This window comes from Physcomitrium patens, chromosome 11, assembly GCF_059467195.1.
Source record: "Physcomitrium patens ecotype Gransden chromosome 11, ASM5946719v1, whole genome shotgun sequence".
NCBI lineage: Eukaryota > Viridiplantae > Streptophyta > Bryopsida > Funariales > Funariaceae > Physcomitrium > Physcomitrium patens.
In genome coordinates, this window is record NC_143420.1 from 17,093,966 (window position 1) to 17,150,676 (window position 56,711).

The following is a 56,711-nucleotide window of genomic DNA, read 5'->3' on the forward strand; positions in this document are numbered from 1 at the left end:
AGCTATAAGTATGTACATGAGAAAAGATCTGGTTTAGAGAGTAAAATAATGATGAATAGTAGAAAATTATTGTTTGATTTTTAGTCCAATTTACAGAATTAAAAATGATTTTCACTAATATTTGAAGTATTTTGAGTTGTGAGTTTTGATATATTAGAAAAGTGGATTTTTAATATTATTGATTACATGTAGTACTTAACATAATTGAAAATAAAGATTTAGATCTAACCAAAATATGCATTGATGTAAGATGTACAAATCTTAATTCTTTTGTTTGTCACGTTTATGTGTCTTGATTTTGTAATTAAGGATTAGACTTGAATATTTACAAGTGATCTATCATGGCTAATTGCACAATTGGTTGTTTGGAAGGACTTTCATCAAGGAAAGATCTTAAGAAAGTGCAAAGTATTTATTTGCAATGTCAAATCTTGATTAAAAGAATGGAGGATTTATTGAAGACAAAATATATGTTAAATAGAAATCAATGTATAAATTTGCATATGCAACTTGTCCAAGTAATAAAAGTGTTTGATAAGGTATTAACTTATGATGATAACATTAAAAAGTTGTAGCTCATATTTGTTGAGATGTATGTTGTGGTAAGTAAAAGCTTCTTATTATTAGAAAATTATGGAGATGAAAAATGTTGTGAAACAACTATCTTTTAAATAAAGAACAAAGAAAGAATTAATGAAATTCTTTTAGATTTGGTTCTTTATTGCAATGCAACAAGTGATGTTATGACAATGCACTATTCAAAAGAATTTGAAGGCATTGCATATATTATGTATAATGTTGCTACATTTGATAAAGTTGAAGGAGATGATGCAAGGTTGATTGATGGAAGCAAAGATGATTGTTTTTAAAGAATGTGGATTAACTAAATATCTATTGTAAAAATGGAAAGCCTTGACTTGCATTGAAGGTAGAGAATTGGATGCTTTAGAACTTTCAAACAATATTGACAGCTTAAAAATTGGTGATTACATAGGCAAAGGTGCAAGTAGAAAAGGTGTAAAATCAAAGTGGTTTGAAATGTGGAATGCCACAAAGATAATAGTTGGTACCTTTGAAAAACACATTTCTATTGAAGTAGACATTTTAGCACGTTTGAGCCATTCCAACCTTATGCATTATTTTTTTGCTACAAAAGTAAAGACCAATAAATTTCGTAAGAGTTGCTCCATGGAAGGAAGAAATGAAACTTTATATTTAATAAAAGAATTAATGGACGTGAATTTGATTGATTTTTTGAAAGAAAAAAATCAATGGCATTTTCTTTATTCATTGATATTATGTATCAAGTTGCAAAAAGAATGTGTTATTTACATGATATTCAAATTACACATTGGAATCTAGTTAGATAATATAATTTTAAATTTTAAAGTAGAAGAAGTCAAGAATAATAGTGAAGAATGGACATTTGTCAAAAATAAGTGATTTTGGAATTTCCAAGAATAATATTGGAAGGACTTCAGAAAGTTAAAGTAGTGATATTATTTATGGTATGCTAGAATATATAGCTCCTGATGTATTAGAAAATAAAGACAAGGCAATGAAAACATATTCTTTTGAAGTAGATGTATTTTCAATTGCAATGCCATGTTTGCAAATTCTTTTAAGAAAAAAAAAATCATTTTTTAATTTTTATAATAAAAAAATAGATATTGAAAAAGATAACAAAAGGAAAAAGATCCACGTTACCTTCAAATTGTAATGAGTTGATTGTATTGATAAAAGAATGTTGGAGGTTCAATCCTTCAAAATGTCCGAAGTTTAGAGATATTTGTGAGAGACTTACAAGTTTTAAGACGAATTTTTTGATAGGATTTTATGAAGATAATGGCCCTTCTTTTAATGGTTCAAAGAAAAAAAATCACCAAATTATGAAAAAAAAAGAAACATGTGGTGATGATGAAGTGGTAAAGTTTGTAGTTATTTATGTTTTGTTTGTTTGCTTGGTTGATATAGACATAAAATAGATTCAAATGATTGAATGGTATATGTAAAGAATATTATGTTACAAAATGTACAATATATATATATATATATATATATATATATATATATATATCAATATTATGTTATAACATGTACAATGTATATATTTTGGCATAAAAGTTTTGGTTGTTTATGTAGATATATTTGTAAGAAGTTCAGCTCGTAGGTAGACATGAATACTCAAATAAGTTACTAAAGCTATGCAAAAAAGGTGTAAAAATAATATGTCTTGTTGGCTTAGGTGGAATGGACAAGACAACAATAATAAAGTTTACACATAATAATGTGAAGTGTATGTATGATGCCTCATACTTTGTTGAAAAGTTGTAATATAGTAATGATAGCTATACCATTTGTTGTAACATTTTGAAAGAACTCATGATTGAAGAAACACCAAAGACTTTGGAAGATGCACAAGTATTATTGAAATTACACTTAAGATAAAAAAAAAAAAAAAAAAAAAAAAAAAAAAAAAAACCATCTTGGTGTTTGATGATGTGAAAGAACAAAGAGAAATTGAAGATGTTGTGCCTTAAGATGAATTTTGTACAAGTAATGGAAGCCCTTTGATTGTAACTACATAAAATTGGAATTTCATGAAGCATTATTTTGGAGAAATTCATAGGCTAGATATTGAAAAACTTAAAATAGGTGCAAGTTTAGAATTATTAATTACTCATTTTCATAGAAAGCAAGTTGAATTACCTAAAGAATTTAATGATATAGGTAGAAAGATTGTGAAAGGTTGAAATGACTTACCTTTGAGCTTGAAAGTTTTAGGAGCATTCTTAAGATGACAAAGGAGAGTAAGATGTAAGGAGCAAGCTTTATAAAGGTTAAAAAGAGCAAGAAATATGGATTGAGATGAAGAAAATAGTGACCATAAGATTTGGACAATATTAAGAATAATCTTTGACTAATTAAAAGTTGAAGAAAAATATGTATTTTTGGTCATTTGTTGTTTCTAGTGATGTGTATCTATATGGAATGTCAAAAGAAAGAGTATTGCAAATATGGACAAATAATGAGAGATTGAATTTGGAGCAAGATATGAAAAATGCATTGGACACATTGATTGATCATTCATTAGTAAAAATAGATGAAGATGGAATTATGAAAATGCATGACCATTTATAAGACATGGATCGAATGATTGTTGAAACAAAAAAATTACACAAAAATACAAGGATATGGAAAATGAGCATAGTGCCAACAAAAAAATTTACAATAAAGATACTTAACTTAACAAATAAATTACATGTATAAAATCAAGAAATATACAACCTTCTATCTTTTGTAAAGTTTGATTTAATTAAATATGTAAAATTGACATTACAACTATAAGTTTTTGTTAATTTTTTTTAATTTTTAAAACTATTGATAGAAGAGTTAGACAATCTCATATTTTTTGTATGCTTTTGTATTAAAAAATATTTAATTTTGGTATTACTAACAAACAAAGTTAAGCAACTTTGTATCCATGACATATTTTCTTATGTATAGATGTTCAAAGTTGACATCATTGATAAATGATTTAGACAATTTTACATCTTTGATATAGATTTTTTAAAATATGTAATCATGATTGATATTATTATTAATAGAATTAGATAACCTTATATCTTTAATAAATTTTTATATGTAATATTATTAATAATTTATATTCATGCTAAAAATAAAAATAAAAAGATCTATGGTATACTTTAATATTGATAAGTATTTTTATATTAAAAATTAATTTGTAAAAATTAAAAACTTATTATCTTTGCCAAAGTAAAATCAATTGCATAAATATCAAATAAACTATTGGATATATATACTATAGAATATAATACTATCATATATTTTATGTACTTATATCTAATATTTATATATTTAAAAATATATAATATTATGACATTTATATTTTAGTTATTTCAATGCAAAACTTTGTATATAATAAAATTACATAGATAATTTTATATGATATTTATAATTTTTTTAGTTTAAAAAAATTAATTTAGAATATATATATATATATATATATATATATATATATATTTTAAAATAATTTTAATTTTAATTCATATTATTTATCTTATAAGATTATCTAACATGAGTTTGATTATTATTATTTTTTTTATTGGATCTATATCTAATTTAATATAAAAATCAAGTAAGAATTTATTTCAAAAAAATATTTAATAATTATACAAGTATGCAAGTAAAATTTACGAAATAAAATTTATGAAGTAAAATTTACCAATATTTTATTCTTCAAAGACTTAATCTAAAATAATATATTTAGATTAATTTTTATAAATATAAAAATATGATATAATAGCTATGATTTAGCATATTAAAAATTGAATGAATTTAAGGTTTTAATAATTAAAATAATTAAAATAGTTACATGGTTTGGAAAAAAATCAAAATTAAAATATTTTATTAGTAGAATGGTAGAAATTATTACTTTACTATATATATATATATATATAAGAGTATGGAGCCTCTAGTAAAATGGTAGTAGGTAGAAGTTGTGCTAGAATATTTTGAGTTTCTTACTGAAATCTTAGATTTGTAGTAGAAATTTTCAACCTGCTACACATGCTCCAAAAGATACAAGTGGGAGGAGGAAAACTAGAGTGGAAGATCAAAAGACATGAATCTTATAATTGTAGAATAAGCAATAGCCTAATGTTAGAAACATAGATGATTAGATAGAAGTCAAAGCTTCTTGCAATCCAATTTTGTCTCATATTTATGATAATGGTATTAGTAGCATTGTTAATATGTTGTTGAGGAAGAAGTTGACAAGAGTTTGATTCATAGGTGCTTATGCAATAGATTTCACTTGGAGATAATTCAATGCTTGTTAAGAGTTGTGTCCTTTCCATATTTTGCTAGAGATTTCTATCCTCCTTGGTTGTTTTCAACTTTACTTTGTAGATTGCCTTGTCTGAGCAAAATTCAATTCAAGTAATGTAGTGGCAATGGCACTGCAATAGAGCAAATGCAATACAATTTTGGTGCTAACTTACTAGCCGCCCTTAAACTTAAGCAAGATATTTTTGAGAGAGGCTAGTTTGTATGCTTGCATTGCAAATGTAGCTAACAGTAACTTTACACTATATACACATACAAGATGCATGTCTAGATTTTTCAATGAAATCAAACACATGGCAAGGACATTTCAAATATGTGTGGATATTTGACAGAACATTCCAGTTTATTTTCTTATAATTTTTTTATGATATATAATTCTTTATCAATTCCTGCCCACAGATACTGGAAGGACTACGGTATAGGCTGGGCCAGCAATTCTGCCCAGCAGGATGTGGACGAAACGGCTATGGTCTTCCCACTCCTCCTCAAGCCTGGATTCCACATCAAGGAAGTTTGTTTGAGGCAGTATTACAAGGATGGTGAGTTTCTCGACTCCGGTACATCCAGCATAGCAGTCACTGGCATGTTCAATCTCAGTCGAGCATCGCAAATGCTTGGCCCAGGGGAAACACTACTCAAGAAGGCCTGGACTTTCACACGAAGTTTCCTCAAAGAAAAACTCGAGAGTAACAAATGCTTCTACAAGTGGATAATCACCAAAGACCTCGCGGGCGAAAAGAACTTCGCTCTCTCATTCCCATAGTATTCCAGCCTCGATCGCCTTGAGCATCTCAGCTACTTGGACCAGCATGGCCCCGACGATAAGTGGATCGGCAAGTCACTATACAGGTTTTCTCTTGTACTACGCATACCTCATTCTTGAAACAGGACACTACAAGCCCTCCTTTGTTGCTGTGCAGAGAGAGACCAGCCTGGGGAAGCTATCAGGCGTGCACTACTGCATGCACGATCACCTGGAAGTGACCTCCGAGGCGGCAGCCGTCGCTCACATGCAAGAAATGGTGGACAACTACATGCAGCAGCTGACGTACGAACTGCTACGCTTCACCGCAGTGCCGAAGTCGTGCAAGCGAATTGTTTTCGACGCTGCGAGAATTGTTTAGTTAAGTGTAAGATAAAATATGATTTTTTAATAATAATGCATATAGAGATTATTTTAAGACAGTTTTCTTTAAAAATTAAAGAAATTATCTTATTTAAGAATCATTATTGTGTATATATATATATATATATATATATTTAGAATATTTCTGATATTACCACAATTTTTGTTATTGCTACTACAACTTGCAACCCATTCAATATGTTTCTTAAATTTTTATATTCCAATCAAAAATGTTTTTAAATAAAATGGTTTAAACAATATAAAATTACATATATATATATATATATATATATATATGACTTGAAAGATTTTAAACAAAAGTAGCATGGATAGAGAGTTGTAGTGGCAATAGCAAAAACTGTGGTAGAAATAGCAATATTTTGTATTTAAGAATCTTTTTTGCATGTAAATATATTAGTTTGTAGTGATAAAAGAAAAGAAAAGAAAAGAAAAAAATCCTCTTCAACTTATAATTTTATTAAAAAAAATTACTCAATATTTGAAGCTATATTAACTTTAAATCTATTATATAAGTATTATGTGTATTTAAAATTAAAAAATATTCAAGTCTTAGATAAGATATTACAAAAAATTAATAGGATAAATATAAATATAAATATATAAATATATATATATATATATATATATATATATATTGATAGAAGAGTGAAAAAATACATAACAAAGTCATAAACAAATCTTATATATTTTTGTAAAAGAGAAGATAGAAATAGTTTGAATTATTTTTCTAACTACCTATAGGTAGTAGTAACTATAAATTACGATTAATAAATATTCATTTTATCAATTTTTATTAATCACCATAAACTAAATTATTCAATTTTTTTAATAGCAATATAGTCACTTATAAATATATAAAATATTTTGGATTGATAAAGACTTTGTGATAATATCAACTTTTATTTCACTTGTAGATATATAATATAATGTAACCTTGTTTGTTTCTACTTTTCTTTGAATATAGTGATATTTGAAATCAATATATTTTTTTCAATCATAGAATTGTAGATTATTAGTTATAGCAATAAAAAATTCAATTGTCAAAATAAATTATGATTGGTAAAGATATACCATGTCCAAATTCTTTTAATAATGTTTGTAGCCATATTAGTTCTTTTAATGCTATAGCTAACTCTATATATTTAGTATTACTATCAAATTGAAGTTTAATCACTTATTAATAGAATGCTTTGATAAAATAGAATTATTAAAGTTAAATAAGAATTATAAAATTTATTTAATGATTAAAAGTCTCTTATATAATGTGCATGATACCATTTATAAAGTTGTGGTGAATTTATAGTTGTGCAAGAATTTTAAGAGCATAAACTATAGTGTTTAGTTGCTTTTGAATATAAGAAGATTTATATTTTAAAAATTCAAATCAATAAGCTTCTTTTTTCTTGAATTATGTCATATAATAGACATCAAAAGCTAAATCATGTCTTGAATAGGGTACAAGATATTATAAACTTCTAATAACTCTTGAATAAGGTACAAAAATCATCATATTAATATCTTTTCATAAGGTTGGTGGTATTTAAATAGTGTATGTTTACTTTAAAAGGAGTAGATATAATATTACAATTATCTATTCAAAAAATGTCTTAAAAAATCTAAGACATTTGTTTTTGAGAGAGTAATAAATTATAATTAATATGATTAAATCAACTTTTAATATCAATCAATTATTTGATTTTATTAATAACCATCAAAACAAAGTATAAAGAAAATAGTTCTTTGATTGAATTTAGATAAAATGAACATTAAAAATAAAATAATAATTAATTAATTTAAAAAAGAAGGATAAAAAATAATATAAAAAAATTAAAATTAAATATAAGTATTAATAGAATTAAGAATTAAGCATTGATTTGATGAATGTGAAAAACATGGTAATTTTTCAAAGCAAGGATAAGACATATAAAAATTTATTTTAATTACCAAAAAATATACTTTGTAATAATCAAGTCTTTTTTGTTGTAAAAAACCATGAGCTACAAAACAAACCTTAAATTAGGCTAAGGTACTATTAGAATTATGTTTGTAACAAAAAAGCCATTTAAAGCTTAAAATAGATTGATTAAGAGATCTAACAACTAACTTTTTTATATTTTTTATTAAAAATTTATACACCTTTTCAATTGCTAGTTGCAAATTCAATATATCATCTCCTTCTAGATTTTTTAAATAGAAATAGGTTCACTAAGATAACAAAGATAAATCTTATATAAGAAAAAAAGATAGAGTAGATAAATCTGTTAATATTGTATTATAAATGTACATGTAGTATCTAAGAGGATGAAAAAATAATCACCTTAATATGTAAAAGATTCAATAAAAATGGAATAATACTTAATAAGTCATCTACTAAAGCAAGTTTATGAAGTTTTACAATAAGCAAGAAAAAAATAGATAAAATAATATTTGGTGGTGAATTACTTATATAACAATCTACAATACATTTATTGTGTCTTTAATTGGCACCAGAGTGTGTAGTAATAAAAGAGATACAAGTCAAGAGTTGGTCATCTTATAACATTTTTGATGTTATGGGTAGAAGTGGCAAACTAATATTTTATAATATAATATCTTACAAATATAAATCTTCTACAAATGACAAATCTTTGAATAAATTATTAGTATCATAATTTAATGAAGAAGATAAATTAAAAAATACAAGATTTTTATTAAAAGAAACTAAATAACTTACAAAATAAATTCTATTTTTAATTCGAATTTGTAGTAGTCTTTAATTCCAAGATCTATTATATGATTTTAAAAAAATACATTTTTAATTTATAGGATTTAAATTATCTATATATATATATATATATATATAACTTAGGCTACAAGTACATCTGAAGTTACTATATACTCATCTTATATTGTTATATGCATATCCAAAAAAAATTGGAGGCTTCTAATTAGTTGGGTGTTGTTATTTGAACCTTGCCATCTGATAGAAGTGCATGGGATTTAAGGAGGGCAGGAGTCCCTTCTATAGTAGTCTTGCTAACCTATTGACAACCAAGGTCAAGAATCAATGTCTCTTGTAGGGACCTTTTGAGGGAGAGCCTTTAGAAGAGAATTTAAAACTACACTTTGTTTTAGCAATTCTTTTGCTGGTTTTGTGCATACACCATTGAAATGCCTCATATACCTTCTCTTCAAGTCCTCATGGCCTTTCTAAAACCTCAACATTGGAGCCAAGAGCAAAAATTTGCTACTAATTTCTATAGAAAGTGATTGTTGTATTTTATGATTTCAACACAAGTAAATGCATCAATACTAAGTCAATATGCAATTTTTGAGAGTATTTCAAGTTGTTCCAACAATAGAGCTTCTAAGAATTGAATGTTGAGTTGTTTTTGCATGCGCACGTAGTAACTTGTTCCAATTGCAGTTGTAGCTAAAGGTAGATTATATGCAAGTCAAATTTCTTCAAATTCTAGATTAGATTATCTAGCTAGGATTTTATTTTGTATCTTTGTTTTGAGAAAAGGTGTATAGAGAAGTAATTAACATCATCTTATATAAAACATCATATGATTTGTTAATATTTGCCTAACATGCCTAAAGATTTGTCAATGCAATTACAATATGAATTATAGTGTTGAAACACAAGGTGCAAGATCAAGGAATAAGGCCCCTTGTGTTAAATACAAATTTTAAATCTAAATTTTAAATTATTTTATTAATATTAATATTTAATATAAATTATGTTATTTTTAAAATATCATGTAAAATTTTATTTTAATTACATCATATTAAAAAGAATAAAAAATTAAAAATTAAAAATTTATATCTTCATATCCTAGAATCTATATTTGTGGCTTTTTAAGTTTAACAAAAATTCAATAATTTAACTTTCATTCTTTTTTACTAAATTTTATTTATCCATTTTTATTTAAATTTTTATACAATGTCAATTTTGAACCAATTATCTTTTTTAATTTAGAAAATTTTATATTCAAGTATAAATTATTAAAAATATCATTTTTTATTTTTATCTTCCAAATTTTAGCAATTAAACTTTATATTTAAAAGATTAAGTAATAAAAAATTTTAAACTTGAACTCATAGTTTTGTTATAAGATACATTCTCTAGATTTGATATATATTCTAAATGATCCTAGCCAAATAATTAATTTATCTTCACAGAATAATATGTACTCAAATTCGAAACACATTACAACTCTCTTAAAAGATCTCAAACAAAAACACATTGCTCCATCCAAGATTTGTAGGATGTCCATGAGTCATTATTGTACTTACTACTTTGTTTTGCATTGTTCAAGTATATTACATATTATTATGAATACATATACTAGTAAAATCATGTGGATGTAAAAATACAGGCAAAAATTGTATAGACGAATGATTTCAAATTTGAAATAGTACATAATATTATTTCTCTTTTTCTTCATCAAATATTCTACACCAAAGGTGATCTGTTGGAAGCAGTTACTTCTTCACCAACACAACATCACACAGCATACATTATCACAAATAGAGATCACTTTTAGCACTTTTTTGCAAACCACGGTTCTAAAACATAGATCTGCAATCTTTTTCTGAGTTTCCTTTCAACTCTTTTCTCTTCCAGATTCTCACTTACATCCTGCAATTCTTGTTCTGAAGTTTTTCGACCAATTAAGGAAGTATGTCTGATTTCCAGTATACTTCAGATCCTCTCAAAATACTCAAAGACGAGACAAATGTGCAGACATCCATCCTCAAACATTACCTAGTCCTCTCAAAAACATACAAATCAAAGGTTCAGCCTCACGGTATCCACCATCTCACAGCAAACCCCAAATTCGGAAGCTAAGACAAGCAAATGTTTTAGAAATTATCCTCTTGCTAGTTCGAATTCTACCATATTTGATACGAGTCTCAGAACTTTAAAAAGGAAAGACCTCACCGTGCATGGATTTGATTCGAACAGCAAATCGAACTCTGCATTTGTACTAAGTCATGAGCATGGATTCAGACACTAGCTGTTGCAGCGGATCACCGACGAACAGATCGAGTTTATCTGCGTAATTCCCATGAGCTTCTGCCTTCTGTTTGAACAGATGCAGCATGGCAACAGGTTCAATGTATGGCGATGTACCATTCCACACCGTCTGGGCAAACTGGTGATGGACAGTCTCCGAAGGGTGGTATGGATCCCACCAAACATAGGTGTTGGCGTCGGAGCAATGCTGGCATTCTGGCTTTGAGGGGTGACCCTCGTGAACCCCACACCGACCTTCACAGGGCCCTGCCCCGCAGCAGGGTTCATCTACGCTCACGTAACCTGCAACAACAAGAAAGACGATTGAATCTGAAGACATGAACTGCAAGCGCTTACCAACTTGCACTGGTGAGAGTTAAAATGTGCCTTAAGCTTCCAAGTCTCAATCCAGCTCAGTATCTCTCTAGATTGTCATTTTCTCGTGAGCAATTTATGCTTATGTGTTGCATCAAATTTACTACCTCAAAAAGTGAATTTTGAGGAATGTCCATGTCCAGGTGGTAACACTACAATTCTGATGCCATTGTGAGAACATTTTGTTTATGGCCAAAGGATCGAATTCCATGTGCAAGTCTCTTTCAGATTTGGTATGTCTTTGGCTGAAAGGTGAGGAGTGCACTGAAAAGAGACGCAAGCAGAGACGAAGAGACTCACCATACTGTGATGGGTTTTCTAGCCTCTCCGAGAAGAATTTATAGAAATTAGTGGTAACTATTGTTAACCCCGGCAAGAACTGTCCAAGTTGGCTCAGAGCTCCTTTAACAGCATCATTGTGGGCAGCAGCCACGGCAGACACAGGGGCTGAGCAGCTTCGGGTCTCTTCCAGATCCCGGAGGGCTGGAAGACAGCCCATGGGGCCGAGGTCGAATACCACAATCTTTCTGGCCCCTGAGCTGTACAAGATCTGCACATCATGATGACAACCTCAGATCATACACTAAATCATTCATAATACTGAGTCAAATGATTTACATAAACAATGTAGAGTTCGCGAGGAAGGTGATGATGTGCTCACCTTGATGCTCTCTACAATGCTTGTTGCAACAGCTCTCACGAACTGCTCCGGAGTATATTTCTCCTGCTGCTTGGGGTTGCCGAAGTAGCCTCCGAGGTAGTCGTTGCTACCAATGCTGACAATGTATACTGCGTCAGAGAACAGCTCCTCCGCAAAAGCTTGGCCACTCTTTTCTGTTACTTCCGCCTTGTGGTGCAGAAATTGGCGTAGCTGTGTCTGCAAGTCTACCACCTACTCGAAGCCAAAAAAAAAAAAACCAAAAAAAAGAAAAAAAAACCAAAACCAAAACCAAAACTCTTGAGCTTAGAAATCAGGGAACCAAGAAGCTAAAGATAAATGTAACGTTACATTAGGGGAAGAACTCAAAAGTTGTTAGAGATGTGTACATGGCCTTCGTTGGTTTCCACCAAGACTCCAGCTCCTCCAGATCCAAAGTTAGCTCCATGGGAAAGGTCCGCATTTGGCTCCAGAAACGGAGGAATCAAGGGCTTCCCTGCATATTCGACTGCACCATCCAACAGGAAAAAACTTTTCAAAAATCAAAATCACTAAAACATCTAGCCGAGTAATGTGTTAATTTTGTACTGGCATTGGAATGAGACAAATTCAGTCGGTTATAACTGAGCACACTCACCAATGAAGTCCACAATCACGCGGCCATTTGAAAATCTGCCTGTCGGGTTCTTGAAGAAATCTTTTCCATATGGCGGAAAGTTGCCCCTAAAAGCTTGCGTTGTGTTGATATAGTTGTTGGTGCCACAATCCACAGTGGAATCACCGAAAACATAGAGAGCAGGCACAGATGCGCCATGGACGTAAACGGCCGTGAGGATAACCGACACAATTTGGAATAAAATAGCAGAAGGCAGCCATAGAGACCACTTGTTTCCTTCCATTGGTCTTTTTCTCTGTGTGCATAGCAGTCACTTGTTAAACGAGGCACCATAATAGCGCACCATCTTCACTGTGACATAATTAGAGATCTCAATACATGTATTTAATACAACCTCAGCCACATCGTAATTGTTTCATATCTCAAAGCAAACACTGTAGAGGTGGGGTTTGAAGCAGCACAACGATGGTCACGCTGTGCGACAGACACGCAAACACGTCTTTAAAAAAAGCATTCGCCTAATGCCTCTCAAAGCAGTTCCTTGACACCTGTGATACTTATCAAGAAACGGCAACGAGGTGCTCGCAAGAATTACGCAGGGCAAGGAAGAACACCTCATCACATGACTCGACTGGATGAGATGTTTCAAGAGCGTTCTAGTAAATTGGACAGTGCAGAGCTTCAATTAAGCATCCTCTACGACGAACAGCCCACCTCATAGAAAATTGCAACTCAAGTGCGATACAAAAAGAAAAATATCTCTGCAGTACCCAGTTGCTTTTTTGAATCCCCAGAGAGAATCCAAAAAACCTGATTGCTACTGAGTGTTGCAGGCCTGCATGCGGCAGTCGCAGCAGGGTGCGATTATTATGCCACGGATTGCCCAGAGTAATGAAGACAACCCATCGATGGCTTTCGACTGTCTAAGGATATCACAAGTTCAAGTATCTAATGAACAATCCATCGATAGCTTTCAATACACAAGGATATCGCAAGTTCAAGTATCTAACGAACACGCAGAACACTTGCATCAAATTCTCTCTCTCTCTCTCTCTCTCTCTCTCTCTCTGGACTGCTCATCGCAGAATGCTACCAAAGCTGTAGCCACGGCCAAGTCTTTCATGAGCAGTAGCACTTCCCCTTAAAGTCCCTAGAATGATTTTCATAAACTTTCAAAAGGTTTGGAGCTGCGTAACATCTCAACCAATCGTAAGAAATACGGTGGAGTTGTCATGCATCACCAACCAACAACCTACATTCACCCTTGAGAGTTTCTTTTTCTATTTTACCTCCCGTCGTGAGGCTACCATCCTCATGGGCTGTGCCCATAACCAACGAATGTTTCGAGAAGGATTGGTTATACCAACAGAATCCGTGGCTATTGTCTCTCGAGCGCATGGCTCCTGAATTTCAGCAAATGCAGGGGAGTTGGCACCTCCACCTCATGAACGCTTTTTGGTTACCTTTTTGTCACCATATCGGGACCTACTTGGCGGTCGGAATTCGTCTCAATGTGGGGTTGTCATGTGGCGAGCACAAGGGTCACAAACATCGCACTCATCATCCGTTGGCCTCCATCATCAGCAACACTCAACAAACGCAAGCATATCGCAGGCAATCAGTCATCAGAATTTCAATCAGCTTAGACAGCGATAGCGAATTGCTGCAGAAAATTTAGGGGATAGCAGCAGGAATCCGTAGCCAGAAATCGAGTGGGTTTCATGATGCAGGCCATGGCCACACTGCCGTGCGCCACAGGGCCGCAGCCAGGCTATGGTCATCACCGAGGCAGGATCAACGTGGCCACCAAGAGTCGGAGCCCGAGACTTGGAATTGGTCTTGAAGGGGGTAGGGGAGGGTTGGTGGTGGCGAGGAGCAAGCAGCCGGACGTGCAAAAAGAAACGGAGGAGTTGAGCGGCTTCGACATGCCGACCCGGAGTGGGATTTCGGAGAAGAAAGTCGCAGTCCTCGAGGTTGATGAAGGACGGCGAGTGGAGCGGATGTTCTCCAATTTGAATGAGGTCTCGCTCAAGCATGAGCCCGGTAAGTTCTTCCTCTCGAGCTCCCGTGGTTCGACCTTTGGCGACGCATGATCTTGATAATACGGCATGAATTGTGCCGGAGATAAACCTAATCTGCACATGCGGTGGCCATGTGTCATATCTTGTGAAATGTATCGGCAGGAAGTCTTGTGAGTGCGGTACTTCTGATTGCGGGCACAACAGTAGGGGCCGGCATATTGGCGATCCCGTCCGTGACTCAAGAGTCCGGATTTCTGGCTTCCTCCGTTGCATGCATCGGTTGCTGGCTTTACATGGTATGTCATCCTCTAACCTTCACGGTCATCATAACAACTTTCTAAGAATCATCATCGCCCAAGATATCCATGCAGACTGACTCATAACAAGCACCATGTGGAACAGAGCAGGTTGGATCAGGGCTACTCGTAGCCGAGGTCAATGTCAACACGATGTGTGAGCTTGGATCTGGGGGGGTTTCTCTCGTAAGCTTCCCACCTTCACACCACGATTGTCTATTACATTCTTATTTGATTTTATCCTTCTAAAATTCTGAAAAGTTGACCCTTCCAGAAATGAGCTAATGGCTGCACAGGTTTCCATGGCTTTACGTACATTAGGCGTTTGGGGAGTGCGAGTAGCCTGGTAAGGTGGGCATCTAACATATTCTTCTCACCATTTGCACCTAAATTCTCCAAGTAACTTAGAATCGATAACAGTATTGTGCACTTTCGTGGGCGTGGCGCACAGTGGGGCTTATCTCTTCATCCACTACGCGCTGCTCGTGGCTTACATCGCACGCTCCTCCGATATCGTCACCAACGCCGTTGGCATTCCTTTGTGAGTCTCCTTCAAAGTCGAATTCTACCGTTTACTTGAATCTATCTATAAATCATAGGTATTTGCATCGTGTGCTCGTTCTCATTTATTGGTGATTCTCTTCCAGGTGGGTCAGTGCAACTTTGTTCACAAGCACCCTTGGTGGCCTATGCTATTTTGGGAGGTAAGGCTGTGGTGCTTCGAGAAGAATCTTCACATTTTATTGTCTCTGGAACATGTGTATGGATTTCTGAAAGCCTGCAAACAACTGGCTCATTATGGTTTTTATTTGGGGCACAGCCAGCGAGTGATTGGTGTAGTTAACGGAGGCCTTGTGGTCGGCATTCTTGGCAGCTTTGGCCTCCTTGTGGTAATTTCATTTCCTGCGGCATTATGTTTTTTCTGCTTTTAGTTATCCACATGAGCTCAAATTTATTTGCGCATCTTTACTACGCGAGCTGTTGATCTTGGATTGTTTTTGTAACAGACTGTTGGATCTTCAGGACTGGATTTCAACTCACTGTTGACGGCCAACTGGGTAGCCGTCCCGCACAGTATTCCAGTCATCGCCTTAGCGTTCGTCTACCAGGTAAGCTTTCGAAGTTTCATTTCATTATCAACTGCTGGAGTATTTGATGGATTGCAATCAACCTTATTCATACTCACTACCTTGCAGAATGTTGTTCCTGTGGTGACAACGAGTTTAGAGGGAGATTTACCAAAAATCAGGTGCGCTCCTCTTGCTTTCAGGTTTATTATTCGATATGTATGGAGTCCAGGCAGTGAAAGAAAACTATTTGCTGCAAGGGTTGGGCTTTAGGCTATTGAAAGCTCTTACTGGCTTTGATATGGCATTGTTAAGCTTAGAAATGAATTCCAGCATGTAGAAGTCTTATTCTCTGAAGTTAGCTATTGTTCCACCTCATTCGGGATTCTTTTTAGAAGCACTTCAATGACAGAGCTGCGGTGGCTTTGTTCGCTGGCACAGGACTGCGGTGGTACTAGGAACCGGCATTCCACTGGTGCTGTTTCTGATCTGGAACGCAGTCATCCTCGGTACTTCGTCATCTCTAGTGGATCCCTCCGGGGCCGTGCAAGCCATCTCTGACCCCTTGCTCAGACTCCGGTCTGCCAGTGGCATCGTCGCTGTAAGTCGAAACCTGTAACCAAAACCCTGAAAAGAATCATCCTACCTGAGCATTCTCCATCTAACGTCATTTTTCCCCTTTGTTTGGTCGTTTTTACCCATGTCACCAGCCAACTGTGGAGGTCTTCTCATTTTTGGCCATAGCCACCTCCTTCATCGGCTTCGTCCTCGGGCTCTCTGACTTTCTCTGTGACTGTAAGTGCACAAACCAATTATTTCTCCTGCAACCAGTCAAGCATTCAGGAATTTGCCAAGACCGTCCTTATGATCTTATAAATCTGAAATCACCTTTTTTCTTGTCGGCTCGTTTCAGTGCTGAAGATTCCTGGAGGAGGTCGCCGTTCACCGCTCCCTTACCTCCTCACGCTCATTCCGCCAATGTTCCTGGCACTGACGTCGCGGGACATCTTCTACCAAGCTCTGGATTTCGCAGGGACATACGGAGGTAGGAGTAGTTCATTCCCACAGACTGATCTTTGCCAGGCTCAGCTCGTCGAATCCACACATTTTGGTTGAAGCATGGATTTCGTACTAACAAATCCCTTCACCGTGTGGTTTGGTTTCGATGCCAGTGCTTGTCCTCTTCGGCATCCTGCCGGCGGCTATGGCTTGGTCTGAGCGCTACTCTGGCATCTGCCTGCCTCCGTCAGTGAAGCCGATTGTTCCCGGCGGGCGCCTTACGCTGGCGTTCTTCATCGGTGCGGCGGGTTTCGTGATCACGTCGGAGGCGATCTCCAAGCTCTTGCCGTAGTTACAGGCTGTGGGTCGCTGGGTTTCTCTTATCAGAACTCAATTCTTAACAGAACTTCTACCTTATCATATCCTCTAAGCTCGTACTCTTATCAGGATTTTACAAGGGAGAATTGAGTTGAAAAGAATAGACTTGTCGGTGCGCTAGAATTGAAGTGTGAACGGAACTTGACTATTTTTTGTTTGTTATTATCTTCTTTATTTTTAATTGTTCATGAAGTGTTACTTTTCTTGGTTTCTCAACCAAAAAAAACAAGCAGTAGACATGAGCATGCAATGGATATGTTTTAATATATTGGGTATGTTTTAATTTGATTTAATGGTATATTTGCTTTGATGTAATCAATAATTGTAACAGGAGAACAACCTTTTTTTCCCTGAATCTATTAAATGTATTCTTTTCTTCCTATGCTACATTCTTAACTTTCCACCTTGCTTCATACAGAACCTTTGACAGAATTGTCAGCATGTTGAATCAAAAGTGTTGAAATACTACAAATAGCTCTTACTGAAGATAGACAAGTGTGTCATTTCAGGGCGAGCACATATAAATAAGGGTATGAGTGTGGATTGATTTCTAGTTTTGCATGCACTGTGTCCCATTTTGACTGTGGGTTGACTGCACATTTATGTCATGCAAACAAAACCCATCTCTCAAAACCCAACATATGTCAATTTTTGAACTACTACCCATATTTATATGTATATCCACATGTACATATTCAAATGACTTTAAAGAATGTCAACCATGGCTAAACTGTGTGGTGGCTTGCAACTTTACAATTACCAGATTTGGAAGCCATGTTTGTTTGTTTGTTATTTCTATATTTTATTTTACTTTTAATTTAAATGTGGTGGCTTGCAGCTTTACAAATACCATCTTGGAAGGCCATGTGTTGTCTATTTGTTATTTCTTTTAATTTATTTTATGTGTGGTTTGAATAGAGGCATAGGTTTAGGGTTTCTGATGTTGGATTTCTTGGTGTCATTTGCACAGGGCCAAGGGGTTTGGTATCTGGAGTGTGGCCTTCTATTGTGGGGTATGAACAGGGACTGAATTACTAAAACTCAGCCAACAGCCAAGCCACAAAGGAGTGCAAGCTCCTGGAGTCTTCATATACCTCTAATTTGCTTTTTCCATTCAACTCCATCCCAGGTTTGCTTTTACTTTCCCCTTATTTCTTATCTTTCTGTTATTTTGGGTGTGATTGTGGAATAGTTGGCACAAGTTCCATCATTTTTTTTTATAAGCATTTAAGTGCACATGTTTTTTCTAACATTGTGTTGCATACATTTTAAATATATATATATATATATATATATATATATATATATAATGAATTCAATGTTAGAAATTAGAAAAATTAAATTACAACAAAATATTGATAACATGTAGATTATTATTTCAAAAAATTAATAATATGTAGATGTTAACATACCTGCAACCACACATAGATAAAATAATATTGTAACTTTAAGTGAATTTGGCTTTAAATTATGCAACTGCTTTCCATCAAAGTTTTGCAACCATTACTTGCATCAAGACCTTTAAAGGTAACTTGAAAATAATAAAATAAGGTGCCTTAAAAATGCCACTACATTGGATTCTGTTGTGGGAAATGACAAAGGGCTGCTCTATTAGGGCATTGATTAAAACAAAATAACTTTTGAACAAGTTACAAAATCACAACAACAACGACAACAACAAACAAACAAACAGCATGATAGGTGCAACATGATGATGGATGAAAATAGTAAAACTTTGGATTTTGAAAATCATGCCAAAGTATGTTATATAATATCTTGTTTTTTTGTTGATCTCTCTTCTAAACAATCATTGGGCACAATGCAGAACTTTCAGCAGATTCTCTAAACTTAGGAACCCTAATTTTTGTGTGGAAGTGTATGAAACACCACGCAGCCCTTCTCATGCCACAAAAAAAAGTTCCAAAGCTTCCAAGTCCAACAATGCGGAACTTGGGCTGAAGAATTACTAGAAGCATGTAATGAAGGCGTCCATTGTTGGGTAAATATTCATGGACATTTGGGGCAGGCTGACCCAGGGTCTCAAAATGTAGGCATGTGGGTTTTGTAGGGACAAGCCTAGTCCCCACATTTTGCACACCAAATCCATGTGGATTCAATCCCTGGGACCCATATAATTCTAGGTCAATGCCATTTCGGAGCCCCAGCTTGGATGGTAGCAAGTGATGGCTGCCTGGAGTCCTTGTTCATACTGTTGGTCACTATTCATACTGCCCTTTAATTTGGTAGAATCTGCAGCAAAGTGCTGTTTTCTGAGGGTTTTGGCAGGTGGTCTGTTTCCTTGTTTGAGGGATTTTGCTTGATTAAGAGAATTGACTGTTGGGTGGGTGGGATCTCAGTGCAAACTCTACAAAAACTACAAGAATTATATAAGCACATTTGATTTCTAATTTGTTGAATCTTGGGTGAAACACCATTCTATTCCTCTTTAGGATAATCATGTACGTACGTATGTATGTATTAATCAGGATGCTCTAATTTTATCATCATTAAGTTTTTTTTACAGAGAAATTATATAGAATTGAAAAATGCGTTTAATAACATAAAAAGTATGTTAATGATAAGGATGTTCGATGATTGTTTATTCAATAGACATTAATACATTTGATCACCAAAATACACTAGTATTGGAGCTTCTTATTCTGCTTCGAGAATAATATATTTTTAAAATGGTACCTAAATGCTCACAAAGAAGGTGGAACAATTAATACATGAGTTTCTTTTTTAAAAAAGAATATCTTGACAACAAAAATTTGATCAAAATAATAATAAAAAAAACAAACAAACAAACAAAATAGAACATAACACTATGTACTTTTTGTAAAGTGGATTACATTTGATATATTTAAAAACTATGAGGTGTGGATCTTAGTATTAACCTTAGATGTTAAGCCTCTCTATATCTTTCTTATGTAGCAAGGCACTTAAATAAGATACAAATTATGTAATAGTGTTAAATGTACTTATAAATGAACAGGGATAAAGAAATACATTGTTGTTTGGATGGATGGCCATAAATAGATACAATTATCTTTAGTATATAAGATAATTTTTTAAAAATAATTATCAAATAACTATTTTTTATTTTTTATTTTAAAACTCTTCAATTTTATTAAGTATTATAACTTTTATTTCATTATACACATATAATTGACCTTAATACTAATATTTAAAAAATAATAGGTAAAACATTCACTACATAATATATTGGTTTTAAGTTAAAAATTTAAAGACGCACTTAATTGTGACACTTTTTTACACAAGGGCATATTTAATATGATCATCAATATTCATATCTATTTATTGCCAACAATTTCTTTTAATATTTAATCTTAGTTTTCTTTGCCGAAACCATTGTGGTATTAAACCAAGAATAATAAAGTGTGTTTTTTAATTAATTTAATATTTTGGGTTATTTTAATAAACATACAATAAATACATTATGAATTATTTATTATCAGAATCTTTTGTGTTTCACTTTAATTGGTTTAAAGACTTTTTACAAACACATTCATTTAATCCAATGAGATCGTATTTAGTAATTACACACAGATAGAATTATATATTTATATATTTATATATTTACAATTCAAGCATATAAATGATAGAGTTTTGAATATTTTATCATTTTTTAACTTTAAGTGAAATGAGGTGAGAATATTTAAATTCCTTTGATATGATTCAATGTTCTAACTCTATTGAAAATTCTATGTAAATTTATATCAATGTGTAAGGAGACAAGTGCAGAAAGGATCTATACTTAATCATATATAAAGTATCAAGACTTTGATAGGACATCAAATTTATTTTAAAATAAATAATAAATAGATAAATAATCTATATAACCATTATAACTCTAAGCACATGCTTAAAAATAATATATGTGTTATTTGTGTGTATGTAGTTAGAGTCATAGTATACATACACATGTATATACGAATTTCTTATTTGGATTTTAAAATAATGATATAATATTCAAACAATAATTTTTTCAAATTATTAAAAAAATATTAAATTTATAAAAAAATAAAAATAAGAATTAATTTTCTTTGAATGAAGTTTATAAATAAATAAACCATCAAAATCTACATCCAAATTACTATCAATCCAAAATTATATTAAAAATAATATGTTTCCATTTAAGTGATTAGATTATGATACAAATGAAATGCATACATACCTGAAAACTAAACTAATATTTTAAAAATAACAATAATCATCTTATCATCAAAGAATTTTTAAAAATTTTCAAATATTGTTCTAGTACCATGCAAATTTAATAACATAAATTATTTTGAAAGGAAATAATTTATAATATAGTTTAGATTACTATGTCAAACATGATATATAGCTATATATAAATATATATAAATATATACATACGTACATAGACACATAAGTAAGAACCTCAAGCACTTTAAAACAATTTATTCTACTCAAAAACATATATTTTGTTATCTGTTTTTGTAAAATTTTAATATTTGTCTAATTATTGCCTTAAAAATATCATTTTTTTGTTATTCAAATAACACTCAAAACTAAATGATTGTAACATTTTTTTTTACATATGTAAATCTGTTTTAAAGAAAAAAATTCATAAGCTTTGGTATTACAAATCATATTATTAATTAATATTAATTAATCAATCAAAATATTCTGAATTCAAATTTTTAAAGAATCTATTATATGAAACAACTCAGGGGATAAACAAGAGGAGACAAAAATCCTCTTTATTTTGTTGCATACCTCATTGTTTTCATCAAATGTTTTCATGAAAAGTGAACCAAAGTTGAGTTCACTCTTAACTTTATTCAAGTTAGTCAACAATCATGGGGCAACTCTCTTCATTAACTCACATGTCTGCTTTATTTTGGGCTTGTCCCCTAATCATCAAAACAGGCATTTGCATTTTGCACGAGGAGTTGTGGTGACTGAGTTGGGATTTAGGGCAAGATTCACTCACTTTTCCTGGAAGACTTTTGTACAAATTTATATATAAAATGGTGCATGGAAAGAAAGGGTTGTGGATCAAGCTGTCAAGCCACCCACAGTCAAAATTAGCATGTGGATTTCTTATGGGAAGTTGAGTAGTGTGATATACTGGTACTGATGGACCTTGAAATCTTCAGAAAATGATTTGAGTCCAAAACTATGTGCATCATTGATTGTTTTGCAGGTTGGGTGCTAAAGTAGCATTACTACAAAAGTGGAGAGTTACAAATTTTCCTCTTAAAACTTTGAGAAGCTGTATAATGGCAATTTTTTATTGAATTTAATTTGAGATTATATTTAAGAAGAAAGAAAACATAAAAAAATAAAAAAATAAATCCAACAAAGGATTCAAAATTTGAGTTTTAGTGTCCACAGACCCAGTAATTTAAATTTTCAGGTTAAATTTTTATATAGTTATTGATTGAGTAGCTTTTGAGCCAAGGCCATAATATTTCTTATGTACAGGGCTTGATAGAAGTTTAAATTAAAGATTTAAAAGGTGCCTTGTCTAAAAAGGTTTTCATTGACTTCTGTAAAATCATGTTCTGATCAAAGGTATAATCATCTTCTGTATAGGTTAACGTCAACTCTAATTCACACGCATGGCCATCTTACCTCAAAGGCACATGAATTGTATGATATTTCTATGTTTGGAGAATTTTTTGGTTCAATGGGCAAGTTTAAGAAGTAAAGATTTTAGCAAGATTGTCAAAGCAGTCTTTCATGGTGGTAAATAAGTTGCATTTATTGGAAACAAAATAACATTTCAGGTTTTTAAACCATTTACATATGCGCTTCCATCAAGGTTGGTAAAATAGAAGTTTCCACTCTTGCAAAAACTTATGAAATAGTGGATACAATGTATGTTGTAGATAGCTTTTGTTAGTTTCTTTAGTGTGTAGGATGTAGTTGAGACTGATGTGGTGCTGTACATATTTATATTATGCTTGATCTACAGCTACCGTGGAGACAAACAAGGAAGAGCAATATAAAAGCCAGCAAAAAAATGTGGCCAACAGAATGGATTTCAACTAGTAAATATATATATATATATATATATATATATTTTTTCACATAAAATATTTTTATCAATGATAAAAAAACTTGTAAAAGTTGTTATCCTTGTTTGTTGTTGAATTTGCTACAATTGATTAAAGTAAGAAATTTTTACTTAAAATTATATAAGAATCAATTTCAAATCAATTACTATATATATATATATATATATATATATTGTAACAATCTAAAGTATTATTATTTTTTATTTATAGTGTATTTAAGTAGATGGATTTATGAGAGTTAGAAGTACTGTTATAAGTTACAAAATTTATATTTTTAAGAATAACAAAGAAAGTTTATAAGATCTATGATTTAGAAGCAATACAAATTTTCATACATAAGAAAGAAAAGAAAAAAAAATATTTAACATAAAACATATTTCAAAGTTTGAATGAATCAATGAATTAATAATATGAAACTTAGACAATTTTTATGTAGGTTTTATATAATTTGGTGTGGCCATTAAATAAATTATTATATAATCACAATTCTTGAAGATTATATATATAATTTACCTAAAAAATAATAAAAAATAATAATAGATAATGATTAAACAATATAGGTGCATCTATTTTTTTGGTAGATATTGAAATTTATAATCTTAATAAAATTATTAGCAATAGCATAATTTATATATATATATATATATATATCATTAAAAATATATGTATCAAAAGTTAATAATATAATTAATAAAAAATGATTTAATTTAGAAATGTTTAAAAAAAATCTAACTAAAATCTTTAAATGAATATTGAACATAAAGTTAGAAAATTTAAATAATATATATTTCAATAAACTAAGAAATAAAAACTTAAAATAACTATAATATAGAATTTACATTATTAGAGTTTATAAGCTGAAATAAGATTTTAACTTAAAATGTAACCCAATTGGATTGTGATTTTTATATATCTTAGTTAGCAAAAAATTAAATATCATATAATTTAGTAAAAGTGATAAGATATTGGAATGCAATATTTTAATGTTATAGTCGAAATGAATGAATGAGTCAATTAACTAAGTTAAATGATTTAAATTAAAGAATAGAAATATAAAAGAGATATATATATATATATATATATATATATATATGTGATCTTGTATTGTGATTTTTGATAGGACACATATCTAAATTTGATATATAAGATACAAAGAATATTTTTCTTTGAAAATACATTATTTACACAAAATAATGAGTAATTTTTTATTCATTAAAACCAACATCAATTTTTACATCAAGCTTTGTTCTTCATCCAAGGATTATTCTTGCACAAGTACGAAAAATATACTGCACCATGTAACATAATAATCATTAACAATACATCTCCAATTGATATTGCTATATTCCATGTGACCTCCTGTAGTAAATTAGCTAATAACATGTCTCTTATTTTAGTGCATTTTTTTCTTTCTTTGCTTTAAGAAAAGGTGGTGGTTGAGAGGGAGACAATGAATATTTTATGGAAAAATAGGTTGCAAGTTGATTTTTTAAAAAATAAAATATTTTTTTTCAAAAATTACTTAATTTAATATGTTTTCTTTTATTTATTTGAAAGTTTAAAATATTTTTTCAACTTTATCTTTTTTTAGATGAGTACTTGGATTAAATATCAGGTTTCCAAATACACCTTAAGTGTAGAAGTGCTCTTTTTAGTCAATTTAAGTTGTGTAGAGGTTACATAGGGAGTAGCAATATCAATTGGGGATGCAGAGTTTACAATTGTCTATAATACTATAAAGTTTGGTATGCATAGAAATATGTTTGATGTGTTGTTGGCTATAATAAAAAAAATTAAAAAAAAATAGTACTGTTTTGTTCAACAACTAGTTTATTTCAATCACCAATTAATCAAATCATAGTCAAGTTTTGGTTTTTCTAAGCATTGTGAATTTTGTAGATTAGTACAGTATAACATATTTCTTTACTTTTGATTCCTTCAGTCACAGTGGCCTCACTCATATATATATATATATATATATATAGTCTGTGTGTACTTGCAGTACAATTCATTGCAATATGTGTATATATGTATATATACATGTGTTTTTTTGTTCTTTTATTTTTTTACATACAAATACACCTGAATGCAGCAGCAGAGCCTTCGTTCCTGGAATTGCTAAGGTCTCTTAACCAAAGCCACAGTGACGAGATGAGGAGGTTGTAGTCATCGGCGGAGACATACAATCACATCATTCGGGGAAATAAAAAATAAAAATAAAAAGAAAAGAAAAGAAAAAACAGAAGACAAAAAAAAGAAAAGAAAAAAGGGACGGGGCGGGCGATTCCAAGGCGATGCACACACACACACACAAAACGAATGGAGGACGAGAGCAACAGAGCAACAGAGCTACGACAGGTGATCGGCACAATGCATCTCTCTCTGGTACTGTATCGCGGTGGTGGGCCTCGATGCGGCCGTCTGTGTCGGGAACGCTGACACTTAGCTGTGGTCACATCGACCGAGCGAAGTGGGGTCCAGTCAGACCAGGCGAAAGGTGACTCTGGCTGACTTGCAGGCTCGAATCATCCCGAATGATTGGAATGTGATGTGGAAACAGCGCGAGGTGGTGGGGGGGGGGGGGGGGGGGGGGGGGATGGTCGACCACAATCGAATGAGGAAACGAGGGGATTGCAGACACGATTTCGGAGTGTGGGGTGCGCAACGTCGTAGAGTCCAAGGCGTTGGACTCCGCCCATATGTGTTGGATCTGACGTTGCCAAGCCCCTTCCCCCCATTGAAAGTCAAACAGCAAAGGATCCGTCGCGTTACCCTATAGAGTTAGGTCCCAGTGAGATCGATGGGGTGGGTTTTATTTCATTCCGGGATACTTATTTCCTCCTCGCTGTTTGTTTGGGGATCTGCGTGGCTGAAGCTTAAAAACGGAACCAGTCGAGCATGCGGAGCACAGTGCAGAAGGTGCGATTGGTAGCTCATTAGTGTTGAGATTAAGAGTGAAGCGAAGTCTCAGTGATCACCACCACACCGCAAGTTTCTACAGCAGCAGCACGGGAGCTTTCGCTCAGTCATCGCTGTGATTCTCATGGCTGCTTCCGAGATATAGAGAGCAAGAGAGAGATAGCGAGAGAGAGAGGGTGCAGTGTGCGTGTACGTGTGCGTGTGCGTAAATGTCTTTGTGAGCCTGCTCATAAGTACTGGACTGTACGAATTAAACTTGACATTCTCTCGGAGCTTGAGTGATTTCCGACGAGAAATTCTCGCTTTCGAGAGCTGCCGAATTGTCTCAGCATCTCAAGCCACGGAACGTCACGTAAAAGGACTTTCGCGCTGTTTAGGAAACAGTGAATTTTCAAATTTAGCCCTGGGAGAATCAGATTAAGACCTTGAACCTGGATTTAAATCTGAACTGTGGGCTGAGTAGATCATGTGTTGGTGTGACTTTCATTGAGGAAGTGGAACACAATAACACTGGACTTTTTCGGTATTGGACGACGACAGAGGACCAATCTCGCAGGTATGACTCTACAACCGCGGAATTCCGCCTCCCAGCTGTTGGAGATGGAGATCGTTCGGCAGAAGCTGAAGGAATTAGTGAGCTTGGGATGGACCTACGGAGTACTCTGGAAGATTGGGCCTGATCGCAGGTACTGTTCTAATTCTCGAAATTCCACTATAATACTGACTTTTTGGATCATGAATTGTATCGAGGTGAGATTGGCGATGAGATTCCCTGGTGTATGTGTGCAGGACCCCTGTATGGTATCAGGGCTATTTCAACGAATCCATGCAGGTCGACATTAGTCAAAAGCAGCAATTTGAATCCGTGTACAGACACTGTCGGTTTACACCGACTAGGCCAGGGTGCGTCCGAATCCCAAACCCATCCACATTTGGATTTTGTGGGTTTGGCCAGGTTCAGATACCAGTTCGTCTGAAGCTGAAAAGAATTTGTAGTCTATTCCAAGTAAAGGAATGCGGCTGGTAACAAATCTTCCGTCAACTCAATTCAGGTACGCCTACATAGCTTGGCATCGGCAAGCTCCGTGCTGGTGGACAGGACATAGCGAGCCGGTTCTCACCGACGAGAACAAGGAGATGTTCTTAAGGGTATGTCTTTACAGTATTGAATCAATTTTACGGACACGGATGACGGACTCATGAGGAAGCTTGTGGCTTTGAGAGTAAGTTTGCATTCCAACGTGCCTTTATCAAGTTAGTGCCGGAAATTCTTTCTGACTGACGTTTCTCGCTCATTGTGTTATTTGTGTCCCTCGGTTAAATCTCTTCAAGCAAGCTGGAATTCAGGTAAACCTCGCCCGTCACCAGCCATGCGAATCTGTGACTCGGTTGTAATTCAATCCAATAAGAAATCGAAGCAAAAGCAAAAATCCCTACCAAATTTGCATACACAGTGGGTTGCATGGTTACAGAACGCGTCCATTTTTAAACCTCTTACACAGAACTTCGGTGCCTCTGCAGACGCTAGTGTGCTTTCCAGGACGCGCTAAAATCGATGGGAGCTGCTTTTGCATCGAAATAGCCTCGACCTCACTGGTACCAACCCCTAAAGCAATTTGCATGTCAACAACTGTCGGTTGGGTTTGAACAGTTCATAACAGAAGTATCCAATCGTTGAGTCCGTCACTTTAGACCATTACCGAAGCAGCGATGGCTTGTTCGCGGTGCAATCACCTACAGATTCAGAGGCGAATTCGCTGTAATGTGAGCTTCTTCAGGTAGAGGTCCCTAAAGTAAAGTTTTGCGAAACGCCCATTTGTTGCCCACTTTTAGTGTGTCTGTTTAGCCAAAACTTCTCCGAGGTTGGAAACGGCGTGTTCCTCACGCCATCTTTTGTCACGTCAGTCATCTCGGAACGTGTTTATTTTTCAGCACATGCCCTAATCCTCTTAGGAACCGGTTCTACATGTCCTTTAGGTGTCCAAGTTCTGTCGGAGTAGATAATATTTTTGTCTTGTGATCTACTGTGTATGAAGCACAATCTTATCTGCCGTTTAGTTTCGAATCAGGGCAGAATGGCTGCTGGCTGAACCCTGCTTCTTGGCGCCTCCCTTGGAAGACCGCCCTGTCCTGTCTTATCGTGGCAATTCCATCCAGGACCAAGTTAAGCAAATTTTAAAGAGACCGTGATTTGGGGTCTGAAGGCACTTTTTGGACACACTAATTACTCCGAAAAATGTGAGGAACTTGTTTCAGTTAAACGTAAATCTGGAAACTGTTTGATATGTACATGTTCAAGCACCTTCCTGGATTCGAAGTCATTATATTCAGGAACTGGAGTTCAAGATCTGTTTCGATCTAAGCAGCCGAATGCCGAATTTACATTGACAACTTTTTTGGTTGGACGTTTTTTATGATGGCTTGAGGTGGTTTAGTCGTTAGGGGGCTCCGACTGGGTCCTTCGTTTGAATACACTAACGCCCAGGAACTCCAATGCTACCTCGGAAGGATCTCTTCACTTACTTTTCTGGCTAGGCGGAGCCAGGGGGAATTGAGTGTCTTCGATCCCTTCGATTGAAATGGAAACATTGGTTACCTTCTAATTCCCTTGAGAGTGCGCCAGTGGAGTGTCGAAGGGCTGGCGGGTCAGAGTGCAGTGTCAGGTTGAAGACATTATTTTGGAACTAATATTTAATTTGGTCCAGGATTGAGAGCAGCAAAGCCGCGTGTGTAACCTTTGAAAACCTGTAAACCTTGAAACGCTCACACCAATAGTATGACGCATCTGTACCATTTTTAGAATAAACAGCCGAGGGTTGTCGACGTCCTCTTTTTCTCTTCCCAGAAATTACCATATACTCTTGGTGCACTCTGAGATGCCAGCTCGTCGACCTTATTGGGAGAAGCATCCTGGACTGTTCACGTGAAACCCTGATTCCTATTCTTCCAACTGATTCCTCTAACTCAGCCAAGCGTGGAAGTTTTGAGAAGTCTACGATCATTAGGTGAAGCAGGAGAAAACGAGTGGAACGGTGATGGTTAAAGACTTCCAGGACTGACCGATGCGCAATTCCTGGAGCGCGTTACACGGTCTGAATTGTTCTGAGTTCGGGGTTGAAGTGGACTCTACCGCTAAACTTTGGCTCCTACTACCATAGGAGTCGTGAACCACCCAAGACGTTACTTGCATTTGAGATTACTTCTGCATAATTCCAGTAATTTTGTGACGGGGTGCAATGCAGAAATCGATCATCGCTTTTCGGCAGTCATGGTAGATTGTAGTGTGGACTTGCAGGTCAATCGATTGCTCGAAACTTTTAATTTATGATTCGGACTTGCAATATGACCGAGATGCTGCCTCATGGATTGTTCTGAATTTTAGATTTCGGGCTCGATCATTCCTGTCGAACTAAACGTTTTGGTGATTGAATTGGTATTTTGTTAGCTGGGTCACTTGCAAAAATATAATTTCGTGAACTTTTTCATTAGGTTTCGGATACCGAAATGTATCGGAATGCGATTCAACATTTTATCGACGAGTCCATTGGACCTTACATGTATGGCCTTGCACCGCCTTCGATTCCAGCAACGTCGAGGAATTTGCTGCGGGAGCTTGCAGGAACTGTATTGGAGGACGTTGTTCAGACTTCACCCGCCATGGCGATTTCAGGGAGTCAGTCTGGGCTATTGGGGAGTTTACCACTAACAGCAGCTGGTGTCGTGTCCGTAGAATTAGCTCATGAGAACTCGGCACTTTTGACCGGCATAACGACCAACGCTACAACTGGGTTAGACGAAGCATTCGAAGCCATGCAGTATGGCAACATTGTGAGTTCGGAGGAGCCTTACTACCATTGGACCATGCCAAGAAGCATAATCCCTTATGAGGACCAATCTGCTTTGATTCCATTCCAGGACATGCCAAACAATCCTACTAGCCTACTGGATTTCGAAATGCTCGGACAGCTTCATTCCACAGATGGAGCCGAGCTGAGCGGAAAGGAACTTCAACAGAGAGTCGCTCTAGAACGGGCACCAAAACAGATACTGCCGTCAACTACGACGGGATACCCCTCAAGCAATGTGTTTGGCAGCTCCTGGAAAGGTAAAGAAATATTAGAAGCAGAGAATTTGGAATTCGCGAAAAAGTCTCCCGAAAGCAGATTATTGCCGCAACGGAACACATATGCACTAGGAAGATTAGCATTAAGCTCAAGTCAAAGTGTTCTGGCAGAGCTGCCTAGAGTGGATTTGCAAACTTCTCCAGCGGTACCTAGTATATCGAATCTTGACACCCAAATTTTGCCTTCCGGTTGGAGCTCCATTCATCAAATGCCGCTGTGGCATAGTCTTCGATCTGCCTTTCGAGCATTCGGGCCTTTACGATCCTCCACATCTTCTCGAATCCGAAAATTTCCCAAAAGGCAGCCTCTAATTCATCAGTGGGTAATGAGAAGATTGCCTAATTGGGAGACACAGCGAGGACGGTCTCAATCGGATCAGAATCAAAGAGGAGTTGGATCTGGTAATTCCGATGCCACGCTTGGAAACTATTATAACCCCAGAAGCCCGAACTCCGAGGCGCATAGACGAGCGGAGCGCACGCGGAGGGAGAAGTCCAAAAAGAAGCTGGATACTTTGATAAACATTGTGCCGATTATCACTAAGGTAAGCGAACTCAGAATCTATCCGTATCGAATCCTTTTCAACTTTTGAGGCAGAACTTCACTGCGACGTCATGGGTCACCTTTGCTTTGAATCTTTAACTTAGTTCTTACGAGATAGGCAGCTGCTGTGGAATCGGAATCCTTTCAGCTCCTCGAGAATGCTGTGAACAGTTTTATGTCTGAATTCTACTTGACGTCAAAGTTCATTTTTACCAGTTTAGGGCTTGCGGTCCTAAACCATTATTTCCTGTCGTCTTCTTCACTATTACCTGTTTTTCATTGTGGAGTCTCACGAGGAAAATGGCAACTGTTGTGTGCTCAGCGGGTAAGGTTATTACACTGGTTGGAGGATTTGATGATGAACTCGTGGAATTTTGCAGAGGGACAAAATTTCGGTGCTCAGCAGCACCATTGAGTACATCGGGCACTTGCGTTCTAGAATCTCGAATCTTGAAAAGGAGCAAGAAGCTGCACTCGGGGCGACAGGAGCGAAAGAAGCGACGACATCGGTAGCTAAATTCAGGACGGGAAAGGAATTGGGTTCCTTCAACACGGAAATAGCTGCTGGCCCTTCGTCCTCCACAACAACGCCTGTTGTGGTGGAAGGCATACTGGGTGGTGAAACAATGAACATCAACGTGGAAACTAATTACCATGCTCGGTCTCTAATTCAATTACTGAGCATATTGCAAGAGTTGGACCTCGGGATCATCAGTGTGGCGTCCGTTTGCGAGAACGTGCGATTCCGTGCCGCCGTTTGCGTCAAGGTAGCATGCTTCATCCACTTCATTAAAGATCAAGTTTATGAGCTTATGTAAGCGAAGTCGCGTTTCTCGTCATCCGCATTGTGCGCACTGTGTGCGTGTGTGTGTGTGTGTGTGCGTGTGTGTGATTTCAAGCTCTTTCACTTGCTTCGGGAAATGTTAACGTCCAGTGCTAACAAGAGAGCCTGTACATGTTATGACGTTGACAGAATTCAAGGAAATCGAGGACGACGCCCGATAGCCTGCAAGCGACGCTCCTCCGAGTTTTGGAAGGGAACTGTGGGTCCGAGTAGTCACCGTTATGATTTGCGTCGGAGTTCATCGTGACTCCGAAACGATTAGCCATTGGATCGAAGTCAAGCAGGACCATTTGGACAGCGACGATTATGTTCGTCCGCTTCGACCAACCGTGAATATTTCATGAACGCATCAATCGCAACGGATGTCGATGACCGCTCACTTCGCCACGAGACGAAACGAGAATCCGTGCCTTGTGGTCCTGACAAATCCTTTGTTACAGCTGCGAGAGCGTAGGCTTGTGCTGTTCGCCGAGCCGTGATTCGGCGTTTTCCCTCGCCTCGAAGATGGGCAATGCTGCGACGCAAAGAATCCGCATCGTCGAAGTTGCCGAACTAGAGTTGTCCTCATCAGTCGTCGTAGTTGTGACAATGAAGTTGAAGCTTTAGGGGTAGGGCTAGGGTTTAGGAAGCAGATGGGATTAGTTGGCCATGCCATAATCCATTTTCTGCTGTTCTTTCGAATCTCACTCATTTTTTTTTACCATGGTAATTACAGCATTGATTGCTAGTATTAAAGGTCATTTTTTTATATAGTTTATTACTCACATGTTGAGATGAAGAACCTTGTCTTAGTTGACTTTGTACTTATAAAATCAACCAAGATGTCACAAGAAGAAAAGATGGGGTGGTTTTTTTTTTCTTTTCTTTTTCCTACATGGTGTGTATAGTGTTGTTACCTAAATTTGTGTTATGTTCCCCTTTAAGAGTTGGATTTCACAAAAATAATAATTAAAAGTAACTATATTTTCTAAAAATATATGTTCAATTATTTATTTGTTTGTTTTTTATTTATAAAAAATTGTTGCAGTTTTTACAAATATTTGAGTAACCACATTTTTAAATCATAAAAAAAAAAAAATGATTTGGTTCATGTCAAGACATCTTCTTATTTTGTAGTATCTTTAAAGACTGAAGTTTTTATAAGACAACTTTTTTTTCACCATGCAAGTTTTAAAAAACCTTTAAAGCACAACCTTTCAAAGTGGACTTTTAGGTTTTGGATCTTTTAATATATTAATGCTAAATTATCTTTTTAAACGAAAAACAATTATTATTCAATTATTTCAATAAATGATCAATTTTAATTGCTAATTTGTTTAAGACAGCCATATCAAAAACTTAGTTAATATGTTGAAGTCAAATAAAATAATACTGAATTAAACATGAAGAAATCATTTAATTTTCTTGATAAAAAGTACCTACAAAATGAAGATGGCCCATATTTTGTAATATCAAATTGAGTGTTTACAAACTCTTTACAAGGTAAGTTTACAACTTTGTCAAGAGTTTCTAACACTGTTGAATTAATATTGTCAGTATCATATTTACAAGTAGAAACAATACAGGCAAGTTGCAATGTAAATATTAAAGAACATATTTCCATAAACACTCATGCTATTAACATGATATTATAATGCATTATCTATCCAATTTTTTTATTTTTATTTTTAAAAAGCATAAAAGAAATAAATTATAGGAAAGAAAAGAATCACATTGTTAAACACATAACTACAACTACAAAATCAATATGTTTGTGATGTTACCATGAGGAAAGAAAGAAGGCATAGAATGTAAGTTGAGAAGATAGACTCAACTTTCTATTGATTGTTTGTGAAATACTCACCATAAATTTTATTCTTTTAGTATATATAATCTTTTCCTTTTATCCTTTTTTGCATACAATCTTACAAGCGTTATATAATAGTAACAATAATAATCCGTCCCCACCAAAATAATGCACACCTCCATTATTTCAAATGTCAAAGCTCAGTGTTTGTGGGACCCAGAAATGCTCATGGAACTCCATAAAGTGAGATCGTAGATCCCTTTCATAGTTCTCATGCATGCCAACAATCACCGTTCGATGCCTACATCACATCACGTACCGTCCGATCGGCCACTTAGATTTATTCCTGGGTCCCGCCAATGCACTGAGAAAGACAACGACGAGAAAGTAAAAAAAATTGCAAAAAGTGAAAAGTGAAAGGCACACCGACGTCGCCTCGGAGTCGGTCTCTCTCTGAGCTTCAACGCGGACATGAAGTTTTTTTTAGTTTTTCTGTGCGCGACCGATTCGCAGTTGCGCAATGAATCCACTAGTTGATGGCTTCATTCGACTGCGAAATTCTCTGCTAGAGTCGCGAGATCGCTGATGAAATGCGCGACGAATCAAGGCGACCGTGAATGAGGGGTTCATGAGCCAGCTAATATTAGTAATTATCTGGAGCGAGTCGGCAAATGGTTCATCGTGGTTGGCACTGGGAAGTGACCTCGTGTGTTTTGTGGGTCAGGTTGCGCAATATTGATCCGAAGCTGCATGGAATAGATTCGTAGATGCTGAGAAAGGAGTTTCGATGAATGGTGAAGAGCTAGGGGGGAGGGATTTTGTTCATGTGGGTTAGCCTTCAAAGTTGTTCGATTGTTGATGGTGTGCACTGTGTGGAGTTGTGTTAACGAGGATTCGAGGCGGAGCATCTGACGGAAGTGTCGGAATGTTCGAGTGACGGAGTGAGTGATGAGATCGTCTGGGATTATGCAGTTGATGGAACAGTACTCTTGAGCGGGGTCCCGCAAGCATTCTTCTACATCAGTAGGCCCGCGTCTTGGAAGATCTCGAAGCTCGTGGTGTAGTGTGGTCTCCCGGTTGTGATAGTCGGCAGAGCTTTGCGAATGAGGGGGTGTTTGTACCGACACTGGTTGGGCGTGGATGCCTTTTTAGGGTTTGATCGTTGTTGGAGTGCTGGACGAGTTTATCGCTACGTTTTTTCAATTGTTTGTGAGGTGACATAGATGCTGGTGAAGGGATTCTTGGAAGGAGTCGAGATTGAGTCTTTTGGGTTACTGTTTGGAGCTTGGATTAACGAGTCGATCTCTATAGCGATGGTGCGCTGTCAGTATTTATATCAAAGAAGGTAAACCGTGAAGATTTTGCGGAAGAGCACAGCCATCTGAGAAATGGGAAGAGAACACTAAGTTTTGTAGGTTCAATTTCAGTTCGTAGACAGGTATCTCGCGCCCTTTGTGGCGTGGACATTAATTCTTCGATCTAGTAGTAATGGTTGCGTGAACATTGACGTATTCTAGATTCAGTAGTTCCGGAAACCTAGTGAGAGCATGCAGAGGGTGTTCAACGGATCGACGTAAATAACAATCATGTCGGAGAACTGGGCTAGGTCTTCGTAACACGGAGAAGGATTTGAGGACGGTCGAGTGTTCTGGGATTATGGGTCCATACCGGGATAAGAAAAATGTATTGGTTCTAGTCGCCAGTTTTTTGGCAGTAATCGGCTTGCTGCAGATCGTGGGCTGCGGGAGAATAATGTTGCAGGGGTCCGGAGGGGGATCTACGCGCTGGAGACTGAAGCCGACCGCGGATGATCCCGAGGGCCGTGCTTGTATCAGTCACGTCTGTGTCTACTTCGACGTCACCTTCGCCAAGGAGCCCGTCGGACGCATCATCTTCCTGCTCTACGAGAAGAAAGTACTTGTCTCGACTATTCCCTCGTTTCAATGCCGTTCAGATGTATTCCTCCACTGGTTAGATTGTTGGTGACGATATTGAGGAGATAAGGTGTTGCTGGAGGTTTTGTCAATATGCATGTGATTAAATTGGATTGAGAGGAATCATCATGAGAATTGGTTGTTCTGAGGATATGAGGTTTTGGGTTTACAGAACGAGGTTTGAGTTTCTGAGCTTCGGATTCTTCCAGATGAGCTAACGAACCTGCAGCATTGCTTTTGAATTTTCCAGGCACCAAGAACTGCCGAAAATTTTCGCAGTCTTGCGACTGGGGAGCGGGGAATCAATGCGAATGGCATCAACCTTCACTACAAGAATACGACGTTCCATCGTGTGGTTCACGGATTACTGGTTGTAGGTGGTAACATAATGAGTAAGTATATATCTTTCCTTTTTTTTTTTTTTCTAGCACTTCGTCCTTTTCTATTGCCAATTTCGATGCCAACGCATGGTGGTGGGGAAATTGTGGCGATGAAATCCAGCAACTCAAGGCGCTTAAATGGTTTGCGATGACTACTTTGTGGTTGCAGGGGGAGTAGGTAAGGAAGGCGAAGTAGAATCCATTTATGGTGGTGCGTTTAAGTCCGAGAGGTGGGACGACAAGTTCGATCAGGTATGAGCAAAGATGGTGCTGATTATTATGATGGTGTTGTATTCTACACGTTTTCAAATTTTGAGTGCAAGCGGACGCTTCTTGTTAGTTGGTATTTGTTGGTTTGAAGGTTTTTGAATCGGATTGTATGTTTCCTATTAATCCAGGGAGGCCTTCTGGCCATGGACAGTATGGGCCCCAATAAGAACGGGTCGGTGTTCTTCATAACTCTGGACGCGATTCCTGAGCTCGACGGACAGTACGTCATTTTCGGCGAGGTCATTGAGGGCATGGATATCGTAGAGCGCATCAACAACAGTGTATTCGGAGAGGATGAAGTGCCCAAAATGCGGATCGTGATATCGGACAGCGGCCAATTGTAACCTAGAAGCTGCTCCGAAGCGTTAGTGAATAAACCTACGAGGTAATCCATCATCAAGTTCACCGTCGTCTCGACCTCCTCAGTTTCTTTCCAAACTCAACATTGCAATCCCTTAATTCATGGAATATAGCAATATCGACTACAGAGGCAGATCTCTGATGACTCGAAGCAGGTTCATTCCCTGCGAAGCTGCTGCTGGTTCCTGTGATCTAGGGTAAGAAATAGAATTTGTGCTGTCGATAACCGGAAGCGAAGGTGGTCAAAGCATAAAAGTCGCCAAATTAGCGATATTGCTTTGGCTCTCCGAGTTTGTTTAGCAGACAGTTGAATAATTACATCTTGTGTATCTTCGTCCCCGAATGGTCCCTTTGGATCTTTTGTTTCATGAATTTAATTACGTCATGAACGATTTCTGTGTCACATTCCCATTTTACCCTGTTGTGTGAGCACTTGTTGATTGTCAGTTGTATCGTTGCGTCCTTCAGTTGGATACCCTTGTTGCCGTTATAGTTACCTTCAAGGGCCGATGCGCTCACACGACACCTCGGCCGCGCACCTGTTGCAGCCGAACTCCATCAGTTCCCGAGTCTGGAATATCTTGCCTCAATGGATGTAGTTGACTGACTGTAATATATGGCTTGGTGGATTCAATGACGTGTCCTGGAAAGTCTTACAACTAAGCAAGATTGTAACCGCTTCAACTGCTAACTGTCATGACGGATATCCCACGAACTTAACTTCTTTTGGAAAGGTAAGGTCTCCTCCACTGGACTACCATTTTATAGACTGAAAAACAGCACACGTACATACGACTTGTGGCGTCCAACAGCTTATGCAGAAAATTTCGGCAAGAGTTAGCAGATTGTGTACTATACTCGGAACTAATAATCCGTGGTGAGAAGTTAGCACCCTACATTGCACATAATTACTGATCAGGTACATTGCTGTGCAAAGAAAGATTTTTTTAGATCTGAACTTTTGGTGGCGATGGCGAGAGCCATGTTGGCTCCGTCGACGTCCCTACTCACAATTTCGACTCTCGTACTAGTGACTCTGTTGTTGTCAGCTGTCTCCACTGCTGTGGAACAAGTGCCGCAATCGGAGGCTGCTGTAACCACGGCCAGTTCCAATGAGGAACAACTCTCCGAGGTTCTCAACACAGAATTCCAAGGAGAGGATGATGGTATCGTTGACTTCGAGATGTTGGAGGCCGATGAGAAGGTCGAAACCCCTCCACCACATTGCAAGTGTCCGAAACATCATCACAAACACAAGAAACATCGGCTTCATATTCCTGTAGAATTCTCGCACCGCGATGTGGAAGAACTGAATGTTATCCTTAACGCGGAGTATCTAGAGGCCGAGTTTTTCCTGCATGCTGGATATGGCTTTGGTCTCAACGAATTCAATGGAACATCTGTGAATGTCACCGGTCCTCCACCTATTGGCGCCCAGAAAGCCCACACTGGAAGATTCATTGAGCATCTCGCGAAGGAATTCGGCCTCCAGTCTCTCGGTCACATCAGGTAATTTGCCCTAACCACAACACGCAACACACGAATCCACATTCCACTGGAAACACGACCTCTCCGATGCTGTAAATGGTCTAAACAATTCTGCGGAATTTAATAAACACATTAGTACCTATTCATGCAAGAAAAACAAATGGTTCAAGCGTGCCATTTCATGCTCACAATCTGGTGGATGGCGTCTTGTATGATTTACTGCTTGACAGAGAAATCACGGCGAAGTTGGGAGAGAGGTCCATTGCAAGGCCGCAGATTGACATCAGCCGCAAAGTGTGGGGAGGGCTCTTCAACGAAGCGTTTGGGAGGAAGCTCAAACCGGCATTTGATCCATACACCACCGGCAACCACTTTCTGCTAGCGGCATACATGCTCCCCTACGTCAGTTACACAGGCTACGTTGCACTGAACATGCACGCCCAAGGCAACTCTGCAAGACATGTAAGATATATATATATATATATATATATATATATACATGAGAGTACGCAATTTTGATTTCTGCATACAAGCTGAATCTTATTGTTGCATCTTCGAATACTATAAACTAGTTGCGCATGTGGTGATCGATGGTCACCTTTCCCTTTTTTTTTCATTCCTTGCAGTTGGTGGCGAGGCTGGCGGGAGTAAAAGGGGCGGAAGATGCTTCCATCCGCACGGTGCTCTACCAGCGCCGCAGGCAAAAGGTGGAGCGTTACAACATGACTGTGGGCGAGTTCACTTCTGTGTTGTCCGCTTTACGAGAGAAGCTCGATAGAGACAATCAAAACGTCACCGACCCTATGACGAACGACTCCTTTTCTCTCCCACCCACCATCGACGAGGGCATCCTGGTGCCTGGAAATGAGACTCCCGAGAAGCTCCTCACTGGAAACATCGTCACTGTCAATGACAATTCTTTGTCTATGGGACGCACTCCTGAACAGGTGATTGATTGCTCATGATATAACCCCTAATTTCTACTAATTTAGAGCCCTTTTTCTGAAGCACACCGTAGCTTCTGTCGTACATTTCATGCTTATGCAAAAGATTTTATTTATATTTATTATTATTGTGCGGGTGCAGATCCTGCAAGTGCTGTATGGAACCGGCAATGCCTCCATTCCAGGCTTATTCTTCCCCTTTGGTGCCAACGGGAAGTTGGCAGCCAAATACCTTTCGGCACCACCATCGACGTCGTAGTCTCTTTGTCTTCAGAGACAATGATCCCGAGTTTTCAACGATACTATTTAGTTTACTAGCAACTGTAACCTTTGATTAGCACATCACATGGGATCACGTAGTTGATGCACTTTTTCTATGAATTTCAGTTACTTAGCATAAAACCGTCAAACCCCATATGCCCAATTCTTTTTAAGAACGGAAAGGAAGATTTGGGTACTAAGGATATCTTGTGCAGAAGTTGAGAAGCCACAAATTTTAAATCCTTTTATTGATCAAAATTTAGAATTCTTATTAAGAGGCACCTTATACTTATATTCAAGGGACAAAGTGAGAGGCTGCAATTTATAAATATTTTGATTGATTGAAATCAAGATTTATTTTTTTATTTTTTTATTTTTTAAGAATATATTTTTTTTCCTACATGGCATGAATAGTGTTGTCTCCTAAAACTTTTGTAGAACATATCTCAAAGAGATGGTTTCTACAAGAGTGCAAAAAGTTATATTTAAACTTTTGTAGAGCATATCTCAAAGAGATGGTTTCTACAAGAGTTCAAAAAGTTATAGAAAAAATGCTTAGAATAACTATTAAATAAATATATTATATTTCTAATAAATGTTAGAATGAAGATATGAACTAACTTATTTAGACTTATAATAAAACAATGATTTGGTCTATTTTAAGGTCTCTTCTTATATTGTATTAGATGAATCTGTGTCATTGTCACAAAAAGTGTGACTCAAATAAAGTTAATTTTAAAAGATACATTTGTGAGATCAAAGAATATTTTTCAAATACAAATATAATACAATACAAATAGAAAGAAATAAAATATACAATGGAGCTTTCAGCTACAAAGTAAGATAGGTAAACTCGTGCCATTGTCATAAATAATATGCAAAAAAAGTAATTAATTTTATTCAAGGAACTACTTGTGAAAATATTAAAAAAATCTTAAATTACATAAAAAATCATAAAAGTGTACTAAAATATTTAAAGATGTACTACAGTCAATAAATAAATAAATATACATATAAATATAAAATATTAATATTTATCTAATTAAATTTTTTGGAAAAACAATATTCAAAGTGGAATTTAAATTATCATTTTTAGGAAGAAGAATCTTAATAGAATGGAAAGAACTGCATTAAGAGAATGCTACATAAAGTTGACTATGGAAAAAAATAGGTTGTTGTAGATCTAAACCAACATGTTCATTGATTGTCCTTGGAATTTGTTAATTGTTATTACAAATGCAAGACAGATTGGAAATTACTTTCTCTTTAGAATGAACAAAAGTTCTTTTGTTGTGGAAGTTAATGTAATTTTCAAAATAAATGCCAAGTTTCTAGCAAATTTTCCTCTAAGAATTCTTGCTTGAAGAACTTAATCCATTAATTGCATAATTACTAATAGAATTCCATTATAAAGTCCTTGACAAGTAGTAATATTTCTTAGTAGCATCACTAGAGTTAACTTATCCAACATAAATAAATACACAAATTTTTAAAAATAAAATGAGGCACATCTTTGAATACACCAAACTTTAAGATTGGCAATTCAAACCACACATATTAATGCATTATTTGTACAATGGGATATTTGATTTTCATTCCTTTGTTTTTGTTTTTGTTTTTATTTTTTTTAAATCTTTAAAGGACATCTTAATTATTAAGTATTTTAAACAAGTCTATAATTTCATTATTTGTCTCTAATATCTTAATTCTAAATTTTTAGAATAAAATATTAGTTTTATTTTATGTGTATGATACATTAGATACTCAAATTGTTGAAAATCAATAATTTATTTTCAATGAATTATATTATAATTTCATTATTTTTCTCTAATATCTTAATTCTAAATTTTTAGAATAAAATATTAGTTTTATTTTATGTGCATGATACATTAGATACTCAAATTGTTGAAAATCAACAATTTATTTTCAATGAGTTATATAATACTTTCAATGATTTTTTTGTATATTAATACATAATTTATTCTTATGTTTATATGTGGATGTTTGTATATATCTATAAATATAGGTACATATGTGTAAAAGCAACTACAACAAATAAAAATAAACATATGAATAATGAGAATATATTCAAGATTTGTATTTCAATAAGATTTCATAATTAAGGTTCCATTGGTTTGAGACTAATTTTTTTATACTTGTCGTGTAAATTCACCTAACTACTAGCAAAACTTAAAACCTCAATTATTATCTACCTTGCAATTTGATTTTGATAGAAATGGTACTGACAAGGTTGATTTGCGACAAAAGTTACTTGAAGTTTGGATAGACTTGAGCCATCACTTTGTATTTGATTTTGAATTGAAACCCGCCAGCACCAATTGCAAAAGAGTTTCCTAATCGTCTTGTTAGTAATTAATTGTACACCTTAAATATTGCTCCAAAACTTTCTTTATATGTTCCATTTGTCAATTAATTTAAAGATGAAAGGTCAAAGATAGCTTCATATCTATCTTTAGAATTTCAAAAAAGAATTTTTTAAAATCTTAATACAAAATGAATCTCTCTATTCAATATAATATCCTTCGACAATCCATAATATTGATAGATATTGTCAAGAAAAAGCTTGGCTATTTCTTTACTTATAATAGATTTTGTATATAGTACAAAATGTGCCATCTTTGTAAAATGATCTACTATTACAAATATATAATCATAAAAATCTGAGATTGAAAGATCCGTGATAAAATCTATAGAAACAAAAGACTATGATTTTTTTGAAATAGGTAATGGCTCAAGAAGTCTGTAAGGTCAATGACAAGGAGTTTTTGATCTTGAGCAAATATCACATGAATGAACAAAATCTTTGACCACTTTCTATATTTGGGCCCACTAAAAATCACTAGATATCAACTCTAAAGTCTTGTTTTATCCAAAATATCTAACTGCTGGAAAATTGTGGCATACTTGAAAAACACGTAAATGTACTTTTCTTTCAGGAATATATAAGTATCTTTTGAAATAGAGTAGGTTTCTTTTTAATTCAAATTTGAAAGCATCATGAGACTTAGAAGAGGGATTCTCAATATTATAAATAAGAAGATCAAAAGACATATTTGATTGAATTTGTTTGACAAAGATTGAATCAAAAGTCAATATTGATTTTACTAATCAAAAATAAAAATGCTTGAGCTTCAAGAGAATCATTCTTTGTTGATCAAAAGATGCATATCTTTCTTTTGGTGCACGATAAGAATGTCTCAAAAAGGTGCTTAACAAACCTTACTATTTTTTAGGTTGATATATGATCTTGAAATCAAATCTTGATAAAGACATGCTCCAACAAGCATGGCAATGTTCCAAAACACATACTGACATGAAGTATTCAAGATTCTTATAATATGTATATATGGTGACTAGACTAAAAGTGCCTTCTAAATAATGATGTCATTCTTAAAAAGAATCCATATTTGCAAGAAGCTCTTTATTATGGATCTCATAATTAATCTCGGCTATTGAAAATTTCTTAGAATAAAAAGCTATTGTATGAAGTTTATCATCTGTTTCCATTTGTGATAATACAAAATTCAAAAGAAAGTATAATATGTTTTTTTTCCATAAAAGATGCCTTCAAAAAGCCAACACAATACAAGATTGGTGTAGAAACAAAGATTGTCTTAAAAGCTTTAAATGCTACTTCTGCTTCTTGATTCCAATGAAGTTTATTTTTACAAGCCAAACTTATAAGTAGAGCTGCAATTCAAGAAAAGTCCTTGATGAAGATTCAATAGTAGTTAGCAAATCAAAAAAATATTGTATATTTCATATAATATTTGAGATCTTTTAATTCATAATAGTATGAACTTTCTTAGAATCCATCATAAGTCCATTATTTGAAATGATGTAACCTAAAAAGTCAACTTAAATAGTATAGAATATATACTTTTTTTTTTTATCTTGGTATAGATTCATGCATCTCTTAATTTTTGTAACACATGAAAAACATGAAATTCATGTTCTTCTATGTTCTTAGAATAGATCAAAATATCATTTAGATAACAGACAACAAAATCATCCAAAAACTCTTAAAAAACATCATTCATAAGATGATGAAAAGCTATCAATGCACTTGTGAATCCAAAAGACATGACATTATATTCAAAATGTTTGTATCTAATTCAAAATACAAGCTTCCATTCATCTCCTTCTTTAATGCATACCAAACTATATGTTCTTCGTAGATCTATTTTATATAGATCTTAGCTTGATTCAACTAATCAAGAAGTCTAAATATTAAAGGTAGTGGATACCTAATCTTGATGGTGATCTTGTTGAGTCCTCGATAATCAACACACATTTACAATGATTCATCTTTTTTCTTCACAAATAGAATTAAGACTCTTACAAGAGATCTGGAATGACATATGAAGTTTTTGGCTACATTTTCTTTAAAATATTCCTTAAATTTAGCCAACTCATTTTGTCATAAATTGTAGATTTGTCCAAATAGCAATTGTGTTCTTTTTTGAAGATTAATTGAATAGTCATAGAGACTATATTCTAGAAGAATATCTGAATTTTATTTTTCAAATACATCTTGAAATTCTTGATATTGACTTAGAATGCTACTTGAAGTCTTTGCAGCATTAGAAATAGATGTGGCATAAATGGCATAAGGTAATCCTTTTTTTGTAGCAAAGAAGAAAGCTATTGTATGTATAAACACATATTTAATTGTATTAGACTTGTGATTTTTTACTTCATTAATTACATTCTTAATTATATTTTTAGAAAAATCAAGAATACAAAAAATCGAATCTACTCAAGGATTATATTTTTTTAACTACAATAAATCTAAAATAATTAGATTGGAGGAAGATCAAATGATATTAAATACCTTAAAATTATTATAATCATTAGTTATTACTTCTACATGAAAGACTTTGTGAATAACATCTCCAGAAGATAATAGACAATTATCTATGACTTTTATATGAATAAATTTAGTTTTCTTCACTAAAGATATACTAAGCCTTTTACCAAATTCTTCATCTAAGAAATATATTGAAGCTCTTGAATCTAACAACAGAGAGGCTTTGTAATGTTTAGTTCCTAAAATACTATTTAATGTAAAACAAGGAGACGGTTCTGAGGAAAGAATAGAACCTTCATTAGGTATTATACAAGGTTTCAGCCACATAATCTCTATTCTAGCTGGACAAACTTATTTTTTGATATATTGTCTTCTTTGATATTTGTACTACTCATTTTATAATTGCGTTGATTCTTTGGACAATGTTGAGAAATGTGATTAGATTTTCCATAATATAAGCAAAATCCTTTCAAACGGCAATGAATCTTTTCTTGCTCAGTAAGAGATTTGAAACATATTGCATCAATTTTTATATTTTCTACTTCCAAATGTATGTATTGAAGAGGCATTGGTGTTGCCATTGAATTATAATAATATTAGAGCTCACTTCTCTAACTCTCAAATTGAAATTTGAAAAGTCAATTGTTACACTTTATAGCAAAGTCAATTGTTTGATTCAATATTTAAGGATCACGTTGTCATGATGTAACATGGATAAGAAGTGAAAGGGTGAAGAAAATATCATGTTTTGAGGATCTCACTTCAAAAATATTGTAGCAAATTATCTTAGAAAAATAGATGTTAGTCAAAAGATAGAAAAATTAAAGGTGCCAATACTACCTATTTAAAAATTATGCTTCTATTTACTTTGTAAGGCCATAAATAAGGCAAAACAAGGTAGATTAGAAAAATAAAGGATATAGGCATATGTAGGGAGGAGTTAGGAGTGCAAATTAGTAAAAATTACCTCAAGAAGACAAAAGTTGATACCCGGAGAGGGCCGGTTATGAACCAGGGACGAAATCAGACCTTGAAGCACAAAACCGAGTCTTGACGACGACTTCGGAAATCTTTGGCAGATCGGAGAGTAGGATTTGATAGAAGATTGGATAGGGTTTCTATGGACGTTGATTTTGGGTGATTTGGAGTTGATATGACTTTGAAAGAGCTTTGCAAAGTCAACGTTTGTTTTGGATGATTTGGGTTTTGTGAAATAAAATATGGTTTATGATTTGGGTGATTTCAAGAGTTTTGTAAGCGATCTACAGATGAAATTTTTTGGGTTTATGGTTATATTTGTGTTTAATATGTGTCGTGAATTTGAACTTGATCTAACGGTTGAATTGAGGAATATTGAGGTTTAAGTGGATCAAGGTCTCAGAAAGTAGAATTTTAGGTCCAATGGAGATTTTTGACATTTCTTGCAATCTATTAGTTGGATTGGAGTGAAACTTACATGAGAGGATAATAGACTTGTTTTTCTATGTGTGTGAGAATTTTGAGATCAATCGAATGGTGTAAAGGAGAGATATTGGCTCTAGAAGATTAGCATCAAGATTAGAGAAGGAGGCTGGCCAATATCCGAGCACATTTTTGAAGTTATGATCAATTTGGGAACTCCGATCCTTTTCAATATTTTTGTGCTTGTTTTGAACTTAGTTTTTAAGAAGTGTGAGTTAAAATCAACGGCTTATTCATTAATTATTGAGGTTTAAATCTACTATAGGAATTATTAGGATTAATTTTAGGATTAGGATTCGATTAGGATTTGGTTTAGGATTTAGGGTTTGGATTAGAATTTGATTTAGGGTTTAGGATTTGATTAGGGTTTGAATCAAGGTTTGGTTAGGGTTTAGTTAGGGTTTGATTTAGGATTTGGTTGGAGTTTGGTTTAAGGTTTGTTTAGGGTTTGATTTAGGATTTGGTTTAGGATTTGATTAGGGTTTAGGCTTTAGGGTGTGAATTAGGGTTTAGATTAGGATTAGGATTTGATTAGAATTTGGTTTAGTTTTTAGGGTTTTTTTAGGGTTTGGTTTAGGATTTGGATTAGGGTTTGGTTTAGAGTTTAGTTAGGATTTTATTAAAGGTTTAGGATTTAGTTATTGTTTTATTTAGGGTTTTGGGTTTGATTTAGGATTTGGTTAGAATTTGGTTTAGGATTTGGTTGGGGTTTGGTTTAAGGTTTGTTTAGGGTTTGATTTAGGTTTTAGGATTTTATTAGGATTTAAGATTCAATTAGTTTTGGCCTAAAGTTTTAATGAAGTTCAATAGGATTTTAACTAGAATTAAATTAAGATTGAATTGAGATATATTTCATTGATATTTGTGATTCTTTTAATATTTATTTAAGAATTCTTATTCTTTTTTTAAAATTTCTTTGAGGTTTTTTTGAATTTTATTAAGCTTGCTTAGTATTATTATGGTCTAATTAGAGCATTGTTAGTATTCTATTAGAATTAGAATTTTGTTATTGCAATTTCTATTCATCCTTCCATAGCCAGGTGCCCGAAGCATTCTCAAGCAAGACTTCACGTATTACGACAACGTAAATTGAGAATCAATTTCTTTACCTCATATTATAATCCATAAAGAATTTGGCTAATAAGTGCACCATCATCTCACTTGATATCAATTACTAGTTGTCAAAATTATAAAGCATATAATACTACGGAACAATTGTCTTGTCACAAAATATAGATCTTGTTGGTTGCAATACAAGTTACATAATATTCTCTATACATAGATCAAAAATCCACCAAAAAAGCCTCCATATTATCTTGTATTGGATCTCGTCATGCAAAAAAGGATGAAAACCACAATAATGTTGAATCTAAAAGACGTATAGCAATTAATCTAACTTAAGATCTTGAAATTGGATAGCTTTGGACTTGGAGTTCAATCATAAATTGTACTTGATTGATAAATCTTTGAAACTTCAATCTCATGCCATCAAAGTTCTCAAGTAGAGCAACTCTTGGTTCTCTAGTACTAGAAGGATGTTCCATTGTAGGAGAAGAGAGATGATTTGGTGCAAATATTGAAGCAACTTCAATCATATCTATATCTTCACTTCTTGCCATTTTTCTTGGTCCTTGTGTGGTAAATTAAATTCATACATCGCAAGCATTAATTCCTTCAATTGCTCTTACATTTGTACTATTGTACTCTTTATTTCAACAAGCTCTGTCATGATAATACTTAAAAATGAAATCTAATTTTATTCAAGTCTTGTAGAAGAGAGGACTAGATATTAAAGAATATATTAAGAACAATATGAGCTTAAAAGAGGATAATCCGTAACTTCTAATATGCTTATGCCTTATTTAGAAAAAGAAGTAATCCACTCTTAATGAAGAAAAAACAGGGCTTTGATATTGTAAGTATACTCTTATCAATCTGTCAGCAACAAGAATTTAATAAAAATAAATAAACAAGTATAACAAAATAAAAATAAAGAAGTATGTATATTAAAAAGAAACTGGAATGACTATTGCTAGAAAACAAAGAAACTAAAGATTCTTGAATCTAAACTAGAAGCAAGAAAAGAATTGACAAGAGTGAAGAGGGCTTCACTCTTGTCTCTATATATACTATCTAACTAAGAGCTATGTAGCAATATTCTATACAACCTCTTATATGTGTTGACTTTATAAGACACATAGTTTAGCTTACAAAGCAAGTTTTCTATATGTGCACCACATAGGTAGCTTGTTCTTCAAGTTTCTAACATATGTAGTACATGGCTAACTTGTTGACCACGTTTTTAATCTAAAAAGTCAATTGTAGATACTTATAAAGTCAAAGTAGTGTCTATAAAGCTTCTAAAAAGCTTCTATAGAAGATACTATGGAATTGACATACTTTTACCTACTTTTATCTAATCATATAGGTAATTATTGGTTTACATGTGTATTTCTATGATACATATTATCAAAGCATGGACCATATGATTGTAACATTGATTTTCAAGAAGGAGCTCAACCACCATTTGGTCCAATCTACAACTTATCATAAAATATAAACTTTTGGCATTGAAGAATTACATCAATGAAAATTTTGTAAAGAAATTTATTTGGCATTCCAAATTTTTCAACAAGTTTACTAATACTTTTTATGAAGAAAAAAGATAGATCTTTGTAAATATGTCTTGATTATTGTAGCCTTAATAAAATAACAATGAAAAATCACTCATTACTATTAATATCAAGAATTTTAGAGTAACTTGATTAAGCCAAGATCTACACCAAAATAGATCTCCATGGAATATACAATTTGGTGCAAAAAAAAAAAATGAAAGACAACGTTTCAAATAAAGTATGAACATTTTGAATATAATGTCATACTTTTTGGATTAATAGATAATCCAATTATATTCCAACATTTGATGAATAATATTTTTAAAAAATAATTAAACAAGTTTATTGTTTGTTATCTTGATAATATATTAATTCACTCTAAGATTCTTCAAGGACACAAAGAACATATGAGATTAATCTTGTAAAAGTTACAAGATGCAAGTTTATATGCCAAATTTAAAAAATATATATTCCATCAATAAAAAATAGAATTTTTTAGATATATTATACCAAATGAAGGCTAGTTGATGGATCTAAAGAAAATTCAAGCTGTAATCAAGTGAACAATTCCAAAGACAATACAGGATGTATAATAATTTTTTAAATTTGTTAATTTCTATTAAATATTTATCGAGAATAATTCACATTTTGCTTCTATTCTCACTTGCTTGATATCTAAAGACAAATTAAAATAAGAGCTTCAAGCACAAAAAGCTTTTTAAGATTTAAAGGCTATTTTTATTATAACTCTAATTTTATTGCATCTAGATTTTATAAAGGCCTTTGATTTGGAGATTGATGCTTTTGACTTTGAATTAGGAGCTATACTATCACATAAAGAAAAATATTTAAAAAAAAAAATTTATTTAGTTGCATTCTATTTTTAAAAAATTTCAGCTATAGAGATCAATTATGAAGATCACAATAAGGAGATTTTTGCAATTATAGACTATTTTCAAGAAAGGCGTCACATATTAGAAGGAACTATACATCTTATAACTGTATATACAAATCACAAAAAAAATTGAAAGTATTTTATGTCAACTCCGATTTTAAATAGCTACCAAGCTTGTTGGAATATGTCATTCTCTTGTTTTTTATTTTATAAATGTACATCAATTAAGAAAATAATAAGAAGTATCAAATGCTCTATCAAAGAAATCATATCTTATTCCAAAGGTTAAAGAAGGAATATTTGATCAACAATATACCACTCTCTAAAAGCTAGAATAATTTCATCTTTGTGTTAATTCTATGATTATACTATTGATTCAAGTTTTTTTGAATAAATTCATGTAGTATTAGCTAAAGATTTATTAATTTGTAATATCAAGCAGTACCTTGACAACAAAAGGTTCAAGTTTATAGAAGTCCTTTAGTATTTTGAAGATTATTTATATATTCTAGTAGGTCCAATGTAACTTAGTATTTTTCAATCTTTTCATGATTTTTCAACAATAAGACATTATGATTTTAACAAAACATTAGAGCTTATTACTTGAGATTTTTAATGGCCTCAAATGTGAAAAATAATTGTCGTATTATATAAAGTTTGTCTTGAGAATACACCTAGCACCTAGTTGTAGAAGATAAAAGAAAAATTACAACAATAAGCCCTAACAACTCTAATAGATTCTTAAATAGATTATTATTAAATATTAACAAATATAATAAAATATCAATAAAATTCAATTAAAATTTCAAAAGAATTATATAAGAAACACAAAGAATTTTTAAAAACCTTTTAAAGAAATCATAAAGATATAACATAGAAATTTTAAAATAAATATAATAAAATAAAATCTTAATAAAATATTAAAATAAAAACCTTAATTAAAACCTAATCAAAATTTAATCAAACCTTGGTCAAATCTTAGTCAAACCATAGTCAAATCTTAATCAAATCTTAGTCAAATCTTCTTCAAATCTTTGGCAAATAATAGTCAATTCCTAAATAAGCCCTAACCAAATCCTAAACAAATCCTACTCAAATCCTAGTCAAATTCTAATTGAATTCTAATCAAATCTTAAAAAAATCCTAATCAAATACTAATCAAATTCTAAATAAATCCTAATCAAATTCTAGACAAATGTTAATCAAATCCTAAATAAATCCTAACCAAATCCTAAATAAGTCCTAATCAAATTCTAATAAAATCTTAATCAATTTCTAAATAAATTCTAGCCTAAATCAAATCATAATCCTAACCTAACTTTAAAACGAATTCAAAATCCTAATCCTAACCCTAAACCAAACCTTAATCAATTCTAAGTAATTCCTATAGCAGATTTAAATCTCAACAATTAATGAATGAATCCATGATTTTAACTCAAAATTTTCACACTCCTTAACAATTAAGTTGATTGATAAAATTCTAGTACCACAATCTTTCTTTTAAATAATTCAATTGTTTTCAAATTGTATATATGTGTAGCAAATCAAGTCTACTATTCTTACAAACGAATTTTACTCCAATCCTACTAGTAGATTGACATATATGTAAGAAAATCTCACTAGTCTTCAAAACCTTGAATTCAAAAATCATACCCGAGAAAAACCTTCATGATTTTCAATCTAATTATTCGATCAAATCAAAATTCATAGCACATGTTAAGTACAACTACAACCACAAACCTAAAAAAATTCACTTATAGATCTATTACAATACTCCTAAAATTATCCAAAATGTCAACCTTATTTTATTTTCTAAAAATCAAAGTCACTAAAAACAACATTGACTTTGTAAAGCTCTTACAAAGTCATTGTCCATCCAAAATCCTCAAAATCAATGCTCAAAGAAATCCCATTAAGTCAACTTCCAAATCCTACTCTCTGATGTTATATAATGTGTTTCTTTGTTTGAAAATGCACCAGGTACCTAACTATCGATGGTGAGGTTGTATTTCATAAACATTCAAGAAATCCTAATAGGTTTCATCCATATGAAAAGAATATAATCCGAATTTTAATTTAAAAGTCCTAAAAAACACTCATCTCAGTAGCCTCAATTACCTTATTACATTCATATTTAAGTAGTTTAGATTTTTATTGAAAGCCCCAACACTAATTAGTGAGCTTTGATAAGTTGTAACTTTTAATCTAACTATTTACTTGATGTGAAATTTTGCATGCAATTGTCAATGTAAGTCTTCTATATGCTCAAGAATTTTCAGCCCAATCCAACCTACAGATTGTGAGAAAACCTCCAAAAATTGCACTCAAACTTGAAAGGTGAAGCAAAAGTTCCAGTAGTGATTTCTCCTTCTTCAAATGTTAACTTTGATTCAAAATTAGTGTGCAACTTGATCTTTAAGTCCTTCAATACTATGCCAAATTTCACCTTAATCCAATTAGTAAATTTCTAGAAATCATAGAAATCATATCCAATTCTAAACTGCCAACTTCTGATATGTTCTTATACCAAAACCCAGATATCTCCCAATTGCACTATTGAATTATAAAAAAACATTTACATACACTTAGAGCACCTAATTAACCAAGTACTATCAAAATTTGAACTATAGATGTGATACCAATTTTACAAACTAGCCAAAAGTACTAGCCCTAATTTCATTGCATAAATCCCAAGCTACCAATACAAACCTTGACTTCCAACAACAATTGCCAAGTCTCTCCAAATCCTACTAAAACTAGTTGTATGTCTTTGGAACAAGCTCTGATCTAAGTCTCAAATTTTGATTTCGGATCTTCAAATGAATCTCTATTTTGCCCTAGGCAGTTGTTTTAGTAGCTAGAGGTTTGGTTTTGACCGTGTCTCTCAAATAATTGACCACCGAGAATCAATCTAACCTATCTTAAGGATTTTTTAGCCCAACCTTACCATCAACTCAATCCTAGTATCAACTATATTAATTATTTACCTCTTTCAAGTTGATTTTATCAATTTATGGTCTTTTTAACGTAGTTAAAGAGTTTCTACAACTAGAAGGTAAAATTACTAATTAACCTTCAATCTACTAACTATTAAGATAAGAAAATAACCTAAGAGGCTTTTATAAAAGCCATATTTAGATACCTTGAATCATTATTGAATCAAGATAATTAAAAATTAATTATAAATTCAATTTTGATTATAATTTCTCTATATAGTTGTTTTATATTATAACATCCATCTCCAAAAGAATCCCAGAATTGTTGTTGAGGTGTGGTTTTAGACCTTGAGGTTTGATTTCACCTCTAGTTAATAACCGGTCCTCTCCAAGTATCAACTGTTGATTTTTTAAGGTAATTTTTAATTTCTTAATCCCTTATCAAATGCACCTATATTTTTATTTCTTTTAATCTACATTATTTTGCTCTATTTGTGGTCCTATAAAGTGAATAGAAGCCTATTCTATAAAAAAGGTAGCATTAACACCTTTAATTTTTTTACCCTTTGATTATTATCTATTATTTTAAGATAAATTGTTATAATATATTTGAAATAAGATCTTCAAAAATATGATATTTTCTTCATCCTTTCACCTATTAGCCATTTTACATCATGATACTATGAAAGACTTTGTTCTTTTATATAAAATTAGTTCAAGATCTAAGATATCTAGACATCATCCTTATTAATGGATTTCATCACTGATTTGCCGCCATCACCTATATTTGATTCTATCGAGGTTGTTATAGATCTAATTACAAAGATGGCATATTTTTTCTTGTACAAAAAGGTAATTTTTAGAGAAGAAATGGCAAGGCTCTTTTTTGATAATATACATCAACATCATAGACTATTTGATGATATTATTTTTTATTGAAGACTTCAATCTATATCAAAGTTTTGAAAATCTTTTTTTGAAATATTGAAAGTGGCTATGAAACTTTTCTTTGCCTTCCACCTTCAAACAAATAATCAAACAAAATAATTCAATAAAGTTTTGGAGTAGTATTTGTAATATACCATCAATTATTAGTAAGATGATTGGATCTTATATTTATCTTTAGCTGAATTTGCTTATAATAATATTTTTCATACTTCAACTCAACAAACACCATTTCATTTCAATTATGATTATTATCCAAATCTTGATTTATCAATTATATCAAAGGATGAAAGTCTAATAGCTAAAGATCTTGCAAAACAATTGTTACATCTCTAGACAACTTTGAAGCTTCATTTACAAGCAGCTCAAGATTCATACAAAGCATCTTTAGACAAGTTTAGAAAAAAATTCCATGCTTTTCAAGTTGAAAATAAAGTTTGGCTTTTTTGGCAAAATATCAAGACCAAATAGCCTTGTAATAAGTTGCACTACCAAAGTTTATGGCTATTTATATTCAAAAATAAATCAATCCAGTGGCTTATTGGTTGAAACTATTTACATCTATGAAGGTACATTCAGTCTTTCTTATTTCTCTCTTACAGGCTTATTTAGAATACATTATTTTAAGAAGAATAGAACTATCACCACTTTGCATTGAAATAGATAATCATGTAGAATATGAGGTGAAAAAGATCCTTGATTTTTGAAAAAAAAAAAGATAAGTTAGAATATTTTAATCATTTGCACGACTATGATACTAATGAACATATGTAGGAATTAATAGAAAATCTAATTCATACGTTATAAAAAGTATAGGAGTTTCATCAATGCTATCTTCAAAAAAATTAATCTATTTTAAGATAAAATTTTTATGAAGCTATTGTTAAGATGTTGTATATAAATAAGAAAGCAAATATGAAATTAATTCTCCTCATAGAACTTAGAATTAGAAAGGGAAGTGATGTTACAAACATCTAATAAGAATATTTTAAGAATATTCTTTAAATATTATATTATATTTTAGAGGATTCTAAAAGATTCTAATAAGATTCTTAGAAGATTCTTAAAATATTCTAGTAGTTTCTAAAGAGTCATAGGAGGGTTAAAGAAGTTGTTTAAGAAGCTTTCTAAGGTTGCTTCATCTTCAAGCAATATAGAAACTTCTTAAGAAGCTTCTTAAAGTTGCTTCATCTTTAAGCAACATAGAAACTTCTTAGGAAGCTTTCTAAGATTACTTCATCTTCAAGCAACATAGAAACTTCTTAGGAAGCTTTCTAAGATTACTTCATCTTCAAGCAACATAGAAACTTCTTAAAAAGCTTCCTAAGATTGCTTCATCTTCAAGCAATATGAAAGCTTCTCGAGAATCTTCCTAAGATTGTTTCATCTTCAAGGAATATGAAAACTTCTCAAGAATCTTCGTAAGATTGTTTCATCTTGAAGTAATATGAAAACTTCTTGAGAAGCTTCCTAATACATAGTACATATTAAAATTGATGCTAAAAAGATTCTCTTGGAGCTCTATTTCACGTCTTTTGGTGTTGATCTTGTCTTCATCTGATTTAATCAAGTTCTTATTAGCTTTCTTGTTGGAGTTCTATTATTCAACTTCTTATTTGGTCTCTTATATAATGTATCCATGATACAAACAAATTATTCATAATATATAAAAAAATTCTAAAATTTTATATATATATACCAAAAATATAAATACATATTATCAAGTTTTAAATATTATTAAAATATTTTTTAAAATACTATTATATAAAATAAAAATAAAAATTTAATTAAATCCCTCTATAACAATGTTTCAAGTATAAATTCAATGTTTTAAGTATAAATATTAATTTCTAATAAAATCTAATTAAATTTTTTTCTTTTAAAATAAGATATAATTTTTCATATTGAAATATCTTTTATTTTTTGCTTAATATATAGACTTGTTATAATATTCTTTAAAAACATGTTAAAAATAATATTTGTGAAGCATCACAAGTGGTGTTTTGCTAATACTATTGCTTTAAGTAAATAATGAAAGCTAAGACTCTATGTCCAAATATGAAATTTATAAAAAATAATAATAAATAAATAAATAAATAAAATATATGTGTATATATATATATATATATATATATATATATATATATATATATATATATATATATATATATCTGTGTGTGTGTGTGTGTGTGTTTGTATATTGTTTTTTTATATAAACAGTAGCCTAGAAATTCATTGGACATCTATTTGCAAATAAAATTTATCTAAAGCCTAAAATTCTTTTTATAATCCAAAAAATAATAAGATGTTTAGAAATACTTTTCTTGACATACTTGATCTTCTTAGAATTCCTAAACCCTATCAAATCTAAATCTCAATTCCTACCAACTTTTTTAAAAAAATACTGAATAATCTCTAAAGAAACTTTAAACAAATCCTCATAAATTCTAACAAATCTTAAAGAATGTCTAAGATAATCCTAAAATATCATAAAAACCCACATTAAACGATACATATAAAATAAAATAAAATAAGCATTAAAGTAGTCCTAAATTTCAAGTAGTAACTTCAATAAGCTATAACTCTAGCTTTTAGTGTTAGATCAGCTTCAAATTTTTATATGCTATTCAATATGTTAGTGTTGAATAAACTCAAGAAAGTTTGATAAAATCTAACTTACAGATTAGAAGATAATGTGAAAAGTCATGTACTAGAAATACTTGGCTTTCCAACCAAAGATCAAAAAAAAAAAAATGTGCAATCTTTTAATTATGTTTTTCTAAAAACAATCTATTAAAATTTTGGTTAAGCATTCTACATATTGTGGTTTTCATCCATTCATTCATCTCAAAGTTGTGTTCCAATTCAAAAATATATGTGTATAACATTTTAATTTTAAGTTAAGATGACTTTGAATTCTTCAAAATTGTTTATTGAATATTTGAGCATTTTCTATGGCATTTGAAAATCACCAAATAAATCACTATTATATCATTTGAGTTTGTAATATTTTTACTTATTAGTATTTTTTTATCATTTTAGAATTTTGATTTTTGTCTTTAATTTAGTTTGATATTTTTTTTATTTTACAAAGGTTTAATTTTCATATGTCATGAACAAAAAATAAAATGATAGTAAATAAATTATTATGTGTAATTTAAATCACAAAAAGTAATCAATTAAAACATTAAAAATCAAAAAATATTTATTAACAATAAATGATTTGGAGTGCTGAATTTCAAATCGTAATTTAAAATGGATTGATATTCTACTCATATATTTTTAATGATACTTTTATGGTTCCAAGTGTATTTTGAATGTGTATTATATACAAAAGAAAAAATATATATTCTATCCAATTGATAATAAAAACTTCACAAATACCTCCATAAATTTTAAACACTTATTGTAGATATTTTAAGAACATAGAAAAAGAAAATCATTAAGCCTTCAAAATTAATATAATTTCAAACAACCAAAAAATCAAGAAAGGTTTCAATTCCAAAAAAAACGCACCATGTTTTTTTAGAAAGATTGTTTTGTTTTAAATAATACATGAAGCAAATAACCTTCCTTTTCAAAATATTGGACATAATTTTCTAATTGGCATAAGCATTCTATTTAGCATCTAAAGTCAAAAAATTCATGCCACAAACAAGTAGATTAAATTTCAACA

At 33.2% G+C, this 56,711-nt stretch overlaps 5 protein-coding genes across 12 annotated transcripts; 4 read left to right on the forward strand and 1 right to left on the reverse strand.

Moving 5' to 3' along the window:
* Window positions 1-10,577: 10,577 nt before the first annotated feature.
* On the reverse strand, window positions 10,578-13,910 carry LOC112288637 (GDSL lipase). Of its 5 annotated transcripts, none has more exons than XM_024533043.3 (6): window positions 13,761-13,910; window positions 12,689-12,962; window positions 12,441-12,559; window positions 12,055-12,285; window positions 11,694-11,943; window positions 10,578-11,321 (listed from the first exon to the last, which is right to left on the reverse strand). In XM_024533043.3, the coding sequence occupies exons 1-6, from the start codon at window positions 13,788-13,790 to the stop codon at window positions 10,990-10,992; spliced, it is 1,236 nt and encodes a 411-aa protein (XP_024388811.1). In that variant the 5' UTR covers window positions 13,791-13,910; the 3' UTR covers window positions 10,578-10,989. The 5 variants fall into 5 exon arrangements, with proteins under 5 accessions (XP_024388811.1, XP_073393577.1, XP_024388816.1 ...); XM_073537476.2 differs by lacking the exon at window positions 13,761-13,910 and adding an exon at window positions 13,438-13,618; XM_024533048.3 differs by lacking the exon at window positions 13,761-13,910 and adding an exon at window positions 13,382-13,510.
* A 212-nt stretch (window positions 13,911-14,122) lies between these two features.
* On the forward strand, window positions 14,123-17,657 carry LOC112288636 (uncharacterized). 2 transcript variants are annotated; one of them, XM_024533042.3, is made up of 13 exons: window positions 14,123-14,710; window positions 14,851-14,984; window positions 15,096-15,170; window positions 15,281-15,330; window positions 15,436-15,525; window positions 15,632-15,688; window positions 15,805-15,874; window positions 15,992-16,093; window positions 16,181-16,233; window positions 16,493-16,652; window positions 16,762-16,846; window positions 16,965-17,096; window positions 17,224-17,657. In XM_024533042.3, exons 1-13 carry the CDS (start codon window positions 14,389-14,391, stop codon window positions 17,400-17,402), a joined length of 1,509 nt encoding a protein of 502 aa, XP_024388810.1. In that variant the 5' UTR covers window positions 14,123-14,388; the 3' UTR covers window positions 17,403-17,657. The 2 variants fall into 2 exon arrangements, with proteins under 2 accessions (XP_024388810.1, XP_090110604.1); XM_090254478.1 differs by having other exon boundaries at window positions 14,196-14,710; window positions 15,091-15,170.
* An 8,613-nt stretch (window positions 17,658-26,270) lies between these two features.
* Window positions 26,271-32,782, forward strand: LOC112288996 (uncharacterized). Of its 3 annotated transcripts, XM_024533849.3 has the most exons (8): window positions 26,271-27,104; window positions 27,208-27,321; window positions 27,471-27,567; window positions 27,751-27,765; window positions 27,940-28,014; window positions 29,908-31,086; window positions 31,466-31,852; window positions 32,059-32,782. In XM_024533849.3, exons 1-8 carry the CDS (start codon window positions 26,977-26,979, stop codon window positions 32,140-32,142), a joined length of 2,079 nt encoding a protein of 692 aa, XP_024389617.1. In that variant the 5' UTR covers window positions 26,271-26,976; the 3' UTR covers window positions 32,143-32,782. The 3 variants fall into 3 exon arrangements, with proteins under 3 accessions (XP_024389617.1, XP_024389618.1, XP_024389619.1); XM_024533850.3 differs by lacking the exon at window positions 27,751-27,765 and having other exon boundaries at window positions 26,339-27,104; window positions 27,471-27,641; XM_024533851.3 differs by lacking the exons at window positions 26,271-27,104; window positions 27,208-27,321; window positions 27,471-27,567; window positions 27,751-27,765; window positions 27,940-28,014 and adding an exon at window positions 29,546-29,713.
* Window positions 32,783-34,190: 1,408 nt separating this feature from the next.
* On the forward strand, window positions 34,191-37,073 carry LOC112288156 (uncharacterized). The gene is made up of 4 exons (XM_024532041.3): window positions 34,191-35,629; window positions 35,900-36,041; window positions 36,199-36,281; window positions 36,428-37,073. The coding sequence occupies exons 1-4, from the start codon at window positions 35,372-35,374 to the stop codon at window positions 36,641-36,643; spliced, it is 699 nt and encodes a 232-aa protein (XP_024387809.1). The 5' UTR covers window positions 34,191-35,371; the 3' UTR covers window positions 36,644-37,073.
* Window positions 37,074-37,376: 303 nt separating this feature from the next.
* Window positions 37,377-39,699, forward strand: LOC112288155 (ferritin-like catalase Nec2). Its single transcript, XM_024532040.3, has 4 exons — window positions 37,377-38,168; window positions 38,378-38,609; window positions 38,774-39,094; window positions 39,234-39,699. Exons 1-4 carry the CDS (start codon window positions 37,630-37,632, stop codon window positions 39,348-39,350), a joined length of 1,209 nt encoding a protein of 402 aa, XP_024387808.1. The 5' UTR covers window positions 37,377-37,629; the 3' UTR covers window positions 39,351-39,699.
* The last annotated feature ends 17,012 nt before the right edge of the window (window positions 39,700-56,711 follow it).

What these genes read in the sequence shown, in the direction of transcription:
- LOC112288636 (XM_024533042.3), top strand. Translation starts at nt 14,389, where the DNA reads ATGATGCAGGCCATGGCCACACTGCCGTGCGCCACAGGGCCGCAGCCA. An exon ending in AACGCCGTTGGCATTCCTTT is followed by an intron (nt 15,526 to 15,631) that starts GTGAGTCTCCTT and finishes ATTCTCTTCCAG; the next exon opens with GTGGGTCAGTGCAACTTTGT. An exon ending in GGCCTATGCTATTTTGGGAG is followed by an intron (nt 15,689 to 15,804) that starts GTAAGGCTGTGG and finishes TTTGGGGCACAG; the next exon opens with CCAGCGAGTGATTGGTGTAG.
- LOC112288155 (XM_024532040.3), top strand. Translation starts at nt 37,630, where the DNA reads ATGGCGAGAGCCATGTTGGCTCCGTCGACGTCCCTACTCACAATTTCG. An exon ending in CAGTCTCTCGGTCACATCAG is followed by an intron (nt 38,169 to 38,377) that starts GTAATTTGCCCT and finishes ACTGCTTGACAG; the next exon opens with AGAAATCACGGCGAAGTTGG. An exon ending in AAGGCAACTCTGCAAGACAT is followed by an intron (nt 38,610 to 38,773) that starts GTAAGATATATA and finishes CATTCCTTGCAG; the next exon opens with TTGGTGGCGAGGCTGGCGGG.
- LOC112288156 (XM_024532041.3), top strand. Translation starts at nt 35,372, where the DNA reads ATGGGTCCATACCGGGATAAGAAAAATGTATTGGTTCTAGTCGCCAGT. An exon ending in TGTAGGTGGTAACATAATGA is followed by an intron (nt 36,042 to 36,198) that starts GTAAGTATATAT and finishes TTGTGGTTGCAG; the next exon opens with GGGGAGTAGGTAAGGAAGGC. An exon ending in GGGACGACAAGTTCGATCAG is followed by an intron (nt 36,282 to 36,427) that starts GTATGAGCAAAG and finishes CTATTAATCCAG; the next exon opens with GGAGGCCTTCTGGCCATGGA.
- LOC112288996 (XM_024533849.3), top strand. Translation starts at nt 26,977, where the DNA reads ATGACTCTACAACCGCGGAATTCCGCCTCCCAGCTGTTGGAGATGGAG. An exon ending in AAGATTGGGCCTGATCGCAG is followed by an intron (nt 27,105 to 27,207) that starts GTACTGTTCTAA and finishes GTATGTGTGCAG; the next exon opens with GACCCCTGTATGGTATCAGG. An exon ending in GTGCCGCCGTTTGCGTCAAG is followed by an intron (nt 31,853 to 32,058) that starts GTAGCATGCTTC and finishes TGACGTTGACAG; the next exon opens with AATTCAAGGAAATCGAGGAC.
- LOC112288637 (XM_024533043.3), bottom strand. Translation starts at nt 13,790, where the DNA reads ATGAAAGACTTGGCCGTGGCTACAGCTTTG. An exon ending in TGGCCGTGGCTACAGCTTTG is followed by an intron (nt 12,963 to 13,760) that starts GTAGCATTCTGC and finishes CTATGCACACAG; the next exon opens with AGAAAAAGACCAATGGAAGG. An exon ending in GCATTGTAGAGAGCATCAAG is followed by an intron (nt 11,944 to 12,054) that starts GTGAGCACATCA and finishes CATGATGTGCAG; the next exon opens with ATCTTGTACAGCTCAGGGGC.